Genomic DNA, 70330 nt, shown 5'->3' with positions numbered 1-70330 from the left:
TGGATGAACCTAGAGAGACAAGAAGCTGAATTTGGGTTCCTAGGGGGTACCGTGGGGGTGGGTGGGAGTAAAGGGGTGATGGTAACAAGATCAAGAAGAAAGAGAATGTTTTGAAGCTGTAGTAGCACTTGTATAATACTGCTTGATGTGATTGAACTATGGAATAATATCATATCTGAATTACCTTCCAATAAAAAGGTTTTTGGGGAAAAAGAAGAAGAAAATACTTAAACAGGACCCAGGAGGGAATCAAGAGAATAACATTAGCATTCCTAGATGATGCAATTATTTCATTTGCTTACCTGCTAACCACAAGTCTGGCAGTTTGAGTTCACCTAGAGAAGTCTCAGGAGGAAAGCCTGGTGAGCTACTTGGAAAAACTGGTCACACGGTAGGGGAGCTGACATCAAGGAGTTCACGAGGAAAGAAAATGTTTGAAACGGTGGTAGCAATTGTACAAGACTGCTTGATGTGATCGAACTATGGAATGTTATGATATCTGTAAGAGCTCCCAATAAAATGATTAATTAAAATAACGTTTAAAAAAAAAACCACCCCAAAACCAGCCATCAAAAACCCGGAGGAGCACACACATTCAACCTCTGTGAGACACACGGGCTCAGGAGTCGGGGCGGACTCCATGGCACATAGCATGGATGGGAGCCGAGTCCCACAGAATGCGCGGATGATGCTTTGAAAGCCACAAAAGATGATGTCTCTGACCAAGTAGGGTTTTTTTTAACAATTAAAAAAAATCACTTTCTTGGGGGATCTTACAGCTCTTATAACAACCCATACATCAATTGTATCAAAGACAGTTATACATATGTTGCCATCATCATTTTCTAAGCATTTTCTTTTTTTATTATTATTTTACTGGGGACTGGTACAACTCTTATCACTATGCACACATACATTCATTGTGTCAAGCACATTTGTACATTAGTTGCTATCACCATTCTCAAAACATTTTCTTTCTAGTTGAGCCCTTGGTATCAGCTCCTCTTTTTTTCCTCCCTCCCCCACTCTCCCAACCTCATGAATCCCTGATAAATAATAAATTATTATTATTTTCATGTCTTACACCATCTGCTGTCTCCATTCAGCCATGTTTCTGTTGTTTGTTCCCCTAGGGTGGAGGTTATATGTCAATCATTACGACCGGTTCCCCATTTCTCCCCATTCTCCCTCTACCTTCCCCCTACCCCCTCATGGTATCACTACTCCCATTACTGTTCTTGAGGGGTTTATCTGTCCTGGATTCTGTGTGTCAAGAGCTCTTATCTGTTCCAGTGTATATGCTCTGGTCCAGCAGATTTGTAAGGTAGAACTAGAGTCTTGAAAGTGAGGGGGAGGAAATATTAAAGAACTCGAGAAATGGTGTGCGTTTTGTTGGTGCTTTGCTGCACCCTGGCTGACTTGTTCCTTCCTTGTGACCCTTCTGTGATAGTGGAGGGGTGCGGGTAGGAAGCATTTAGGAACTAGAGGAAAGTTGTATTTTTCACCATTGCTACATCGCACCCTGTCGGGCTCGTCTCCTGGCCAAGTAGGATTTATTCCACAAATGAAGGTTGGTCCAACAACTAGAGTCAATCAATGTAATACGATATGTTAATAGAATTAAAAACACAAAGACGATGCAAGGAACTCAAGAGATACCGAGCCCTTGAAAAAATCTTACTGGCACGATGAAACATACAGCTTTCCTCCAGTTCCTAAATGCTTCACACACACCACACACACACACACCATTATCATGCTCCCAATTCTACCTTGCAAGTCTGGCTAGACCAGAGGATGGACACTGGTCCAGACAGAAACTGGAAACACAGGGAATCCAGGGTGGATGATCCCTTCAGGATCAGTGGTGAGAGTGGCGATAGTGGGAGGGTGGAAGAAAGGGGGAACTGATTACAAGGATCTACATGTGACCTTGTCCCTGGGGGATGGACAACAGGAAAGTGGGTGAAGAGAGACATCGGACAGGGCAAGATATGACAAAATAATAATCTATAAATTATCAAGGGTTCATGAGGGAGGGGGTAGGAGGTACAGAGTGGGTAAAATGAGGAGCTGATGCCAGGGGCTTAAGTGGAGAGCAAATGTTATGATGTATGGATTGTGATAAGAGTTGTATGAGCCCCTAATAAAATGATTTTTAAAAATCTTACTGGCTTTTATGACCAAAAAAAGCACTGGACAAATTAGGAATAGAAAATAACTTCCTCAATCTGTTAAAGGGCATCTACAAAACTCCACAGCAAACATCATGCTTAATGGTGAAAGACGGAAAGCTTTCTCCTTAAGATCAGAAATAAGACAAGGATGCTCACGTCTCACCACTTCTCTTCAACATTTTCTGTAGGGTTGTGTTAGACAGGGTTCTTCTCTAGGGAAACAAAAGCAGGACACTTATGCTTGTATATAGCAGACACAGCACAAAGGAATATAACAGCTAATTAGTCCACTAGCAGTACAGAGGGCTCAGTTCAACTCATGTCTGTGGAACAATTAATATACAAGAAATTCTTCAACTCAGATGCTGGGTCCAAGGTCAAGGAAGCAGACAGCTGAGTCTTCTTTAGGCAATGCAGGCAGTCCAGCCACGGGCAGCAAACAGCAGGATCTGACAGTGCCAAACTCAAGCGATGTACACACCAGCAGTGTGGCGAAGCAGGTCTTGAAGGAACCTCAAGATCTAGTGACACGATCTACAGATCCACAGGTAGTGCAGGTCACAAGTAGAGGCATAAAACTAGCAGCCGCACACTGGCCTGATCACCAGAGAGCAAGAGAGAGAGAGGCGGGGTTTGCCAAGCCCTTTATCTCTTCGCTCTCCAGTCAAACGGTGACATTATTAATCCCACATGTTCCTATTGGCCAGGTAGGCACAATAAACCTACCTATCACAAGGTTATAACCAAGGAAATGAGACAAGAAAAAAGTAAAGACATTTATTTCCTTTAGATTATACTGAAAATAAGTAAAAGTATATATGCCCATGATATGATCCTGTATATAAAAGCCCCTGGAGAATGCATACAAATAAAGTTAATAAATAAGCAATGATATGTAATGCATGATCAAGATACAAAAAATATTTGTATTTCTACATATTAGCAATGAATACTCTGAGAATAAAATTAAGAAAACAATTCTACTAACAATAACATCAAAACAGTAAAATATTTAGAGAAAATATTAACAAAAATAGTGCAATCTTAGGAGCCCTGGTGGTGCTGTTGGGTTAAGCATTATACTGTTAACCTCAAGGTCTGTGGTTCAAGCCCACCAGCCATTTCCCTGGAGAAAGATGAGGCTATCTGCTCCCATAACGCTTTACAGCCTTGGAAACGCTGTGGCTTGAAATTGACTTCATGACCGTGGGTGGAGTGCAATCTTAAACACTGAAAATTAAGAGCTTATTGAGAGAAGTTAAGGAAGACCTAACTGTTTGGAAGGAGCTCGCTTAGTAGTTGGAAGACTTAATATTGCCAAGGTGGCAAGACACCTGAAAATGACTTTACAGGTCGGGCAAAATGACTATTGCTGTTCCTGCAGAATTTGGTGACTTGATCCTCAAACTCATCTGGAAACACAAGGGACCCAGAATCTTGAAAACGAAGAGTGAAGTTGGAGGGATCACATGTCCCAACTTCAAAACATACTTCAAAGCTTTCGTAATAAAGGTACTGCGGGGCTGGTATTGGGGTAGATATACAAATGGACATAATTGAAAAATACGATGGAGAGTCCAGAAATAAACCTGTACATTTACGACCAGTTGATGCTTGAAAAGATTGTCAAGACCATGCAATGGAGAGTCTTTTCAACAAACAATCCTAAGACAATTGAGTGTTCACATAAAAGAGTAAATTTGCTCTTACCTCATACCACATACAACAATTAACTCAAAAATGGATCAAAGACCTAAATATATGGGTTAAAACTACAAACTTGTAGAAGAAAAGATAGAAGCAAATCTTTTTAAAAACAATTTTATGAGCGCTTCATCCATGTTATACAACTCAATAAACCGTATCAAGAAGAGTTGTACACAATAGAGAGGTCTGAGGGGCCAGCCCCAATCCCAACTAGGTGGACAGTCCCCTACCCCCCAGAAGAACTCACTTCAGAGGACAGCACTGAAGCTACAGCTTAGGGAGAGGGACAGGTCTGACGAGAGCATAAAGGAGCAAATGAAGGGAGAGGAAGAGAGAGTGGAGCACATCCTGGCCCACCAAGCCCTGAAGACGATATTCCTGCTCAGAGCAGCCAATGCACAGGGAGGTCCATAGGACCACTACCATGATGAGACACAACATCTGTCCCTTACTGACCCATAGGGCAATGGGGGACAACACTGGAGAAACAGTGAGGGAATTGTGCCTGATCTGACCCCATCACACAGAGGCGAAACACTAAGGAAATGCAACAGAACAGCAAGGGGAGCAGAGCAATGAAGTCCCCAGGGAATACCAAAATAGACTGGGGGCCAGGGCGTGGCACGCATCATACTCAACCAGAAACACTCCAAAAGGTCAACATACATACCTTGAAATATTTATAGAATTTTATTTTTTTTGTCGTTGTTTTGTTCTGTCTTGTTTTTGTGCTTATTATTATCTCTGCAGGTCTATCTAGATAAGATAGGCGGGATAAACAATATCAAGGAGAAAACAACAAGACCGATGGTTCCAGGGGGACATGAGAGAGGGGGAAGTGGGGTGGTAGTGGAAGGAAGTGGGTGTTAACAAACCCAGGGACAAGGGAACAACAAGTGTTCCGAAATCGATGGCAAGGAGGGTGTAGGAGGCCTGGAAGGGCTTGATCAAGGGCAATGTAACCGAGAGGAATTACTGAAACCCAAATGAAGGCAGAATATGATAGTGGGACAGGAGGAAAGTAAAAGGAAACAGAGTAAAGAACTAGGAGGCAAAGGGCATTGATAGAGGTCTAAATAAAGGCATGCATATATGTAAATATATGACGATGAGGAAATAGATAGATGTACATATACTTATAGGTTTAGTATTAAGGTAGCAGATGGACATCGGGCCTCCACTCAAGTAGTCCCTCAATGCAAGAACACTTTGTTCTTTTAACCTGGCATTCCATGATGCTTACCTTCCTGACACGATCTGATCGCTGAAGACATAAGCAAATGTGGTGATGAAAGTGGATGGTTTCCGGCTATCAACAGATATAGTGTCTGGGGTCATAAAGGCTTGAAGAGAAACAAGTGACCATCTAGCTGAGAAGCAACAAAGCCTGTGACAGGCGTCAATAGGATCAGGTATCAGGCATCAAAGACCAAGAGAAAATATCATACCATTGTGAATGAGGGGCAGTTATGGAATGGAGACCCAAAGCCCATCTGTAAGCAATTGGACATCCCCTTACCGAAGGGTCATGAGGAGGAGACGAGCCAGTCAGGGTGCAGTATAGCACTGATGAAACATACAATGTTCCTCTAGTTCTTTAATGCTTCCTTCCCTCAACTATCATGACCCCAATTCCACCTTACAAATCCAGTTAGACCAGAGCATGTACACAGGTACAGATAAGAGCTGGAAACACAGGGAATCCAGAACAGATAAACCCCTCAGGGAATCCAGGACAGATGATCTCTTCAGGGCCAGTGGTAAGAGTGGTGAACCGGGAGAGCATGGAGGAAAGGGGAAACCCATTACAAGGATCTACATATAACCTCCTCCCTGGGGGATGGACAATAGAAAAGTGGGTGAAGGGAGATGACGAACAGTGTAAGATAGGACAAAATAATAATAATTTATAAATTATCAAGGGTGCGTGAGGGAGAAGGGAGCACCGAGGGGAAAAATAAAGAGCTGATACCAAGTTCTCAAATAGAAAGCAAATGCTTTGAGAATGATGACGGCAACAAATGTACAAATGTACTTGACACACAATGGATGGATGTATAGATTGTGATAAGAGCTGTAAGAACCCTCAGTAAAATGATTTTTAAAAATACCCTCAGAACCAATAATGAGAGTAGTTATACCAGGATGGGAAGGGGAAGGTGGGGGGAGAGAGAGGGAACCGATAACAATGATTGACATACAGCCTGCTCCCAGGGGGACGGATAATAGAAAAGTGGGTGAAGGGAGACAGCAGTTTGTGTAAGACATGAAAAAAATATTATAAATTATCAAGGGTTTATGAGGGAGAGAGGGGAGGGGAGGGGAATGAGCTGATACTAAGAGCTAAAATAGAAAGAAAATATTTTGAAAATGATGAAGGAAATGTGCTTGACACAATGGAGTGTGATAAGAGCTGGACGTGATCAGAGCTATATGAGCTCCCAATAAAATGATTTAAAAAAAGAGTTATACAGTTATCACTGCATTTAATTGTAGGACACTTTCTTCTTCCTTATATTCATTGTTATTCGTGTAATTTTTTTCTAATTGTGGCAAAAATATACGCAACAAAATATTCTCCAATTCGACAACGGCGACATGTATGATGCAGCGCCACTGGCTCTATTCTTCCTGTTGAACGGCCATTATCCCCATCCTTTTCCAAATTATCCACCACCGTCACCATGAACTCAGAGCCCCCAAGCAGAAACTCCTTCTCCTTCACTCATGGTAACCCCTGGTCAAGTTTGGGTTCTTTTTTTAGTAGTTTTTAAGAAATATAGTATTCGCATGTTATACGCTTCCATGATTAAACCGCTTTTTACAAGAGTTGTATAGAACTCATCACAATCAGTTCTAGTGCTTCCTCCCCGCCCCCCACCCCGTCATTGTTTGCTTCCCAAATCCCACTGCCGCCTCCGCATCTCTGATAAAGCACTGCCTCAGTTATTGTCTCTGTGCATCCACTCCTCTGCGCTTCACAAACTGGAAAACCCAACAGAAACAAGAAAAACAGAATGCCAAGAAAAAATAATATAAAGATGAAAAAAAAAACAAAGAAAGAGTGAGAAAGAAAAGGCCACTATCAATATTTTAAAAGGCAGAAAAGAGATTTCTGTCTTGGAACAAGCGAGAACCATTTGAGCCTAGAGCAAATTCAGGTTGGGTCAGGAGGGAGGTCAACTGACCAAGTATCATATTCTACCATGGTTCGATCCACCATCATCAAGTTTACAACCACCTCTGCCTGATAGTAGAAGTGAATCTTTGTGGTGTGGAGTTAGGCAATGATTTCTTGGGCATGACCTCAAAAGCACCAATAATACACATAAAAAAAACAAATTACACTAATCCAAATTTAAACCTTCTATTGCGTGTGCATCAAACAACACCAGTAAGAATGTGAATGGAAACCATGTATCTGATAAGAATCTAAAACCAAAAATACATACAAAGTTTTGACAACAAAAAGACAAATAATGTAATCACAACGCGAGCAAAGGGCTTGACTGTTTCATCCAAAATGACACTCCACATGGCCATCAACCCCCTGAACAAGACACACAATATTATTGGCTGCTCTGTCTCACATAACCCTCTCTACTTTTCTGTTAGTTTCTACACTTCATTGCCATGGCCGCAGAGGGCTCATAGACAATGCTCACGATAATGGGATTTAGTATGGAAGTTAGAATTCAGGCTGCAGTTGTTCAGTCAGGATCTATGACAAGGTTCTTTTAGGGTTAACAGTAAATGCCCACAGGGCATGCCACTCCGCTATGAGCCTCAAACCAAGGCCCTCAGCTTTAGCTCCATGTGTCAGTGGACCCGGCGACCCACATTAAGTGCCCAGAAACACTGTGCTCAGTAAGCCTCGACTCACAGGCACTCAGCTTTACTTGCTCTGCGGCCTGGGAAGATCACCATTCTGCTTCATGCTCTGCCTGCTCTTTCTGCTGCTGCCGTTCCTCTGTCGCGGCTGTGATGGCGGAGCGCCAGTCGGAACAAGAAGGCTCACGATGTAAGCATCTTGGGAGTCCAGAGGATGCGCTCCATGCTTGGCTATTGTTGGCCATCAGAGTCCTCCTCTTTCTTTTCTTTCTATTTTTTTTGAGACAAAAAATACCCTGATTTTCATTAGAAACAATAATGTTTATAAAGTGGACAGTGGTTTAGCCCAGCCTTTATCCATTTGGGTGGGAGCTAGGTGGGAAAAAATAGTGGCCTGATCTGACAGGAACAGAAGTACAGAATGGTAGGGGCTAAGAGGTCAATTATTGGCTTTTACATGTGCTTTCCACGAGGAAAAACTATTTCTCGACCCTCAGTGTGAGAGCCAGGCTCTGACCTGGCCCCAAAACACTTCTCAGACCACTGGCCACCCATTTTCAATGCTGGAAACAGGGACACCTGGGCTTCCTAATGGGACTTCTGGATCCTATAACTTCTCCTTCAAAGCAAAGTCTAGAGTGAGCGTTCTGGAGCCATGGGGCGGAGCTAAGAAGGAAGTGCGGCATACTTACTGTAGTTGTGATTCCAGGACATAATTCTTAAGATCCAGCCGTCAAACGGCTTATAGATTTCCCTAAAAACCCGAGGGCGCTGTAGAAAGCACAAGTTAGTCTGAAGAACTGGCCTTTCGGATGGCCTACAGACTTACAGCACTTTTCTTTCCTGTGTTGAGCACGTCTCTTGTGTGTGAACTTCTAGGTGGTGGGAGAAGGCAGAGTTCTTTGTGACACTTTGTGACACTGAGAGCACTTAACATGAATACAGCCTTTACCTGGTGTGAGTTCTCTGGTGGGCACCAAGGTAGGGGCTGTTGCTGAAGCTTTTCCCACACTCCACACATTTGGGTGAGTTGCCCCCAGTGTGACCTCACCAATGAGCACTGAACTGAAATTGTTGTTGACCCTCTTTTCGCACACAGCTCACTCAGAAGGCTGCCCCCCCGAGCTGTGTGTCTTCTGGTGGACTAGGGGGCTAGCACGCTAGCTGAAGCTTTTCCCACATTCCCCACACTGATACACTCTCTCCCCTGCGTGACTTCTCAGGAGGGCGGTGAGGTTGGAGCGCCCACTAAAGCCTTTTCAGCCTTTCAATGCACTTGTGAGGCTTCTCTGGTGGTGAACAGGATAAGAACCTCAGCTGAAGCCTTTCCCATGTTCCGGACATTCGGAGGCCATGTTCCATCTGGGGTGCTGGTGCACGGGAGAAAGAAGTGCTCTGAGAGCAGTCTCGTCCACATGTGGGATGTTTACAGGTTTCTGCGCAGTACCAAGGCTCTGGGGACACATCTTCTCCTGCGATGGGGGTTTCACATCCCTTTCTTGTTGTAAAATCTGTGTGCTGAGCGCTGTCTCCGCTGTCTGCGCTCTCTGTAAAGCCTTCGTGTCCACTTCGGAACTATGCCACTCTGCTCTTTTAGACTCATTCTTGATCTCAAAGCCTGGGACCCAGCTGTCCACAGCGTAGCATCTGCCTTGTGGCCTCAAAGCTGCTGCTTCTGGGGAGAGATTTCATGAGTCAGGGAGGTAGCCAGGCTTGGGAAGAAAATTCCAGGCTTGGAGGGCAGTTTCCACCGAACAGTGACAAGGCAGGGGTCCTCAATAGGGCTGGGGCTGGCACTGCCAACCTGGGAACGGCCTCAGGTTAGGGCAGAGCTTTTTTGCTTCCACCATGCCTGCTCCTGAGTGGCCTTCCCTGATATCCTTGTAGCCTTGTGGCTCCAGGTGGACGTTCAGTGGCTCTCTCGAGTCCTCTCTCGCCCAGGCTGCTTGCGTGAGTCTCCGTGCCTAACCGTTTCGGCTCCCCTCGCCCCCACCCCACCCCCACCCTACCCCCACCCCAAGATTGCGCCTGGCTTCCGGGTCCCTGATTCCCCCTGACAGGGGAGTCCTCTTGTGGTGGGCAACAGGTGTTGTGCTGTCGCAGGCACCAGGCCAAGCTGGGTCTCCCGCACATGGAGATGCCTCCTCTCAGGTTTCTGAAGTGACTTACTTTATACCCAGCAATCACTCACAACTGAATTACAGACTATAATCAGACCCATCAGGAAAACGAGGCCCATTTGGTGGGGGTAACAAAGGCTATGGCGTGGAGAGCCATATTTAAATAATTCACATTGCACTAAACTTCAGAGAGACCGATGGTGGGAAATCGAAACCACAATGCGATCTTATTACACTTTCACAAGGATAGTTAAGTTCGTTTTCTTTAAAGGAAAGAAATAAAAAGAAAACAACAAAGTTGGCAAGGAAATGAGGAAACTGGAACCCTTATCCATTGCTACTGGAAATGCAAAAGAGTACCATCATTGTCGGAAAAATGTAGTCGTTCTTAAAAAAAAAACACCTAAAAATGGAACTACCCTATGGCCCATAATTCCATTCCTAAGTATATAATCAAAAGACTTGAAAGCAGGGCCTGAAGTCGAGACTAATTATCTTTAATTCCAGACCATTGGCTAACTTATCATACTATGAATAAAATTACCATATGAACCATGGGTACTAATTCTATATTTTGAGGTTGCACTTAATTGTAAGTCTTAATCTAAGACAATTAGTTCTCATGCTGGGCCGTACGTGTTCCCTGCCCTCACGAAGAGATCCCTGAAGATGTGGGTACGATAGCAAATGTGGGGAAGAAACCAGATGGTGCCCAGCTGCCGGGACGAAGAGCACCTGGGGTCCTAAAGGATCACCTTAAAACAAGCAGCCACCTAAGAGAGGTACAAGCTAAGTCCACACGGAAGGAGCACACTGGCCTGTGTGATCCAAGGATTGCAAAGAATAAAATCCACTATCAGAGGAAGGAATTGGATTAGAGCTTAGATTCTAATGCTAACACAGTTTGCAGAAGGCTGTGGATGACAGTGAGAGCCCCAAGCCCATGTGCCGAGTCCCCAAGTGGGAAGGAGGTCACATGTGGGTCCTTGTAATCAGTTCCCCCTTTCCAACCCACTCGCCCTCCACTCTCCCAGCATTGCCCCTCACACCCTTGGTCCTGAAGGTATCATCCACCCTAGATTCCCTGTGCCTCCAGCCCTCATATGTACCAGTGTACAACCTCTGCCCTATCCAGCCCTGCAAGGTAGAATTCGGATAATGGTAGTTGGGGGGAGGAAGCATCCAGGATCTGGGGGAAATCTGTGTTCTTCATCGGTACTACCTCGCACCTAATTGACCCATCTCCTCTCCTGAACCCCTCTGTGAGGGGATCTCCATTGGCCGACACTTGGGCCTTGGGTCGCTACTCTGCACTTCCCCCTTCATCCAATATGGTATATATATATATATATATATATATATATATACACACATATATACATATACATACACACATATATACATATACATACACACATATATATACATATACACACATATATCTTTTTTTTTTTACATGATGCCTTATACCTGGTCCCTTTGGCACCTCATGATCGCACTGGCCAGTGTGCTTCTTCCATGTGGGCTTTTTTGCTTCTGAGCTAGATGGCCGCTTGTTCACCTTCAAGCCTTTAAGACCCCAGACACTATCTCTTTTGATAGCCTGGCACCATCAGCTTTCTTCACCACATTTGCTTATGCACCCATTTGTCTTCAGCGATCCTATCATGGAGGTGTGCAGTCAATGATATGATTTTTTTGTTCTTTGACGCCTGATAACTGATCCCTTCGGGATCACTTGATCACACAGGCTGGTGTGTTCTTCCATGTGGGCTTTGTTGCTTCTGAGCTAGATGGCCGCTTGTTTATCTTCAAGCCTTTAAGATCCCAGACGCTATCTCTTTTGACAGCCGGGCACCATCAGCTTTCTTCACCACATTTACTTGTTCACCCACTTTGGCTCCAGCTGTTGTGTCTGAACAAAGATTCTATACTAGAATTCTAATTTTTAAAAAGTTGTGTGTGTGGGGGGGGCATGAGAACACAGAACAAAATTTTAAATTCTTCCAGAATCCAAACTTTAGGGATCCATTGAGGCTGGATGAGTCTTGAAACTATTGCCCTGAAATAATCTTTAAGTCATAAATCAAAGATAACTCCCTTTACACTAAACAACAACTCAAAAACACAAAACAAAGGTCACTGCTATCCCTAGAGGGCTTTGCACTGAGCTAACTGCAAGGTCAGCAGTTCACAAGCAGCAATTCACTGACCAGGAGAAAGACGAAACGTTCTGCTTCTGAAAAGATTTAAAAGTCTTGGAAACCCAAAGGGACCATTCTTCTATGGGCCCTTACAGTCATGGCATAGTCATTCTATGGTCCTATATAGTCATTAGGGGAAAACTGAACAGTAGTTTAACTTAACTAGGAAAAAATGTCTGTCATGCGCATTATGCTTTTTGAAGAATTATCTTTGTTGTTTGGGTTTTTTTTAGGCACTGTGTGATAGTTAGGTTCATTGTGCCAACTAGGCCATTAGGAGCATGTGGGCGGAGTTTAATCAGATCACAGCTTGATTGGCGGGCAATGAGATAAATGGTTTTCCAAGGCCTGCCCCTTTCTCTTTTGCTCCCTGTTGATCAGACCAGCATGCTGCTGCTTGAGCAAGTTCTTTGCCTCAACTGGGCCGCACTATCTGTGGGCCAACCCAACCCCTGCACCTTATGGCTAGAGCTTGCAGTTCCTTGGAGACCTGCTTCGCCATGCTGCTGGCTCATACATAGCTTGAGCTTAAAGGCTAGTGGATCCTGTCACCATGCATCCCTTGAGTTTGTGATCCCATTGGGGCCTGCTTCGCTAAGCTCCTGAGCTACTGACTGTAGCTGACCCACCCTGCTGTCTGCTGCCTGAGGGAGGACTCCACTGTCTGCTTCCTTGACCTTGGACCAGCAGCCCTTGTGAGTTGAAGGACTCTCAGTATATTAACTGTTCCATGAAAGTGAGTTGAACTGAGTCCTCTGTACTGTTGTATGGACTAATTAATTAGCTGTTATACTCCTTGATGAGTAAACTTATATATATATAATCACAAGGGTCCTGGTTTTGTTTCTCCAGGGAACCCTGCCTAACACACACTGCCTACTCAGTTCCAGCTTATGATAACCCTATGTCTAACAGGAGGAAACACCGTCCTGTCCTGTGACATCCTCACAGTCTATGTATGTTCTAGCCCATTGTTTCAGCCGCTGTGTGCATCCATCCCACGGAGGGCCTTGCTCTTTTTGCTGCCTCTCTGCTTTACCAAATATAATACTCTTCTCCAGCAACTGGCCCCTCCTGATGACATGTCCAAAGTACATAAGACAAAGTCTTGCTCTCCTTCCTTCTAAGGAGCATTCTAGTACAGGTCAGACTTTTCTGGAAGTTCATGGTAATGTCACTGTTCAACAACACCTTCTTTCACATGCATCAATTCTTCTCCACTCTTCCTTAATTGTCCTAGTGACACTTTCTACTCCCGGAAAGAATTAAAGTCTTGGGAACTTACAGGGGCCGTTCTCCCCTGTCTTCGAGAGTGCATGAGTCGGCATCGACTTGATGGCAGTGAGTTTGTTTTTTTGGTTTGCAACATTGTTTGATTTCTTGACTGCTGTTTCCATGACCCTTGATTGTGGAAACAAGTCAAATGAAATTCTTGACAAATTCAATCTTTTCTCTGTTTATCATGATGTTGTCTATTAGGCCCAGTTGTGAGGATTTTTGTTTTCCTTTATGTTGCGATGTGGTTCCTTCTGAAGATGGTAGTCTTTGATCTTCATGAGCAAGTGAAGCCTCTTGACATTCAGCAAGCGAGGCTGGCATCTACGTATCAGGTTGTTCCTCCCATCCTGATGCTGCATTCTTCTTCATATAATCCAGCTTCTTGAATGGTTTGTTCAGCATGCAGATTAAGTAAGTATGGTGAAAGGTTAAAGCCTGACCAACGTTTCCCCTGATTTTGAAGCACTCAGTATTGCCCTTGTTCTGTTCAGGTCCTCCACCAGTACAGAGTGAAGGGTTCTGGAATTCCCATTCTTCCCAGTGATATCCCAAGTTTGTTATGACTCACACAGCTGAATTCCTTGCCTAGTCAATAAAACACAGGTAAGCATCTTTCTGTTTTTTTTTTTTTGCTTTTTGTCACAGTTCATCTGCTATCAGCAGTGATATCCTTCATTGCATGTCCTCATCTGGCTTGAATTTCTGTACCGCCACAATCATTTCCCACATTTTACTTGCTTATGATATTGGTGATATTGTTTGATAACTTCCACATTCTGGTGGGCCACCTTCCTTTGGACAGGTACAAATGAGGAACTCCTCCAGTTGGCTAGTCAGGTCCCCAAATCTTGTCCTAGACGAGCGAGACCCTCCAGTGCTACATCCGTTTATTGAAACATTTCCATTTGCATTCTGTCCATGCCTGGAGCCTTGCTTTTTGCCAGTGCCTTCAGTGCCGCGTGGACTTCTCCTTCAATAAATGGTATGTTCTCGATCATATGCTACCTCCTGGCTGAATGCTGATCAGTTCTGCTTTTAAATTTATTTCTTGATGAATTTTTTTAAATCGTGGATTAGGTGGGGGTTTACATTCAAAAGTTCAAACCATTCATCACTGCGTCTCCCCACTTCATAATCTATCCCACCCCCACCTGATTTCTCTTTTCCCTCGTATGGGCCTCTGTCCTTTTCACCCAATACCTGTCCATCTTCTAGTCTGCTGCTTCCACTTCCCAGACTTGCCCTCTCTCCCTTGGGAACCTCTAAAGTTGTTCTCCTTGCTGACCCGTTCTTCTTCTTGGTACAGCGACTCTGTGTACTCCTTCATCTACTTTTGATGCTTCCTTCTATGGTCAATTTTGCCCTTAAAATCCTCTACTACTGTCACTCGGGGCTTGAGTATTTTCTTCAGTTCTTTCAGCTGGAGAGATACCAAGCATGGTCTCCTCTTTTGTTTCTCTAACTCCAGGTCTTTACGCATTTCACTGTAATCTTCACTTTGTCTAGACCAGGGGCCTTTGATGTTTCTATTCAGTTCTTTTACTTAAAAATTTCTTCCAGGCCTTTTCTCTACATCCAAGAACAAGTTTTAGCGTCTCTTCTGAGATCTATTTTTGTCTTTTCTTTCTTTTGTGCCATTTTGATGACCTCCAGCTTCCTCCTCCTCCTCTTTTTTCCCCTATGTTTGAAATGAACTTTAAGTTATTAAAGACTCCAAGACCACTTCAGTTTTACTTTTCCTTCTTTGTCAGCCACTCAGACCAATATTTAGATCTGAAGGACGAGGAGTCCGAAGGGGTCTTTTTCTTTTTAGCTTTCTTTGTGTATGACGTTATTGATGTCACTCTAGAAGTCATTTGGTCTTTGATCATTAGTGTTCAATGAGTCATATCTGTTCTTGAGATGGTCTCTAAATTCAGAGTTGTATTTTGAGTCTCGTGGACTTGCCTTACTTTGAAGTTGAATAGGAGCAATTGATTATCCGCTCATCATCTCTGGTATTGCCCTTTACATTGTTGAAAAAGGGTATTTGCAATGAATAAATCTTTGGTCTTGAAAATGTATCATGTGATGTACAGTATATTTCTATCACCAAAGCCATATTTTCCACTACTGATCCATTCTCTTTGTTTCCAATTTTGCCATTCCAAGAGCCTGTAATTATCAATGCATCTTCTTTTGCATGCTCAATCAATTTCAGACTTTGGTGGAATTGTTTAATTTCTTCATCGCTAGCTTTAGTGGTTGGTTGGTAAATTTGAATAACAGTCATATTAACTGGACTTCCTGTATTTCAGGATAGATCTTGAAATGTTCTTTCTAAAGATGAATGGGACACAATTCTTCTTCAATTTGTCATTCCCGGCATAGTAAACCATCGGACTGTCCAATTACAAAGGGCTAATACCAGCCCCTTTCAACTCACAAATGCCTTGATTATCAATCTTTATGCGTTCCATTTCGTTTCTGACAACTTCCAATTTCCCTAGAATCATACTTCGTACATGCCATGTTCACATTATTAATCGGTGTTTACAGCTCTTTCTTCTACATGGGATCAAATAGACAACAGCATCTTGAAAGGTTAGGTACAGATCTTAGCAGGTGACGAGTTTATGAGCCTAGTTGGAGTCACTCCGAAAAGGTAGGTGAGAACGCTTGCAGAACTAGATCATATAATCAATGTCACTGATTGTACATGTAGAAATGGTTAGATTTGCTCTATGTTTTGCAGTGTATATTTTCAGCAACAAAATAACCTTTTTAAATATGGACAAACACATCTTAGCTATCTAGTTTGGTTATAACAAAAATAATACAAGTGGGTGGAGTTAACAAACAAGTTTACACGTTCTTATGTTAAGAATGAATTTTTTTTAAAGTGAATTCAAGGTAGCAGCTGTAAAGGAAGGCTTTCTTTCTGCATAGGTGCTGAAGGAAAGGCCTGTCTCTGCTGAGCTTCTGCTCTGGGGCAACCTGCAGAGAACCCAGAATCTTTCTTGCCTGGTTCTGCTTCTGCTGTCTTGTTAGACCCTCTTTTATATCTCAGAAGGGATTGACTAAAGATACACGCTATATTAATCCTGCCTTGTTAACTTAACAAGGATAACCCATTCCTAAATGATGGGCATAGCAGTCAGGATTAACAACACATATTTCTGAGGGATATCATTCAATCCATAACACTATGGGATGGGAGAAAATACTTGTAAATCATATGTCTGAAAAGGAACTCATATCCAGATTACACAGAGAGCTTAAAATTCAACAACAAAAAGACAAATAAGCAAATTTTAAAATGGGCAAGAGATTTGAATAGACATTTCCCCCAATATACAGATGTACAAAGGTTAATAAGCTCACAAAAATATATTTTAAAACATCAGTCACCAGAGCAACGTAAATAAAAATCACACTGAACTACCTCTTCATGGTCACCTAAGCCAAAACCAAACCCACTGTGATGGGGTTGCCAGGATGGTGACAACAACAACAATAATAATAGATGAATAAGAGTGTGGAGAAATTGGAACACTTACTCATTCCTAGTGGGAATGTAAAATGGTGCCGCATCTTTGAAAAGCCTTTGGCAATACCTCAAAAAGTTAAATAGATTGTTACAACGTGACCCACAAATTCCACTCCAAAGTATATACCCAATGGAACGGAAAACATTCCACACACGAACTCGTACAAGAAGGTTCATAGCTGCATTATGCATAAGAGCCCCGAAGGAGAAACAACCCAAATACTCATCAACTCAGAAATTGGTAAATAAAATTTGGTGAATACATACAATGGAATATTACTTGTCCATAAAAATGAATGAAGTTCAATTACATGTTAGGACAGTGATAAATCTCAAAAATACTATGCTAAGTGAAAGAATTCAGACACAAAAGGCCACATATATGACTCGATATCTATATAAACTGTCGAGAATAGGCAACTCCATAGAGAAAGAAAGATTGGCAGCTGCCAAGAGCAAGGGGGAAGGAAGAATTAGGGTAAAGATTAATTGCTAATGGGTCTGAGATTCTTTTTGAGATCATGAAAATATTCCAGAATTCCATCGTGGTGACAGATGCTCAGCTTTGTGACTATACGAAAAATCACTCAATTACATGTATATTTCAAAATGGGGGGGGGATTTTATGGCATGAAAATGATATCTTAATAAATACAAATAACTGGTAAACAAACAGCCATCTAGCTCAGAAGCAACAAACCCCACATGGAAGAAACACACCAGCTTGCGTGATCACAAGGTGCCGAAGGGATCAGTTATCAGGCATCAAAGAACAAAAAATCATATCGTCGTGTCCTCACCTCCATGATACGATTGCTGAAGACAAATGGGTGCATAAGCAAATGTGGCGAAGAAAAATGATGGTGCCCGGCTATTAAAAGATATAACGTCTGGGGTCTTAAAGGCTTGAAGGTAAACAAACGGCCATCTAGCCCAGAAGCAACAAAGGCCACATGGAAGAAGCACACCAGCCTGTGTGATCACAACGTGTTGAAGGGATCAGTTATCAGGCATCATCAGACCAAAAAAAATCATATCATTGTGAATGAGGGAGGGGAGTGCAGTGTGGAGAGCCAAAGTCCATTTGTAGGCCACTGGACATTCCCTTACAGAAGAGTCTTGGGAAGGAACCGAGCCAGTCAGGGTGCAGTGTAGCAACGATGAAACATACAAGTTTCCTCTAATTTCTAAATGCTTCCTCCTCCCCCACTATCATGATCCCAATTCTATCTATCTTACAAATCTGGCTAGACCAGAGGATGTACACTGGTACAGATAGGAACTGGAAATGCAGAGAATCCAGGATGGATGATCCCTTCAGAACCAGTGGTGTGAGTGGCGATACTGGGAAGGTGGAGGGAAGATGGGTTGGAAAGTGGGAACTGATTACAAGGATCTACATGTGACCTCCTCCCTGGGGGGTGGTATGAACAGAAAAGTAGGTGAAGGGATACCTTGGACAGTGCAAGATATGACAAAATAATAATTTATAAATTATCAAGGGTTTATGAGGGAGTGGGGAGTGGAGAGGGAGGGGAAAAAATAAGGAGCTGATGCCAGGGGCTTAGGTGGAGAGCAAATGCTTTGAGAATGATGAGGGCAATGAGTGTACAAATGTGCTTTGCATAATTGATGTATGTATGGATTGTGGTAAGAGTTGTACAAGCCCCTAATAAAATGATTTTAAATAAATAAATGAATACAAATAACAGATCAATTATGTTTCTTGATCAAAACCAGGAGTTCAAAGTGTTTGAACGCGCACGCTGTCCAATTATTCTGGACATCACCTGGTGATGTTTATGTAGAAGAGAGCAAGCTGTGTGAAGTAGTCGCCCGATGCCTCACTCTGTTGTATATGTGTGCATGTCTACAATACTAATGTGGGTATTTATACTGTGTGGACTCTGGAGGAGCTAGTCCCTGGGGAAGGACCTCATGCTGGGAAAGTGGAGGGGCAGTGACAAGGAGGCAGACCCTCGACAAATGGACTGACACAGCGGCTGCAGCGATGGCCTCAAACACAATTGTGAGGATGGCCCAGGCCAGGGCAGTGTTCTGTGCCCTTGCACACACTGTGGCTATGAATTGGTACTGACCCCATGGCACCTGACAACATCTTGTTGGTCACTTGTATAAACGAAGCGAAAACAGAATCATGTAATAGTTTCCCCCTGTGTGTTAGTCTGGGTACTTTAGAGGAACAAATCCACAGAATCTTATGTATAAGAGAGAGTTTTATATATAGGTTAAGTGTGCATCAAGAAAACATCCCAACGCAGTGCTGCCCAAGCCCACAAACCCAACATTAATCCATTAACCCATATGTCTGACACCAATCCACAAAGTCCTCCTCTATCTCACAAAACAGACGCAATGATGCTGACTGCAGGAGGAAAGCCGAGTCAGTGAATGTGTAAGCATCTCAGCGCTGGCAGGGGTCACCACACGGGTGCTCCAGCACCCAGGGCTGCATCAGGGTAGTTCCACGTGGCTTCACCTCAGGGATGTCACATGAAGTGAACATTGCCAGCTAAAGCAGGGAACTGGCTAAGGCAGCTGTACCCTTGTCCAACCATCAGAAAGCAAGAAACCTGAGAACTCCAAAGGCAAGGCTCACCGAGCCATTTCTCTCTCCACCCTTCAATTAACCCCACATGTGTTTATCAGCCAGGTTGGCACAATGAACTAACTCACCCTGTTCTTAAGTTAAATGAAACAAACTAATCACCAACCAATTGTCAGGAGTCATTCCATCCGACCTGCAAGAGGGTGGAATAGAACAGCCCCTGTGGGTTTCTGGGGTTGCACAGTTTTACAGGAACCAAAAGCCTCATCGCCTACCATGGAGCGACTGGTAGACTCAAACCGCTGACCTCATGGTTAGTAGCCCACACTCTAACACCAGGGCTTTTCAGTGAGAGTCCGTTGACGGTCATTCAGCTCGAAATCGATCCAGGTTGTAGTCAAATCGAGGCTTTAGTCAGTCTACGAGAGCTGCCTCTAGTGACGGGTTGGGGTGAGGTGACCAGGACGTTCCGATAGAAACACGGACTCAGCTGGGAGTTCATTTTTGTGTCGCGCCGTGCATCAAAGCGAAGAATATAACGGATCTGAAGCTCACACAAGACCAAAAGCAGACCGTGAGCAATGACCCCGCTTGGGAAAGGAAGGAGGCAGAGCCGCGGAGGAAAGGGCGCCGCCAGAGAAGAGAGTAAGATTCGTTTCGCTTGTCGGGCTCCTGGCCTGTTCAGGTTCGGAGCCTCCCAGATGTCGATGGCGCGGTGGTGATGCGCTGGGTTGCTCACCGCAGGGCCGGCAGTTCAAGACCACCAGCCGCTCGGCGGGACGCAGATGGGACTTTCTCCTCCAGGGAAGATTTGCAGAGTCGCAAACCCTGCCGTGCCACCCTGCCCCGACGGCCGGCCGACTGGACGGTAGAGACAGATCCTCCTTGGGTGGGTGTAAATCAGCTGAGGGGGGGGGTCTGTGTAAAAAAAGGTGGGGACACAACAACCTGAAGTGTCATCCCTCCCACGCCCTCTCAGCCCCACCGCCTTCCAGCGCCGCGAAGCCCCGCCCTGGCGGGACGTCCCAGCACTTTTCGGCCCCGCGCTGCCCGCCGAGGTTTGGCCCCGCTCGGCCGCCGTGCTTGCGTGCTTGCGTGCCCGCGTGCGCGCATGCGCGGGGCGACCCGGGGAGAAGGTGAAGATGGCGGCGGCCAGGGCGGGGGTCCTGGGAGTGCGATGGCTGCAAAGGGCAGCCCGGAACGTGGTGCCGTTGGGCGCACGGACAGGTCGGCGAGAACTGGCGAGCTCTCAGTGTGGGAAAGGGGTGCCTGAGGTTTGCTATGCCGGGAGCGGGGGCGGTACGGCGACGCTGGTGTCCGGGCAGGGGGTGGAGGGCCCCCGCGGCTCCCGCAAGCCCGGCGGGGCAGGGAGGGCGGTCTAGCCTCTGCCTTCCCTGCCGCGGAAGCCTCCTGGGCGTCGGGAGCGAGGCGCTTCTGACCTGCCCTGTTCTGCGCTCCAGCCTCACACATTACCAAGGACATGCTCCCGGGGGCCTACCCCAAGACGCCAGAAGAACGGGCCGCCGCCGCTAAGAAGTATAACATGCGGGTAGAGGATTACGAACCGTACCCGGACGGCTCGGGGTGAGACAGGGTCCGCACGCCCCGGGGTAGTGGTGGGAGGAAGGCGGCTGGGCGCATTGACTGACCCCCCTGCACCCCCCGCGGTCCTTGTTGGGACCCCACAGACCCAATGATGTGGCTGCTTTTCTCAGAGGGGCCCAGTGGGAGGGGGGCGGGTGAGCAGCTGCAGCTGCGAGGACTTCAATTTTCTCCTTGGCTCAGGCTGTTTCCTCAAATGAGGAAACCGAGGTTTTAATGGCTCCCTGGGGGACCCCGGGATAGCAGGAACCTGCCTTGGCTCCATCGAGAGCGCCGAGTTTCATTTAGATCGAGCATCTGCTGGGCTCAGGTGCTGTCATCCAGGCACGTGACCAGCCCGGAGCTGGACTCCTGTCATGAGAACCTTAATTTGTAGATCGAGTACTCTGTCTCCGTGTGTGTATGCCCTTTTAGAAGATATATGTATATGTACCGTATATGTAGATGTATGTATACATGTATTTGCTCGTCCCCACCTACGTTTTTCTAGGGCTGTGGAAATCATGACATTTGTTAGATTAAACTGGCGGCCCCTTACTCTAGCTGATGTTATGCCTCCCCCTTCCTCCCCGACCCATCTCCACAGAACACCCCTTCGGTTAATTTTCGGAAACGATTGCCTTGATTTCCTGTCCTAGCATCCCTCTTAATCTTGCTTTTAGCAGCTCCTATTTTTCTTGTTTTGTTTTCTAATCATTTTCGGTGACACATGTCTAGTTACCATTTCCTAGTTTGCTGTTTGCATTTTTTTAAAAAATTGTGTCGGGGACAGGAGCATCCTGGGGGGAAACCCTGCTTAGCAGCAATCCCACTAGATCTTTAAATTAGAGGGATTTATGCGAGCGCCTTGGTGGTTGAGGAACATGAGTACAATGAAAAAAGAAGACTTTTCTAATCGTCTAGATTACTAATCCAAATCATTTGACTTTTTTCTAATGCAAACCCTAAACTTTACTTTCTTTTTCTCACTAAAGACCATAATCAGTGATGGATGACTTTCAGCTCTTAACATTCTCGCTCTGTGTGTGTGTGTGTGTGTGTGTGTGTGTCTGCTTTGTTGCAAATAGGTAAGGAAATGTATGTTAGGGTTTCAGTTTGACTTGAACTTTTCATTATAATTTGGTTTCTGTGGGTAGACAGACACATGCATAGAGTCACTAGGACTTTTGAGATTGGGATTTGGAAGGAAGCCACTTCCATCGCCCTGAGGTGAGACAGTTACCTCTGTCACCTGGTTTCTCATCTCTGACAGGAGCCTGAATTGTCTGAAGCTGCCAAGGGCCCCTTTCTAGTCGTGCTTGCTGTCTCTTAGGTATGGCGACTACCCGAAACTTCCAGACCGCTCACAGCATGAGAGAGATCCTTGGTACTCCTGGGACCACCCGGACCTGAGGTTGAACTGGGGTGAACCGGTGAGAGAATGATAGCCCCTTTAACAGCCCTTACTTCTCTAGAATGCCTTCCTGAGTCAACTTTCTTTGGTTCAGACCACAACTGTTGCCCAAGTAACACTTAGCTTTTCTGCCCAAGCATTCAAGATGCAGTGATCAGACACCTGAGGTTTCGTGTGTGGCATGTAGAATAGGACTTCTGGGAGTAATGGAATTTGTATTGTGAGTTTCCATGGTTAAGTGCTCTCTGATCAGCAGAGACTAGACAGGCTTGCCCCCAGTTCTGTGGGCTGCAATATCTGAGTCAAGACTCACAGGATAACATCCAAGGGCAGTAGAAGGCCTCTCTCAAGTGTTGTACAAGCCTCTGGTAGGTAACTCTGGACTGCCTACCTTTTACAGGAAGGGTAGTATTGATAGCTTTCTGCCATTTTGCCTTAGCTCCACTGGGACCTAGACATGTATATACGGAACCGTGTGGACACATCCCCCACGCCTGTTTCTTGGGATACCATGTGTAAGCATCTCTTCGGTTTTGTGGCCTTCATGCTGTTCATGTTCTGGGTCGGAGACAAGTACCCCAGCTACCAGCCAGTGGTGAGTATCTGGGAAGGGTCCCCTTAGGCATGTTTGCTTCACCCCATTTCCCAAAAGACTGGAGTCTCTGGAATCCAGCCAATACCAAGATAGGAGGGCTGTGCCCCTTTGGTGGAGTACAGCTCCACCCCTGCACTTTGGATTTGGCTGCGTGAGAAGACACAGAAGGAGAATGAGGGGGCCAGCTTGTCTCAGGTGTTCCCATCTGGGCACTGTGCTCTTCACACACGTGTCAGCAAGTGATCTTTCTACGCATGGTTGAGGGATCGAGAACTGAACCTTACCCTGTGCTGCAGGTGTGAAGGGCACTTAATTGCTTCCGGTCCCTAGTGGACTAGGACTCCTCTGAGGTCCCTTTAGGGACTGGAAGCAATTGTCTACTCTAAACAGACAAGAGAATTTTAGAGACTGTAAGGGACATCCTCTGGTCTTAAAGAAGTTTAATTTGGTTAAGAAAATTTAGATCAAATGACATGATGAGCGATATTTGAACAGGTATCAGAGTAGCATAATGTGTGTGAGAATATGTATGTACTAAGCGAATTGAAATGCTATTAAAGGGTTGTGTTATCAATAGACACACACTTACGTAAGAGGTTCAGAGTGTTCATGGAAAAAAGAGATGAAAAGATCATGGAATTTCCCCCAAACTTTTTGAGGGCCCCCCTCCCTTTTTTGTTGTTTTTAATTTGGATGTAGGAAGACAGAGCATGTGGGGGAAGAGAGAACAGAAGGAAGGAGGGGAGTGATGAATCAGAGTTGGAGAACTCTGCTCCCTGCCATGGAGTCTGTTTGGACGTGTAGCATCCCTACAGGGCAGAGGAGAACTGCCCTGTGGGTTTTCGAGACACTCCCCTCCCCCACTGCCCACTGCTCGGCACCAGCCCACCCGCCCCTCAGACTGTTACTCTGGGCGAGTGGAAAGCCTCATCTTTCCCCTGTGGAGTGACTGATGGCTTCAAATTCCTGACCTTGGGGTCAGCAGCTCAGTGCATAAGGAGCCGTGCTGCCACAGCGCAATGGAGTGGAAATAGGTATATAAAATATTTCCTTGATAGCCAGCTGTTAAAAATCCAGATTCCTAGGCTCCATTCCATAGAGGTTCTAATTCTGTCACTCTGGTGGGGTTTTAGAATGGATATTTTTAAGCCACCTTGCGGGTTTGGAAATCACTGTTTTAAAAAAATCGGCAGTGAGCTGATCAGCTCCGTCGGTGGCTTTTATCACCTGCTGAGGGTTTTGGACTGGACGGTGTGGTACCCACTAACTCAGCAAGTATTTGTGGGGTCCTACCATGTACCAGGCGCAGGCTGCTAACGGGGCCAGCGACACGGGGTGCGTTGGTTTTCCTCTGCGCAGCAGGGAGCTATTGTGGGTATTTGAGCCACAGAGTGACATCATGAAGGGTGGGTTTTTAGGAAGATTAATCTGGGAGTAGTCTACAGGATGGATTGGACGGAGAGGAACTGAAGCAGGGCGCTGCTGTGTTTGCAGCTGGTTGCCCAGTGCTACCTCTGCAGAGATAATCAATGTCCTGATGGTAGCTGGTCCGCCTGTGTGCACTGACACGAGCCTTCCACCAAGCCCCAGGGGCTCCAGGCTGGAGAGGGCACGCAGGGTGGTGTGAGCACTAACTTCACTTCAGGAGAGCAAGCAGCACAGTGTGGCTCTTCCATTTTTCAGTTCTGTAAGCACATCACCCTTTCTCCTCCCCTTGAGCTGTGTTCTCTGACAGCTGTTTGTTGGTAAAGTCAGCAGCCCCTAAAGCACGTCCCAGCCATGTCTCCTCTGTGCTTCCCCCACCGCCGCTCCTGCACGCCTCATTTGCTAGGCCACTTTAGTGCTGGTGCCATTAGAGGCTGAGTGACTTAAAGGAGATTGAGTCTGTCTCGACCCCGAGAGAGTGGGATGGATGGATGCATCCTCTCATTTAGAAAGCTTTGACTCTCTCACGAGCAGGGCCGGCGTACAGGCACCGCTTCTCTCACAAGCGAGAGAGAGTCAGTCTCTCTCTCTCTCTCTCTCTCTCTCTCTCTCTCTCTCTCTCTCTCTCTCTCCTCTCTCTCCCCCCCCCCCTTGGGCAGAGTGGGGAAGAGGGAAGCTGCCGCTACCACTCCAGCCCAGCTGGGGCTAGCCCGAAGCTGCTGCACCACTACCCATTTCCCACGTGTGATTGTTGGAGTGGGGCGAAGCCAGGTATTAACCTGGTGCCTTTCGTTCTTGCTGACCTGTGTTTTTTTCCTCAGGGGCCAAAGCAGTATCCTTACAATGATCTGTACCTGGAACGAGGCGGCGATCCCACCAAAGAGCCCGAGCCAGTGGTTCACTATGAGATATGAGGTGGCTTCCTGGGCTTTTGTGCCCCCTAACTAGGACGCTCAGTCTTTGAGATTAACCTTAATGAAATCCCTAATAAAACTGAGTGCTCCTGTTCTGTCTGGTGCCTCATTTCCCCAAAATAGCTACTGCTGAGGAACCTCATCCTTTCTCCTCCTTTTTCTGTGGCTTACTGTCTGGATCACCTCCCCTCGCCCCTGCTCTGGGGTCGGAAGAGGATAGGAAGAGCAGGGGGTGGGGGTGGGGAGGGAGCACAAGCTGATGTGAAATTGTTAATTTGCTGGGGCTCCGAAGGCAGCTGAAGGTTCCAGTTGTGCAGCAGGGTCCGGGAAATGCTCCCGACTTCCCTAGTTACAAGATTTACTTCCCATTAAAAACCTCTTTGTATACAGTACTCAACTATTCCCAAGAACATAATAGGGTGAGTAGAGGGTTTGGACTGGACTGGGGCTGTAACTGCATCTGATCCTAGCTCTGTTATGAGAATAAGTATTTTTAAGGCCATTTCTGAATCATTTTAGTAATTTGGCATAGCTGTATTCAGGAATTAGAGGGCAGTCTATTGAGTTACCGAATCCTTGCATCGTTTTTGTTACCCTTGATTCAAACTCACAATAGTCTTTGAACCCAGCTGGAAACTCATTGCTGTTCAGTTGATTCCAACTCAACAGTGATCCTACAGGACAAGGTAGAACTGCCTTACAGAACTTCGAAGGCTGTAACTTTACAGGGGTTGACACATCTGTCTCTGTGAAGTGGCTGGTCGGTCCAAACCACCTACTTTGAGATTAGCAGGCAGGCGCCTAGCCACCACTCCAGGGCTAACCTCATAGCATGTTTTCTAAGTGACCTAGCCCATACTGTTCTCACCCTTTCGGGCAGCAGTTCTCAACCTGTGGGTTGCCACCCCTTTGGGGGTCGAATCACCCTTTCACAGGGGTCGTGTGATTCATGACAGCAAAATGACTGGTGAAGTAGCAACGAAAATAATGTTATAGTTGGGGGGTCACCACCACATGAACTGTATTAAAGGGTCCCGGCATTAGGAAGGTGGAGAACCACTGCTTTGGGGGGAACATCTTAAAAGTTTATACTGCTAGAAAACCTGTCCCACTAACGAAAAACGCCACGTGCACTCAATGTGGCCTTTGAAGCAAGTCCGTTCAAGTTGATGGTGGGCCCGTTGATGGTTGTCCCAGCAGTGACAGAGACCACAGAGGAATCGGAGTATTGTCCCTCTGAAGGTCACCACTGTCCTGCAGCATTTGATAAGCATTTACAAGCATCTGTGCCTAGTATATATCAGACCCTGATAGGCCCTAGGGATGGAAGGTTGAATAAGGCACCGTGATTGCCTTCCAGCAGTTCCCTAGACCCGCAGCTATAAACCCAGGTGACAGGATGTGACTTGAGAATGTCCTCCTTGAAGTTGACTTTCACACCTTCGGTTCAAATTTTTCTTGGAGGACTCCATCACAGTCAGTCTCAGTCTAGATAATTCTAGGTGTTGGCTAATTAGTTTTCACTGTTCTTTAGGTTTTGGTATCGGCAAGTTCAAGAAACAAGCTGTTGAGCGCTTACTAAGAACAAGAAGGGTGAGCCAGGCACAGGTAGTAGTAACAAATTGTCCTGTGTCCCGATTCACCCCTACACACACGCACCTTACCAAGTAGGGATAGAGAATTCACGCCTTAAATGGAGGTTTAAAATAGGTCTAAGATCTTCAGCTGCCTACCGGGGATTTTTATTTAGGACTGCTACAATTCCCTCAACACAATAAGTAAATTTACATGACCTCCCCATCTCTTCAAGTTGTCTAGTTCTATTAATAAGAGCCGTTTTCATAGTCTTCTCAGGTCCAAGGTTGAAATAGTCTCAAACTTGCTACTTTTACCTCCGCTATAGTAATGCAGGCTTTCATGGCTTGGTACCCGAGTTGTTCTATTTGGCTCCTAGTTCTGTAGTCGCTGTCTCCAGCTCTGCCCTCTCTGAGCGATTCACGCTGCAGGCCCCCAGTCACTATCTCACTGCGTCCGCATCCCTGCAGGCGTTTCAGTAACACAGTCATGTTCAGCCATTCTCCCAGGTGCAGTCTCTGTTTCATGGTGTGGCACTTGCCAGGGTACCTGATAGCTGGCTGGGGCTCCCTCTCTGGAACACAGCCTTGTCTTTGCAGCGCCCAGGAGTGCCACCTGCCTCCCCTTCCTGCAGCCTTCCAGAAAGTCACTCACTGCAACTTACGGCTTCGTTTGCTTCTTGCCTTTTCAACTAAGTGGGTTCCAGTGAGCGCTTCAGGGGCTTGCACCGGGTCATCTCCCGCTTCAATAAGTAAATAATTGAATTAGTGCGTTCCCCTTTCAGAGCCTGTCACCCATCCCCACCCTGGCCAGGCTGAAATTGGCTGGAGCGGGATTTACGGGTCGCAGGATCTGTCACGTTGCGCCACAAGTTAGCAACTCAGTGAACATTCCCATTCCAAGGAGGACGTGTCCTCTAGGACGCAGTCCCAGCTCTCCTTGTGCGCGCGCGCGCCACGGGGTGCGCAGATGGGTGGCGGAGGTCAGCAGGCTGGGGCCAGGTTTGACTATCCCCAGCTCACCGCACCTGACCCCCGAGGTTGGTTGTCCCCGCCTGTTTGGGGGTCTTGAGCCCCCCCCCCCCAACAAGAACGGAAGCCCAGGCCTGGGCCGAGACGGTGCTGCGCCACCGGGCAGCTGTAGCGTGGTTCCTGCCCGAGGGCACAGTGGGTCCTAGGTGGGGTGGGGCGAGGGCCTACTTGGCCCGCCTGGCCTTGAACCCGGCTCCATTTCCCTTTCCCTGCCCGAGGAGGGCTCCTCTTCGGCGCTGCCCGAGTGCGCCCCGTCCCCGGGGCCACCCGCGTCCTGGCTTCTCAGGACTGCCCCTGGAGCCGAGCTCTGCGGTGCGGTGGCCCGAGAAAAGCCGCCCAGGGCGCCCGTGTGTTCAGCTCTGCTCGCGCCCGCGCCCCCACCTTTGGCCACTCCTTGATTTCCGGGCCCCCGCGGGGGTCCTTCTAGTGACCGCAAATGCCTCGGAATCAAGGGCTGGCCCTCCCAGTCCCGGGACCGCTAGCGAGTTGGGCCCTTGATGGGATTCCGCGTGGGCTGGCGGCAGGGTTGCAGGTACCGGCCCTGGAAGCTGCTGGGGCTTCGCAACCCCGCCGGGTCCATTTCTTGTCCCCACAATGGAAACAAACAGTAACACTGACCCCTTAGAGACGTGAAACAAGGCAGATGCGCGGTGCAGACCGCAGCTCCTGCTTTCGCGATGAGGGGTTCTGAAAGCACTCTGGTGACGCAGTGGTTAAAGTGCGTGCCTGCGAACCGGAACCTTTATTTTGGTTTGGTCTCCTACCCCGCTGCCCCACTCCCCCCCCCCCCCCGTCAAAATGGCTGTGACCAGCAGGTGGCACTGGTGACTGCAGAGTTGGCGGTGAGGCCCGTCAGCGAACACCTGATGTACCCACTCCGCCCCCAGCACTATTTTCAGAGGCTGGGCTCAATTATGAGCCTTAGCGTCCTGTTCTTCAGGTTGGAAACCACCTTACGGATGAGCTCTTTCGTGACCCAATTATTTTCTGCTTTGCTTTATTTTTGTTTTCGTTCCTGGGAGCATGCAGAAGCAAAGAACATTTCGGACGTTTTATTATGAAATGTAGGATTTGAACCATACAATATGGGGCTTAAGGGGGCAGGATTAATGGAACACACCTGTTCCTCTGCTCGCTGCACTACCATCTAGATCTCTTGCCAGGTGCCTACAATTTAGGCAACCAGGTAACTTCCCCCAAATGGGCCAAACCCAAAGCAAACCCGCTACCATGGAGCCCCTGTAAGACAGAGTGGAACTGTTGGTTAGAGGCACAAACAGCCACCTCTTGCTCCCCCCCAAGTGACTTGTGGGTGTGAGCCACAGGCCTTGCAATTAGCAGCCCAATGCTTAACTCACAGCACCCCTTGAGTACCATCATCACCTCCATACAGTCTGACGCAGAATGACGCTCTCTGGGATTTCCAAGGCGGTAAATTTTGATGAGCGCCGACACTCATTTTTCTCCTGTGGAGAAGCTGGTATGTTGGACAGCTGATCTTGCAGTCAGCGCTCCCACACGGACCAGACAGTACAACCCACCAGAGCCCAAACCAAGCCCACCACGAGTGAGTCCATCCCAGCTCGTAGTGACCTTGGAGGACAAAGGAGACTTGCCCCTTTAGGCTTCTGAGACCGTGAATATTTACCGGAGTGGAAAGCCTCATTTTTCTCCCGTGGAGTGGTGGCTGGGCGTTTCAAACTGCTGACTTCGTGGTTAGCAGCTAAATTATCACCCACTACCCCAGCAGGGCTACTTACATAACAGAGAGGGACCTGGAAATGTACTGACAAGCCTTTATTTCCCAACAAAAAACCAAAATAGATAAAGTTTTGCAAAATCATACCTCCAGGGAACATCACCTCATTCAACAGTCTGTAAAAACCTTCATCTGTGGTGCACCCCCATCCCAGTTAGTTAACAGCTCCCTCCGGAGGGCTGCGGGCACTGTCCCCCAGGAAGCGGCAGTCTAATAGCCCTCGGCAGAGGACACTGTAGCTACTTCTGTTTTTGTGGGTGAGGGTGACCTGGCTCAGGTTTGCTCAAGCAAGTCATGGAGGGTCCCTGGTTCCTTCCTCAAATTCAGTTACTTCAAAACAAAATCTATCAGCTACTTTGCTAGCTTGTTGGACTAGATCCTCAACTATATGTTAGATGAGATTGGAAATGGATGTTCGCATTCATTCAACAAATATGTGTTAGGCACCTACTATGTGGTGGGCATTGTTCTAAGTACTATTTATAACACACACTGAGCAGACACTGTGCTAGCTGTCAAGGGGGTTATGGACTAGTGGAGAAAACCTGCAAGGTACTTGTACATAATTATGAGTGGTTAGCAAGCTAAGAGGATACCTGATGGTGAACTGGTTACACGTTGGGCTGCTAGGTCAGCGGTTCGAAACCACCAGCCACTCTGGGAGAAACATGGGACTTTCTACTCCTGTAGAGCGTTATAGGCTTGAGGTTGATATGAGTGAGCATCGACTTGATGGAAGAGAGTTTGGTTTTTTGGGAGGCGGCATAAGAGAGACCCAGTAGCACGGCGGTTAAGGGCTCCTTCGGTGGCGCAAACCCAGCAGAAAGATGTGGCAGTCAACTTCGGTAAAAATCACAGGTTTGGAAGGCTTACAAGGCAGTTTCATTCTGTCCCCTGGGGTCACTCTGAGTGTGAATTGACTGGAGGACAATAGGTTTCAGGTAGAAAAAAATCGAGACTCCTTGGATTGGGTGCTCAGGGAGGCCTCCCTGAAGAAGTCAGTAGCTGAGCCCAGAGGAGATTGAAGTGTCTGGTTGGAGACGTTGAGTGGGATGAAATAAAGTGCAGGAAGAAGAGATTTGTGGGAAGAGGTGGCAGATACAGACTGATTTTTAGGCATCATTGCTATGTGCCATGGGGAATGCTTGGTTCATGATTGTATCCAAGAGCTTGGAGCTCAGAAGGATTTGTGTTGGCGATATGGGCATTTGAGTCACCAGTATGTGGGTGATAGATACTTAAAGCCATGGGAATGGGTGTGATTGCTGATACTTGATTGGATTCATAGTGATCACCACGGACCTTTGGCAACCAGTGGGGTTGAGTAGCCTTTGAGTGTAAAGCAGTCTATTTTAGTAGCTGGCTAGATGGGCTGTCCTCACAGTGCTGCCACCCAGTGTCCATCTGGAGCGCCCCATCCCGTGGTGGAGAGGGAGAAGGACAATCGTGACCCGGTGTCCCCTGATGCTCCTCACTTCCAGCCGCTGAGCTCGCGGCTCCTCTTTTCAGTGGGTTGAGGGCCATGTCAGGTGTCTGCCGCATAGCACTCGGGAAAGATCATGAAGCTGCAGGGAGTTGTGCGGCCTGCCATCCAAGTGTGGAGTCCGGCTAACCAGTACCCTGTGTATCTGGCCACAGGGACGGTGAGAACGGGGAGCAGGATCCTCTGGAAGTACCTAGGTGAGGTGAAACGTCATAGCTAGAAGTGTCTGGGGAGCATTGGAGAAAGCTGTAGGCTCAGAGGAGTGTGGGAGATGGCTGGTGGCATAAGCAGGGTTGCGTTAGGTATTTTGGGCACCCGGGGGTGGCCTTGGAATATGGATCAAGGCCAGTCGCCTCGTGCTTTCTTGGTTTCTCTGGAGTTACCATTTGAGAAAGGGTATATGCTAGGCCTTTTCTCATTTGCCCTCCTCTCTAGCTCCTAACCCAGAGGTTCTCAACCTGTGGGTCACGACCCCTTTAGAGATCGAAGGACCCTTTCACCATGGGGGTTGCCCGATTCATCACAGTAGCAAAATGACAGTGATGGAGGAGCAACGAAAATAATGTTATGGTTGAGGGGTCACTGACACATGAGGAACTGGATTCAAGGGTCGCGGCATGAGGAAGGTCCAGAACCACGGTTCCGCTCCAAATTCACCAGCCGACTGTTGGTCATATGCTGCCTCTTCTGGACTTCTCTCATGCCCGGGAAATTCTGCGCAGCAGCCAGATGCCTCCTGTATCACAGCCAGCACATTGGAAATCTTTGAGGTCGATTTCAGGGGCCCCTCTCTGGACCTGAAATGCAGGGGAGTCCTTTCTGCCTCCAGTAGGCACTGTGTCTGAACCACACGGAGGTGTGGCTCTTGGAGTGACTGTGTCCACTCAGGGCTCGGAGGGAGGAGAGGAGAAGGGAACTGGCTAAGTTGTAGAGTCGTGAACTCTGGGTTTAACTTGAAAAATAATTTAAAACACAGCCACCTTCGCCGTTCTGACCACCAGCGACTGCGGTGTCTAGCAGAAAGCACAGGATAGATATCACGCAAGTCCAGAACCATGTGGACCTGACCACCTTGAACCCAGAGGTGTTGGCACTGTTCTCCCCTGGCTCTGGTGAGGATCACAACCTGGCACAATACTCCCCTTTTCGCCAATGATCCCCCCTCACTGATGCCACACACCGATCGAATACTCATAAATTTCCAGTTGTCTCCACATTTTTGTGTCATTGGTAAGGTGACCAGATTTTAACATTGGTAAAGCGGGACACCACTGATAAAACTAATATCCTGGTGAAATAGCCACACGGCAGCCCCAAACCATATACCCTGGCTTGTCGTGCATTCTTTCCAAAAATCGGGACTTTTAAAACGTGCCGCGGGACACGTGAAAAATTGTTAAAAATCGGGACTGTCCCGCCAAAAGCGGGACATCTGGTCACCTTAGTCATTGGGGAAAAGGTGAAATTCACTTTACTTAGGTTACCTATTCTATGTAAAGAATGTACACGTGTTACCACATCATCTTAGTCATAAAGTACAATTTCTATCTTTTTTAGAAAAATAGAATGAGGTAGCTCTCCCTCTCTCACGGAGTGGTGAATGGGCTTCTCCACACACTCCAGAAATCGCCAGTCTAGATCGCAGCTCCCTATCTTGATGATTGATGAGCCCCCGGTGCACTTCTTGGTCTATCTGAGATTCTTTAGACTGAAGTGCCCCTTTTTCACAATTTAACCCAAGGATGATTCTTCTCCCTTTCTTGAGCCCTTCACTTGAAATAACCTTAAGACCCATCACCCTCCCCTTTCTGGCCAGCATTTATCAATTTATGAAAGTATCTCATATTTTTCAGCTTGTTATATCTCTTTGTGTTTCCAAGACTCGTGCTCTCTAAAGAGCAGACCCTCAAGGATTTACCAACCACAACAATGACAAATCTTCCCAGCCCCCAAGTGTGCATTGCGAATGGGTCTCTGAAAGGGACGGGCCGATTCAGCAATGATTCTCCTCCTTGGAAAGGGGACAGTGGGCCCAGGCTCTCATCCACAACCAGCTAAGCCCCAGCTCCAGCACAGTAGTGAACAACACGGCACTAAGGCTTCTTAAGAAACGGACAGCCTATTTCTTGGAACGGAATTCTGCGATCCGCATGGACAGCATTTTGCTTCTTTGTGCCCCTTCAATGCTGTATCGCCAATACCTATTTGAGTGCCTGGTTTATGGTGAGTGCTAAGCAGATATTTGCTGAATGGGTAAGTGAGAGTAAACACTTCTGGCTTCCTAAACCAAAGAGCAGGTGTTCATAGTCAACACTTCAGTTAGCTACGGTCAAGTCAGTCTTAATGTCTTCAGAGCCTTTGAAGGGAGACTGTCTGCTTTGGAGTCAACAAAGTCAAAGGGACCTTTTGAAATGTTGGTACTGAATGTGGAAGTCATCAACTCTTCCCCTCGCACTCTGGTTCTAAACTGCAGGTACCTGGGGCTGGAGACAAAATAAAACACACAGAGCTCACTGTTTCTTCTCTACTTTTCTTTCTCCAACCAATTTGTGTTAATTTCCAAAGAGCTAAGGAATCCCCTTTGCCAGTGCTTCCGCGGGGGCTTTTGGAAGAAGTCATCTAGACACAGCCAGGGTCGAATGAACTCACTTTTCTCTCTTCCTATTTTTCTCACTGTCTATTCCCACTTGGGTTAAATAGTTGACTTGAAAGTTAGTAACACAACCAATTGATGGAAACTAACCGGGTCTTCAAAGCTACTCCCCTCTCTCTCCTTTATCTGTTTGGTCTTCGCCATGGCACACTAGAAAGCACAGGTGCGGGTCCAGAACACGCCTAAGATGTGTGGCTGAGCTAACTTGCATTTGTCAGTGGTCTGGGGCTTTCTCTTTTCTGCACAAAGACGGGGTTGTGCAAGGTGACTCGAAAGGCCCTTCGGCGCCCTTCTGTTCAGCCTCCTCTTTCTCTTTTCAGCTGTTCCTCCGTCCTTCTTGTATCCTTTCCCTCTTCCCTTTGCCTTTGCATTACTAACTTCACCTATGCTTTTCAAAGCCGTCTCCCTTCCTCTTCCTGCCTTTTCAGCAGACTCATGCCTTAACCAAATTTGGACCCTAAAGTTCCCTTTGCCCTCGCTCCACGATGCTTCAGGGAAATAGCATCAGTCACGAAATAGCCGACTCGATGCGCAAAATTGTGAGCCCAACTGGGCATAGAACATAACCGAAGGAGGTGCACATTTAAGGGACACTGGGCGCAGTCAGACTCCATAGGGATTCGTGAAGCAAGTGATGTTTGGTTTGTCAGATGAGCATCACTGGAGGAAAGGTCGTCAGGAAATGCTGCCTTGCTAATGTCATTGGTCTTTTGGGCCAGAGCTTCTGGGCTTCTTAGAACCCAAGGGTCAGAGGTCAACCTGCAATTTGGTGCCCTCTACCTCCTGTCTCCATTGGGATTCTGGATCTCTTGCGTGGCTTTCCATAACACCTGTCTGACCCATCCTAGGGACAGGCCTGTCAGTGATCTGCCTTCCTGTGTCTTTATCTCACCTCTAGCTCCCGAGGGAGCGTTTCCACCGTCCTCCGGGTGTCTGTGGAAGGGATGCCACCAAGCAGAAACATTTTCTCACTCCCAAGACTTGCTGCTGCAGAGCAGGGGTGGGGAACCTCTTCTCCGCCAGGGGCCATTTGGAGATTGACGGCATCATTCGTGGGCCGTGCCGATCCCACACCTCACCCCTAAAGTGAGTTAGTGGGAACTGCTTCTCCTTGGCAAGCCCTGTGATGTTAGCTGGCCTTGATGGTCAGGCCCCCAGGCTGGATGCCATATACTCTGCCCACAGTGTGCCACCGTGCCCCTACTGCCATTCTGTGTGACTTTCTCATCGACGACCTCCCTCTCTCTGTATCCTGCGTGAGCAATGTGGGCTTCTCCCGTGACTGTTGACCTGCCCTCTGCCCATGCACGCTCTAGTCCCTGGGTGGCGTGGCAGCCTCTGGAGCCAGGGCGGAGCACATGCTTCTGACAACATGGCCGATCTGGCAGCAGCTCCAGCCGTCCTTGTGTCCACTCTACTGACCTGGTTGGAAGGAGTGCTCAGCTCTTCACTTCTAACGGGCTGGCTCTGGTCTAACCACTGGGCAGCCGGGGCCCGGTCCTGTCACCCAGTCTGCTCGGTAACTTTGCCCACTGATCCCAGGCATGGGCACACTGTGATGCAGCCTTCAGTAGGGCTCCGTGCCCTCAGGTGATGTGAGTCAGGCCTCTCTGGGTTGCTGGGGCAATGCCCTGGGCTAGCAGCTGTGCTTAGCATTGGGACGGCTTAGCTACCACCTGTGAGGCTTCAGGGCTCGGCCCTACGCAGACCACCCCAACTTGTCTGCAGGGGCCCAAGTTAGGGATTTTCTTTCGTGTCAGAGACTGGCGGTGCCTGTTTGGACAGCCCCTCTGAATGCTTTCAGCTGCATCAGGACTGCGACCTGAGCCAGAGGGTTGGCCCCATCTGCACTAATCTTCTTACAGCTGTTGACTGCTCCCAGCAGAGCCCTCAGGAGCGGTGACATCGGGAGGTCCCCCCAAGGGGAGATGACTAGGCGATGGCCAAACCACAGGGAATCCTAGTCCGGCCAAGTTGACACAAACCTATCCTAACCTGCCTTGCATTTGAGTTGGGAGGATTAGTAAGTGGAGTAATATTCTTGAAGTCTTGACCACAGAGCCTGGCCCCTGTAAACCCAACAATGCTAACTCCCAAAGCAGCCCCTCTCCCTGCCCTGCCCTGCCCTGCCCTGCCACACCCATACAACTGAGGCACGGGCCTTGAGGCTGCCTGTGCTGTAGAACTGGAAGAGTATTCCAGAGAAAGGGCGGGACACCAGGGAGACAGGTAGCCCCTTGCTAGGGGTGGGGATGCCTGAATAAACTGGCCGAGATGCCCCACTCCCACTGCTTACTGATGGGGGAGGGGGAACCTGAGGAGGCACGGTGCCAGTTCCTTCTCTTTGTCTGCTCCGCAAGCTCCTCTGGGGGACCTCTGGCAGTAGACCTGGGGAAGGTCCTGGCGGCGGGACCTAGGGAAGGAAGGCGGCGGGGAGGACGGCTGCTCACTATGTACCGTGTGGCCCACGCGCTCTCGGGGAAGGAGCCTGCGATTGTGCAGAGGCAGGACACAGTGGCGCTGTCCCAGCCCTCGACTTTAACCGTTTCCAGGTATTGCATTCCTGTGGGTCGGGCTTGGCCACACCGCGAGTGACAGGTGTGGATGGAAGCATTCGCTGCTCTGCCACTGTGCACCTGCCCTGGGAGGTCACAAGGCCCGCTTGGAACGCCTCCAAAGTGGGCCTCTTTCTTTCTTCCCTGCTTTTGTCTCTTCTTGGCGGGGTTGTCTCCATACGCCTGTTCTTCATACAGGTCACCTTCCTGGCCTCAGGGGCCAGTGATTCTGAAATCTTCATTTGAGATTTGAATAACCCGAGTGTGCCAATGACCGCAGGATCCAAGTCACAGGTGAGCCTCCCTGAGCTGCTGCGGACAGCGTGCAAGCTCATTTCCTGGATTAGTCTCTGGTTCGGGGGCCCAGGCCGAGCGCAGGCAGTACCAGGCGGCACCACTGGAGGGCAATAGAGCTCCACTGGCCAGAGCAGTGGCAGGCTTGGGGAAGAGGGTGGGAAGGGGGCTTGGTGTGCCCTCAGTAACTCTCCTGGGGCTTCTGGGAGGAAAATGGAAAAAGTCCAAGATGTTAGGGAAGAGTGGGCATGCGCTGTGTCAGAGTAGGGTTGGGGAGGGCCCTAGACTCAGCAGAGGCGGAACAAGAGTGGGACACCCAGATAGTTCCTTTTCTGTAGGAGCTAGCCAGCGGATTGGGGGTCAGGTGTGCGTTCTGTCTCTGCGTGTGCCTGTCAGCCCGCCTGGGTCCATCTCTATGCTCTCTGACATTCCCAGTCTTCTAGCGACAGAGTCGGGAGGGAAGCTGACTCTGCGTTTGATAGCCCGTGTGCCCTGAATGTAGCAGGTTCCTCTTTCCACCTCACTCTCTCAGGAGCTTCTTGGGTGTCTCTGCCCCTACCACACATATGCCCATCTTTCTTATTTTCAACCCCCTCTTGGTCAGAGAAAACAGGAGGGCTGTTTTCTCATCTTAACTGTATCCTCTCAGCAGCAGCTGGGGTAGGGTCAGGGTAAAACCCCAAATGCTTTGACTCCCTCAGCCTCGACCTCAGTAGTCTACCGGATCCTCCCTGAAGCCTGGTGCCCGCACTCCCTGAGACTCTGCTCATTTGGGTAGCCCACCTCTGCCCTTGGGTTTTCTGTGCTTGGTTGGGAGCAGTGGGACAGGGATGCCCCACGGCCCAGAGGGTGACAAGTTGTTCTCCCAGGCTCCCATGCTGCCTCCGCAGCCCCCAGAAGACATCTGGGCACTCTCTTGGAACCGGCGAGTCCAGCACATTCTGTCTTCTGCTCATCCCAGTGGCAAGGCAGTTGTGTGGGACCTCAGGAAGAAGGAACTGATCATCACAGTCAGTGATCACAACAACAGGGTGTGTAGCAGAGGCCAGAACACAGGCTGCCCAGGCCTCGCCGAGGGAGCGACTTTTCCCTGCCCCAGGTGTCCTGTGGAGAGTGGAAGTGAACAAAGGTGATGTAAGGCTCCAGCCATCCCATTGTTAACAGAGCCATTGTCGCTGTGCCCTGAGGGCTGTGCTGTGCTCAGTCACACAGAAGGTCCCATCTCCCAGGGCAGGAGAGGTGCAGCACCAAGGAAGTCGGTGACATCACCTGTTGGGGTCTGTTTTGTTCCCAGATGCACTGCTCAGGCCTGGCCTGGCACCCAGACAGCCACCCAGCTGGTGCTGTGCTAGAGGATGATCGTCTTCCAGTGATCCACTGTGGGATTTTGCCGCCTCACCCCTGACAGAGCTGGAGAGCCACAGCCCCACCCCTTTTCAAGGCCCTCCCCAGACTCAGTGCTGAGAGACCACAGGAGACTCTGTTGAGTGCCAGGTGTGGACTCCAAGCTGAGGCTGGGGACAAGCTTTTTTTATCTTGGATCACACAGAAAGAATGCGGTACTTTGCACTATCTTTTCGCTTGTACCAGCATGTGGTTTTTTCTGAAAAGCTGTAGGGCACAGAAGCGGAGCATTTTATTTTCGCAGTTAAGCTGACCTTGACACAAGCTTGGGGTCACCCTGTTTTCTTCTGTTCTTATTGAAAACTGAGAACAATTTCACCCAGAACAATTCCAACTTCTTTATCACCTTGCACATCATCACATTCCTCATCACAGCCTCCTCATATTCCTTATCAAATTTCTTAGCACAAGGATAATGCTCATTTCCTTGAGTGATGAGGTGTCTTCCTCCGAATCTCCCCCTTATGAAGAGAAACTTCCCTTCATCCTCCCGGTATTGCCACTCTTGCCACTGGTCCTGAAGGGATCATCCGCCCTGGATTCCCTGTGTTTCCACTTCCTATCTGCACCAGTGTACATCCTCTGGTCTATCCAGATTTGTAAGGTAGAATTGGGATCATGATAGTGGGGCGGGGGAGGAAACATTTAGGAACTAGAGGAAAGTTATATGTTTCATTGTTGCTGCCCTGCACCCTGATGGGGTAGAAAGGGGGAACCAATTACAAGGATCTACATATAAGCTCCTCCGTGGGAGATTGACAGCAGACAAGTGGGTGAAGGGAGACATCTGGTTTCTTTGCTGCAGCTGGGTCTTTGGGATTTCTGGGACTGCGTGGTTCCATTCCTCCATATTGGGTTGTATTTAAGCTACCAAGCCAGAGCAGTTGGTGCTTTGATGTGCAGGGGTGCCCTCGGGTCCCTCCGGTGTCCTCAGCCGCCTCCTTTGATGGCTGGATCAGTTTGTACTCTGTGATGGGTAGAAGCTGGGAAGTCCAGCAGATGAGACTCACTGACAAGGTTTGAAGGGCTTGATGGGAATGCTGGAAGGGACTCTGTTGTCAGGAGAAAGAGGGACATGCGACCTGGGAAGAGAGGAAGGTTGTTGGGGACTGGGAGACCAGACTGAGCTTAGGAGGCCTGCACTTTGCTCCAGGGCCTGCTGTCCTGGAGTGTGTCGGTCCATGCCACTACAGAGGAGGCCTCCACCTTGACTTGGGTTCTTGGATGTTCCCCGTAGTGTAGGCTTTCAAGGGCCCCAGACCTCCATGCTGGACCCTGATTTCGGGAGGATGGATTGTTTTGCCTCCCTCTCTCCCCTGGGCCTTTTCAGTATCACACTCTGCTGTTGACCTTGGTCGCAGGAGGCTCTGCGGAGCTTCCCCGCAGCATAGGAGTGCCGTTCTCATTCCCAGGCCCAGCCCTATCTGCCCGAATATGGGAGTCTGGCTCTCCCAGGCCACGGTATCTCAAGGGTTCCCCTGAAAAGGAATTCACAGGCAGAGTTTGCAGCCGATTCTTGGCTCCAGCTGGTGACAGAGGTGTCCTTTTGCCCTCAGATCTCCGCTTCCTTCAGCAAAAGTCAGCCTCTCCCACCGCTGCAGGGGCCAGAGCAGGTGGCCCAATGGACAGTGATGCCTTCCCTGAAGAAAGCCCCCCAAATGGATTGGAAGGCCAGCAGGAGTTTCATTCACTCTAAGTGGGGTGTGTGTGTGTGTGTGTGTGTGTGTGTGTGTGTGTGTGTTCGGGGTGGTGGATGAGCACTTGTGAAGCCCACATGTGCTCAGCATGCAGCAAAGTTCTCCAGGGAGTCCTCCTGTCTCAATTGAGAAGTACTTACTCTTGCCTCCTCTCTCCTCCTCCATCCGTCCTGCACTCTGCTTGCTGTATCAGTAGCCCTCGTGGTCCTGGAGAACAGCCCGGGATTCTCCTCACCTTCCTGAAACCTTTACCTGCCTGGGAGTGAGGGAGCAGAGCAGGAAAGAAGAAATGCAGACTCCCTCACGGTCCCTCCCCCAGTCACACTCTCGGGTCCCCACGGCCTTAGACCTGAGCTCGCTCGCTCAGTGTCCCACTTCGTTGTCTCTTTTGGGTCATGCTATAGTTTATTGTGCCAGCCTGGCCGATAAATACGAGTAGGATTAATTGAAGGGCGGAGGAATAAATGGCTCGGTGAGCCTCGCCTTGCTTGTTCTGTGCCTCAGTTTAAAGGGGTACACTACCTGTGGGATGCCTAGCCTGTGGACTGTGTCGCTGTAAGGTGAGGTCCCTTCAAGCCCACGTGATTGGAATGTTCATCTCTGGAGCTGGGGACTGACAGTTGGTGACAGTTGGTGACTTGCCTTGCTGTTTGCTGCCTGGGGATATATAGCCCAGCTCTCTCTACAGTAGGGGACTGACACTGGCGGCTCTCAAGCCTTAAAGGACTGCTAGTGTCACACTGCTTTATAATTTAACTGTTAATTTCTTGTATTATCTATCTGTATATAATTTAACGGTTCATTTCTTGTATTATATATCTATCTTTATAAATATATTTGTGTATAATTACTAGCAATCTGGTTTGTCTCTCTAGAGAACCCTGTCCAACACAGGTCACCACTTCTTTCCCATGCGCTCGTAGTGCTCCACATGACTCCCCTGTCTTCATGAGTCATCCCTCGCCCTCCTGCCTCTGCCTGGGCCCTTCCCTCCGCGTCCTCTCCGGTGCCCATTGAAGCCTGCTGCAGCCGTTCAAGGCCCCCTTCCACCCACCCCCTCCACAGGACCCTTCTTTGGTCCTAGGCAGATGAACCTCATTTCTGGGACCCCCAGTTTCACAGTCCTACAGTGGTACGTACCACCTGGATGAAAGACACACGCGCACATCCACTCCTCGCTCACTCTGAGACCCGGTACTAAAGCACATGCGTGCTCGCTCATTTTCCTCTCCCCCGAGCCTCGCTTCTCAAACTCCAGTCTACGCTTTATTGCAATTCAGATTCTGGCTCATCCCATCTGGGAGGTTGTTAGGTTGAGTGGCTACAAAGTTGACTCCCCCTCCTGGTGACTCCCCCTTGTGTGTGCCACAGGATCGTCGGTGGCACGTGCTGGGCTGCTAACTGGAAGGTCAGCCGTTCGAAGCCACCAGCCCCTCGGTGGGAGAAAGATGAGGTTTTCCACCCCCATAAAGATGGACAATCTTCACCGAACCCGCAGGAGCAGTTCCCCTCGGCCCCGCAGGATCGCGACGAGCTTGATGGCAGTGAGTTTGTTTTAGAAATCACATGTTTCTTCCCAGACACCTCTGGGTAGACTGGCAGCCTCTGGATTCGGCGCGCAGCACACAGGGTCTCTGAGGGCTCCAGTTTCTGCGGGCCAGGCAGTCCCCCAGGGAGCCCTGCTGCTGTTCCGAGGAACCCCTGGATGGAGCAGGGCTCTGAGTTGCCGAACAAGATGCGTTCAGTATTGGGTTTGACTGGAAAACAAATGTGTGAAAGTAGAGTTTTGTTTTCACGGCTTCATGAGACATTAAGAAAGCAAGGCGAGCACAAGGAGCCCTGGTGGCGTCGTGGGCTGTGCACTGAGTGGCTAACCAAAAAGTCAAGGTTCAAACCCACCCGCCGCTCCATGGAAGAAAAATAAGAGCGGTCTGCTCGTGTAACGATGCAAAGGTTCAGAACCCCCAAGGGGCAGTTCTGTACCCTAAAGGGTCCCTGTGAGTTAGAATTGACTGGGCAGTCGTTAGAGTTGGGTGAGGCTGACACAGGACCCCGGGGCCACCGTGGGCAAAACACTCACCTCTTCACCCGAAGGTCAGAGCTTGACCCTGCAGGCTGCTCCCCGGAAGAAAGACGTGGGGTCCACTTCTGGAAAGCTGGACAGCCTTGGGGAGCCTCTGGGGCTGCTCTACTCTGTCCTCAAGACAGAAGGCCACTCGGCGGCAGCGGCTTTGGTTTTGGAAGACTAATACTCGAGGCCGTGACACGTAAACAGTGAGGTCAGGAATTTGGAAGCGAAGGTTATGGGGCTCGAACTCTTATCACACCCTTGTTACTTAGTATCTGGGAAATCTTGGACAAGCTACCTAACCACTCAGAACTTCCGGGTAAAAAGAGAGACAGACACACCTGCTCAGCTTATGCTAGTGAACCGGCATGCACCGCACATGAGAATCCATGTGGACACGCGTAAAGTTCTAAAGGCTCGTACCAAGTTACGGTGGTTGTGCGTCTGTGGCGTACATTCTGTGCTTGTGAAAGAATGTCGTGGGGGTGGAGCTTGGCTTCCTCAGACTTGAGAAGAAGGAACGTGAATCCAATCAGCAGCAGCTCAAGGCTAAAGCCTGGGAGTCAGAGGTCAAACGTGCATCACCCTCTCACCCCATTTACCAATTCTGATACCGAACACCCCTCCCATGCCTCTCTAGTCTGCTGGCTTCAGGGATGTGTGACAATGGTCACCCAGAGCTCAGACAGTACCCACTCTGAGGGAAGTAATCAGGGAAGTTAGGATCAGAAATTTTCAGGGTACAATTGTTCAGTCATGCAGCCCCTTGGCCTTTGCCCTCCTTGCGCCCTTGACTTGGCAGTTGCTGCTGCTCCTGCCACCCCTCTGGAGTCACAGCTGCGGTGTCACTGCCTCCTGGATCGAGGAGGGTCCATGTACAGAGCTCACAAGATCCCAGAGACAGGCTTTACGCTCTACTCCCTTACAGCCCTGTCCTCTGGGGGAATCACAAAGACGAGGGCTAGAAGGGCCATGGCCGGTACTTCACTGCGCCTGAGTGCTGCCAAGTCCAGAGAAGTCCGAATTCGCGGGGGAACGTTTGCTAGGAAGGCGGCGCTCGGCAAGGGAAGGAACGAGTGGCTCAGGAGGGGAGCAGCCCGGCCCGTCCACCCCGCTGCGCATCACAGCCAGCTAGCCGTCTGAGGAACCGTCTGAGGAACCGGAAAAATAGGACTGCCTGCTTGCTCCCCGCAGGGAGCCTGATACCCTTGTCTGGGCTCCAGCCTAGGCACCCTGGCTATGCCTGTCAGAAGAACTTTCTAGGTGCTTTTATTGAGCAGCGAGGTGGTGACCTGCTGGAGCAAAGGCACTTAAGCTCTGCTTTTGTTCTGGGGGCTTTGCTAGCGTGTCTCCTTGGGCAGGCAGGCTGCCCCAGGTGGGGGATCGGGCGGTGAGCGAAGGCCCAGAAGTCAGAGCAAGCGGAGTATTTGGGGATGTGGGGAGACAAGAGCAGGGCGAGGGCTGTGGCAAGGGCAGGCTGGGTGCTGCTCTGGGAGGACTTGTGCCCCTAGTGGCAGAGGAGCTCAGGTCCCTCCTGGGGCCTGGCGGAACCAGGACAAGCCTGAGTCGGGGAAGGGCGAGGGTTTGGATTAGAGGAGGGGATGCGAATGGAACGGAGGGGACCTGTAGGAGAGACACGGAACAGAGAAAGCTCCGACTGCCGTTGCTTGGCTGTACGCTCACTGCCACTGAGTCCATTCGGATTCCTAGCAGCCTTCTAGGACCAGCTAGACCTGCCTCCGTGGGTTTCCAAGACTCTTTGTGGGAGTAGAAAGCCTCTTCTTTCTCCTGTAGATTGACTGGCAGTTTTGAACTGCCGACCTTGTGAGCAGCCCACTGCAGAACCATTACCCAGGGCTCCTTGCCCTTCCTAGTGGTGTATAAAAACGTGCTGAAGCCTGGGTGACTAGGAGAATGGTGGTCCCAGGACAGGCGAGGAGAAGAGTCGTGTGGTGACGTTTGGAGCAGATGGTGCTAAGCACGCAGAGATGGTTTAGGCCCAGCTGTGCAGCTGTACTCGACTCCTGCTCCTGTCCCACCCCAAGAGGCTCTTGCTATTGACTTTCTATCTTGGGGTTGACCAATAGGCTACCTTCCCTGGGATTCTCATTTGCCTCAAAGGGATGACCTTCGCCCTTTTTGGTTTTTCCTTACCAGTTTGGGGAGAAGTTGGTTTCCTTTGTCTTTCCCAGCGCCCCTGCCCACCAGGTGCCGCAGCCTGGTGCCGGCCTTGTCTCCATCAGTCAAGTGAGCGTGGAATCTGAATTCCTGATGCGGTCTGCTAGCTGCAGGCAGCCCTGAGGTCAGGAAATCTCCTGACTTATTGTCAGAGTAAGATCCAGCAGATGGCGCTGCCCACTGAAGAGCCGCTCTGGCAGTTCCTGCAGGTAGGACGCTTGGGTGGGTGGGGGACTGACCACTCTGAGCGGTTGCTCCATCTGGCTGCGAATCCAAAAATCTGCAGATGCTCTTGTGCCTTAGATAAGATGGCCTGGAGGAAGACCGGTGGCAGAATTCAGGGTTCAGGGCATGGTCAACAGGGGGCCAGGCTAGCTCACCCAGATTAGGGAGGGCGACAGGCAGGCTTGGCCTGCAGTGTCAGACACCAAGTAGGCTGCCATCCCCCGGCAACTGTACCTAAGGAGGCTTCTCAGAGACGCCCCTTGCCCTGTTTCTTCGGAAGGATATGGGACAGGCACCATAGCTCATCGGGGTCACATCAGGTCCCTTCTGTGGGCCTCCTGGCAGCAGTGCACCCAGCAGTCCACAGAGCCATTCTCAGGAATTCTTCAGCTTCCCAGAAGATGGCTCAGGTGCAAGGAAGCTTGATGTTTGTCGAACAGCATCTGTGTAAGCTGCCTGGACTCAGAAACTTCCTGTGCCGCTGGGGCCAATGGCTCATAACAACCCCATAAACACAGCGTCCAAAGCCCCTGCCAGGGTCCTGTCTGTCCATGTCCAGGAGTCATTGCAACCAAGTGTCCCCTTGGTTATTTGGGGTTCATCTAGACTTCCTTCCAGTCCAGGTGCAATGTAGCTGTCACAGCAACGTTGCCAAGAAGCAGAGTTGGCATTTGACCTTGATCAGGTAGCGGATTGAGGAAGCCAGCCGAGGGGCAAATGATCCTGCAGCCGCCGCGAGGGTTGGCTAACACTTGGCCCACAGGCCGCAGTAAACCAGCTCTGGGAGGGGCCTCAACAGGGGCACTGCAGGCAGCACGAGGAACTCTGCTTGAGGGTCCAGGCCGAGGCCCCGCTTGGTGCAGGAGGCAGGTTCTCATCCAGCGAACAGAGGCTCCTCTGTGTCCTGGGATCCCTTAGGCAAGCCCGGAACAAGGCTCCAGGATGGATGATCCAGGAAAGACGAGCTGCAAAAGAAGGCAGGCAGTAAGCTCCACGTCACGTCGGAAACTTGACTCAGAGTGAGAGACTCTCTGCAGAGAAACCCTCCCCACCCCCCCAGGTTCATCAGTGCGCATGCCAGTGTGGGGCCTCCTGGGCTTAGGGTTTCGCCAGGAAAATAGCTCAAGGGTCTAGGAGAGGGACTGGTCCAAACTCACGGCCGAAGAGCTGTGGGACAGGGTCGAACTGCCCCTTGTGAGCTTCCAACACTCACTGCTGAGGAGAGTAGAAAGCCCCATCTTCCTCCAGCGAGCATCCACTAGGTGACTTCAAACTGCTGTCCTTGCAGTTAGCAGCCCAATGCACAGCCACGGCGGCGGCACCAGGGCGCCCTTGGAGAGTCCAGGGTGTGGCATATGGAGATGGGCAGATTTCATGCTGGGGAGCGTGGCACTCACCCTGTCGGTGACCACATGGTTGAAGAGTGACTTGGGGCTGTGTGACATCCCTCAGCCCAAAGGAAATGACCTTGACAGTACCAGACCGCAGACCTTCTGCAGCAAGGACAGTGGGAACCCAACCAGCCAGAGCCAGGAGACACCCCTTTAGGACAGTGTCCTTCCTTCTAGACCTGGACTTTGCTTTCCCAAGTGTTCAGCATTTTCAGAAATCTTCAAGCTCCTCAGCTCTCTCTAAGAATGAGGGCAAGGCCCCAAGTCCACACACTTCTGGGCTGGTAGTAGAGTCTTGTCTTAACCATGAACTAGGACCCTTTCCAAATAACCCTGGCCTGATTCCTCCTTTAGCTCCGCCATTAAGGGCCAAGGAGTCGATCCCTCGGAGATGGTCGTGAAGCCCGCTGGGTTCCGTTCCTAGCCAGTCCCTCTGTCCGTCCCTGTCCAGGCTTCTGCACACACCACAGAGGAAGCCTCAGCCTTCTTGAGCTTCTTTGATGAACTGCTCCAGCAGACCATGGCTCCATGGGAGAGTCCCATCACAGAAGGTACCCTGCCCTAGGGAGAAGGAGCCCTCTGCTTGGGAGTAGGTGGACCCAAAGGTCCTGATGTGAAGATACTCCCTTCTGATCCCTTGCCTCCTTCCCATTGTCTCGAATGCTGGGAGCACCTTTTCCTGGTGAGACCCCTCTCTCTCTTTGCTTGTAGATTTTCATGGATGAGCTCTTCCTAGGGGAGACTTTCCCCAAGATAGTTGTCCCTATCCTTTTTTGGCTTCTTGCTTAAAGGACTGTGACTTTGCCCTTGTTGAGCACGTATACCCAAGAGCAATGCCACTGCCACAGGAAGGCCCTCCCGGTCGTGGGCCTCTCCTTACAGTTACTGCTGGACCTGAGCACCTGGCACCTGGTCCCCTGACTGGGGAAGGCTGAAAGTTGGAGAGTTGGGGTGGGGGAGGGTTGGTCTGGGGAAAGAAGAGCTGAGCGATGACGTAAGAGATAGGGGAGGTGCCATGTGGGCCCTGTAGGGGACTGGGAACAAGTCTGCTGGGGCAGCCAATCTCTGCCTGCAGATACCGATGGACTTCTGAGTCAGGCCCTCCTGCTTGGGTCAGGCTCTCCTGCTTGGGGAGCTGGGCCCCGGCCTTGGAGCTGTGTCTGCGGGAAGAGTGCTTTGTGATGCGCTCCTCCTGGCCCAGGCGGGGGCGAGGACCTGCTGAGGAGAGCACAGATGAGCTACTTGACCAAGAGGAAGACCGGAATCTCCACAGTATCTGCCCACCATGCAGGAGAGGAGTGGGCGACGGCTTGGACCTTGTCTGCTGGATGGTGTGCTTAGAGTCTCTTTCTTCTCACTCCAACTATCCGGGCCCCTCCCTCACCCCCAGGCCCTAGGCCGAGTCCAAGAGGAAGCCTGCTCGAGAGCAACTCTTTGGAATCTGTCCCCGTGCGTGCGTGGCTCCTGCTGCCAGGGTGGCCGAATAGATGTGTCTACCAAGTGCTGCGAGACTGCAGGGAAGGGACCAATTTTGCCTTTAAGAACCAGAGAATGCTTCCCAGTGGTTCAGATGGTTGAGCTGGACCTTCAAAGAGAAGTAGCCTACTAGCAGATGTAGCACACTCCAGACAGAGCATTAAAGAGGGAGGTGTGTAAGTTCAGGGCTGGGCCTAGGGGGCTGTGAAGGGCTACCGTGTACTTTGACTGCTCTGTGGAGCCAGGTTTCATATATATATATATATTTGGAGCCAGGCTTCTAAATGGATGTTCTGGAAGAGTTTTTCCTCATTGCAGCGCTTGCAGGCACCGGTGCAGCAACTCAGGGTATATATATATATATATATATATATATATATATATATATATATATATATATATATATATATATATATATATATATATTTGGAGCCAGGCTTCTAAATGGATGTTCTGGAAGAGTTTTTCCTCATTGCAGCGCTTGCAGGCACCGGTGCAGCAACTCAGGGTTCTGATATCTTGGTCCAACTGTCTCCCCTTTTTCCTTTCCTGCTGGTTGCTGTGGGGGCCACCCCTCACTCTAAGGAGACATCATCTTCCAGATTGGGATTGCAGGCCCCTCCGAAGGTAACTGCTTAGTTACTTGTTCGGGATTTAAAAGTAATTATAAATGCCTACCATCTCTCAGGCATGGTCCTAAGCATTGGGATATTTTAGTGACCTTCCAGAGCATATATTCAGCTGTTTTTTTCTAAGCATCCTAGTGAACAACAATTAGACTCTTAGAACAGATCCTTGCCCGTAGGTAGCTCATCGTCTAGTGCAGGCGTCCTCAAACTACGGGCCACATGCGGCCCACCGAGGACATTTATCTGGCCTGCCAAGTGTTTTTGCCCTGCGTGTTTTTTACTTCAAAATAAGATATGTGCAGTGTGCATAGGAATTCGTTTATAGTTTTTTTGTTTTTTTTAAACTATAGTCCGGCCCTCCAACAGGTCTGAGGGACAGTGAACTGGCCCCGCTTAAAAAGTTTAAATGTTCTCGGCAGGCCGAATGTGGCCCTCAGGCCGTAGTTTGAGGACGCCTGGCTTAGAAGCATCCTCCAGGGAAGTCACCGGGTAGGAAGATTTATTTATTTTTGTGGAGATGGGGATGGGGGCGGATGGGGGTGGGGTTTAATTACAAATTCAATTTCCATAAGAGTTACAGGACTATTCTGTTCTCTTTTTCATCTTGGCTGAGATTTAGTCGTTTGTAGTTTTTGAAGATTCACCCAGTTCGCTAAAGTTACTTAATTTATGAGTGTAAAGTTATTTGCAGTATTTCCTTCTTTGCATTTTAATGGCCTCTGGATTTGTTTTGAATATCTTTTATTTCACTTCCGATACTTGACGATTTGTGTTTTCTGGGAGGTCCTAGTGGTTAAGCACTCAGTTGCTAACCCAAAGGTTGGTGGTTCAACGCCACAGCCACTGGGCGGGAAGAAGATTGGCCAAGAGTTTTCACTCCTCAGTCACCGCCAGCGATGCCTTTGCTGCCGCCCCAGCTTAGCCTTTATCAAGCTTCCAAGGCCCAGAAGATAAGTGACTACAGGGCACCTGGGCCGCAGGCAGCCCAGTGAGTGCACAACAGAGTGAAGAGCTCTCTGGACAGGGCACAGGGCTCTCAGGAAAGCCATTGGCGTGGCCCGAGGGGTGCCCCGTGGGGGTCTGGGAAGCAGGGGTTCATTCCAGTAAGCAATAACAACTGCCTAGTGACTATCCAACAGATCAGAATGGTGCCTGTCCATTTCTGAGGTCATCAATCAACATGGGAGGGAGCAGAAAGCTTTATCCTTCTCCCTAGGGGTGGCTGGTGAGTTTGAACTGCTGACCTTACGGTTAGCAGCCCAGTGCATAACCCACGACACCACCAGGGCTTCGGTGAGAGGAACCTGGAAATTGGAGTGTGAATGCCCAGCACTCTCACTCGCTGTCCCGTGGACAATGCGCTTGGCTCTCTGTTTCTTCTGCAACGTGAGAGGGACGATTACGCGGCCTTGCCACCCTCAAGGAGGGTTCTGAGGGTGAACTCAGAGTAGAATTCTAAGTATTCTGTAAATAAATGGTGGATCTCTAGCCACATGTCAGAATCAGAGATTATGAGTATAAAATTACTTGATGACCGCTGCCTTATTCCTTCCTGATGTGCTCTGGGTCTCTCCCAGTTTGCCGTGGAGTGGCACAAGACCTGTGTGTGCTCCGCGTCAGCCGTGTCTCAGCCACAGCTCTTGGGGGGACGAAGGACTCAAGCTCCTAATCCTGTTGGACTCCCAGGAGTGTGGCTTCTTTTGGGCCCCCCTCCGCCCATGGCACCCCCAGACTTCATGCAGCCTGAGACTCCCAACTGTTCCCTGGGAGACTGCCCGGGCCCAGCCCTATGAGCTTGGAGCCTCCAGCCCCTCCTGCCAACTGCCTTGTGGCATGCCCTCCAGGAGGTCCAGGTGCTCCGTGCCCTGGTGCCCTCCCCACAGCTGGCATCTCCAGGCCTCACACAGGTTAGTCTTCCTTCAGCAGCTTGCCTCTCCTTCCCTACCTCCACCCCGAGTCTCCTAGGGATGGAGGAAGTAAAGTGTGGCTGGTCGGGAGAGCGAAGGATAAGGGACTCCCAACCGGAACATGGCGATGATCTCTGTGTCCCAGGCCTCCAGTCTTCCCGACATGCCCATAACGCCCTCTATCTTTGTTACTACACAGGGTCCCAACGTTCCTGGAGAGATGAGATAGCCCCCAGAGAACATCTACTGAGGAAAGAGGTCCGTGCATCCCCCCACCGCCTTTTCCCCGCCCCACCCCCCAGCTGACTCATGCAATCACCAATGACCTGCATGCTAGTTCTGTGCAGAATCCAGCCCAGTCCTTCCCCTTCCATAGCATCCACTCTTTCCTTTCATACTTTCCCCTCCTCCTCTTTCCCTCTTGGCTGCCAACCATAAAGTTGGTGGTTCAAATCCACGAGCCCCTCTGTGGGAGAAAGACGAGGCTGGCTGCTTTGTAAATACTTCCTGTCTTGAAACCCTGATACAGGATTGTTATGAGTCAGATTCAACTCGGTGGCTCCCTCACCACTCACTGCCATTGAGTCCATTCTGCCGCATAGTGACCCTAGATGGCAGAGTTACTGGGACCAACTGTGGGAGACTAGAAAGCCTCCTCTTTCTCCTGGGAGGCAGCCAGTGGGGTCCAACGACTAACCTTGAGGTTGATGGCCCAGCATGCCCCCAGGGCTCACTGACGGTGGAGCATCTTCCTCCTTTTTCTCTTTCCTCCGTGCACCAGTCCCCACCACTTCCCACTTCTCTCTCATGATTCTGTCCCTCTTTTCCCTCAAAAACTGCTGTCCCTGACCACAACGAAGATCTCGGGAGTCTGGAGCCTAGGCTCATGGTCCTTGCTTTCTTTCCCTCAAGCTGCCCCCTGTCTTTACACCCCCTGCACCAATGACTGCTCCAGTCATGAGCCTCACCCTTGAACCTGGAGGGGGCCTTTCCTCACAGCCCACAGCCCTGGTGTGGGCCATGCTCCCCCGGGGGCTCCAGGAGACATCAGAGAGCAGGTGACAGGCACAGTGGGCCCCCCTCCCTGGGGAGCCTCCCAAACCTCTTTGGGTACAGGAAAGCAGGAACATGGAAGATAGTCCTTGTTTCTGGAGTTAGACGTGGTCTGAGTGGAAGGAGACGGGGGTCGGGGACCGGGGTGTCTTTATTGCAGAGAAGGGGTGGGGCCTCTCTTCGCAACTCTGCTCTAGGAAGAGCAGCGTGGCTCTCGAAGTCACTGAAGACAAGTCCTTTGGGATGCTATGAGGACCCCTCGCCTGTCTGCCCTGTCTCTCTGCTTCTTCTGCAGCAGCTGCCATCTGAGAAGATGGACAGGAAAGCGCTGCCCCCAGAGCATCAGTCTTTGAAGACCAGTTTGACACCCTTCTGCAACGCTGCTCCCTGGCCGTCAGGGACTCCGTAAGCCTCAGAATACCCTTCTCAACACCCCCTCCCTGGTTCCAGGACCCCTGAGCTGTGGGCCAGATCCTTGTGTGATTCTCACTTCCTCCTGCCCTGCCCTGTGTCTTACCCTCCATCCCTATGTGCCTGAGACTTCCATCCTGGAGTAGTGGTTGGGGAGGGGGTTGGAATCTAGCTTGAAGTCTAGCTCCCTGGAGATAGGACCCAGCAGGATCAAGTTTTAACTCTTAGGAAGGTGGCAGGAGTCCTGGGAGGTGGCAGGCAGGAGTCACGAGGCCTGCTGTCCATTCATGAGCTCTCCTCACTGGAGCAAGGCACTGATCCTCTTTGCACCCATCCTTTCCTCCCGAGCAAGGGAGGGGGCAACTTCTCACCCTCCTAGCTCTGATATCCTGTGACTCTCCATTGTCCTGTGAAGGGTTAGGGGCTGGGATTGGGGTCAGAATCCATTTCCCTCTCTGAAGAAGACTAAACAGAAGTTGGACGAGGCAGCCCAACTTCTAGAATGTCTGTACGAGAAGCTCTGGGGGGGGGGGGGACGGTAAGTGTACCTCTGCCTCCTGCCTTTCCTCCATCACCTGTGCCCAGAGGTGCCCAGTGTCTTCTCTTCCCATATGCTTCCCTGCCCTGGGTTCTCCCCCAGAGACATCTTGCCTGGCCTGAGTGCCAGAACTTGAGTCCCTCCTGACCCTCCCATGCTGCCCGGGGAAGGGCTGGCATGTATGCCATAACACCCGTGTCCCTCTCCCTACAGCTCTCGCCTCAGGTTGTGGCTGGGCTCTGGGAGGTGGCTCGGTGTGTGGACTTGGGAAGCTTTGAGCAGGGCCTTGCCCGCATGCCCAAGTGGTGGCTGCAGCCACTTCAGCGAGGTGTCCAGCTTTATGCCCCTCCTGAAGGCTGTCCTCACCATTGCTCAGAGGCGGTGGGTCTAAGCCAGGAAGCCCCTTCCACTGTTAGTTAACTTCTCCCCAAAGTAAAGAGGATGTTGAGAACAGGCTGTTTGCTTTCTCCATCCCTCTTCCCTTGCTGCCAGGTTTGGGATGCAGTAGGACTGGCTTCCAACCAGCTGAGTGCCTGCCTGGGGCCCCTTTACGCCCAGGCCTTCTAGGGTCCATCCAAGCCTGGCTTTGCCCAGAGGCAGGGCCCAGGGTCCCTTCTTCCCCTTTCTCTAGTACCACACTCTGACAAGACTTCCTCAGGAGGAGTCTAAGAGGGCAAACAGGATCGTTCCTTCCAAGTCTGCCTCTGTGTACCCATGTTGGGGGTCCTTTGTGTGAACCTTTCTGTGGGTTCGGAACCCAATCTTACCCTCTCTCTGACTTCCTGTGTCCAGGGCCAGGCCCCTCGGTAGCTTCAGGAGGATTTACTTCTTTGGATAAGTCATCGGTTGAGGAACATGAAGTCATGCTGAGAGCGAGCTGTTGCCGTGATTTCTTCCAGTGTGAAAGATGGGCTAGGTCTAGTGGAGGGCATAAGGTATAAAGGAGGGGGGTGTCTTTTGCTGGGCATTGCCTTAGACTATGAGATGGGAGCAGAAGGTCCCTGGACCCACCAGGTTTGGGCCCTGACCCAAGGCCCCAGACCATCTGTTTGGCAAACCTGATTCTGACAAAGGAACCATAGAACAAAAAACTCTTCCGGAACCTTCCTCGAGGGTAAGAGGCTGGCTTGCCCTCCGCTTCCTCCAGTCTCCGGGCTTCCTTTTGTGGCAGAACCCCACAGTGGACCACCAAGGGACTTTTGCAATAAAGCGGCTTTGATTTGGGATCCTCAGTTCTGTCCTCGGCTGGCATCTTCCGGTCTCCTCTGAGCCCCATTTTACACTTGTCTTTCTTTTGAGTCCTCTGCGTTCCTGCCCGTGCCCTGCATTACTCAGAGGAGGGGGTCAGGGTTGGGGAGAGATGGGAGTCAAGAGAGGTGAAGATTGGAGAGGGGCATCCGGTCCAAGTGAATTCGGCTGCAGCTCTGTCCTTGCATTTGTGATCACTCTGGAGTGGGGGTGGGGTGTGTGTGTGTGTATGTGTGTCTGCCCGTCCCTCCTTGCAGACTTTCCCTCACACCACTTCAGAGCTGAAGGCCACTGCACCAAGGGGCCGGGTGCGAAGCCAGGGCATAGGAGCCCTAATCCTGTTGTGGATCCCATCATGTCTGCGGCTCCGAGGGTCTGCTTGGGAGGGAGGGAGGGATGGCTGGGCAGTATTTGTTTGTAAAGCCACTTGCTCTTCAGATAATGCTTGCACTAACTTCAATTGATGAGGCAGTGTGAGCCTCCACAAAGTCCTTTCCCGAAGTGGCTTTGAAGCCAAGAACCCATTGAAGGGAAGAAAGGCCTGGCGAGGGGATTAGTTTGTTCAGCAGCTGTGAATTTCAGTGGGAGGTTGATGAACTCTGAGGTCTTTGTTTAAATTAAAGGGGTGGGGGGAGTTCAGAAAAAAAGCCGCTGCTGGAGCGAGAGCCCCGCTTGGGGCCCCGAACTAACACAAGGAGAAGTCTGAGCCGCGGGGAGTTGTGTGCTGACTGCAGAGACTTTTCCCAACCGCTTTTGGAAAAGGTGTTGTGAGAAGACCAGGGGGCGGAGCGGGGGATTAGCATGTGAAATGAAGTTTTCATGGACTCCGGTGGGGGTAGGCGGCTATTTTAATGGCATTTTGTTCCCTTCGTTTCTCTCCCCAAGCTCTTTAGAGAGGCCGTTGTGCCTCTCTCCCCCTTCCCTGCAGTCTGAGGACCGCCTCTCTGGGAGCCAACATAAATATTTCTCCTCCAGGAATGAGGGTTAATTAAAAGGAAATGAATGAGTGGAAGCATCCAATCCAGACCCACAATAGGCGGGTGCCCCGGCCCGCCCTGCCCGCCCACCAGTGTGGCGGCCGGAGGAGGCCGCCCCGGCGCGTCGGTGCCCTCGCCTGCTGCGAAGGCCAGTCGTGGCTGGGGCAGGGATTCTGTTCAAGACCAGAAAGCCCGGCCGGCCCTCGTGCCAGTGCACAGGCCAGGCACAGGCAGGGGATGGTGCATTGCCCACCCCAACCTTATCACTTCTCAGCACCTCCCTGCACCTGTGTCCTCTAGACCAGACAGCTGGGCTCCGAGGGAGCACAGAGGAGGGCTGGGGTGAGGTCCTGCCCCCCAGGTCATTCTTGAGGGAGGGGGGAGCCTCTTGTGCCCCCTGTAGGGAAGTCCCATGGGGGCTTATTGGGTGATGGGCCAAGGCCCCCCTCTTCTGCACACCAGTTTAAAACCTGTCAAATCCAGGGCTGGATCAGCGGCCCTCAGGTTGTCCAAGTGGGGAGGGGGGTGTCGGGGCAGAGCCCTGGCAGTGGAGTATGGCCCACACCCTAGTTTTTGTCAGGGCAGGTGCTGTGTCTGTGTGCCACTCACCACTGTGAGCACCTTGGTGTTTGCTGAATGAAACGTGAAGAAATAGATATCCCCCAAACCCTGCCATTGAGTCAATGCTAACTCGGGGGCGACCTTGTAGGGCAGGGTCGAACTGCCCCTGGGGGTTTTGGAGACTCTAACACTTCATGGTAGTCAAGGGCCTTGCTGTTTCCAGCAGAGCGGCTAGAGGTTTCAAACTGCTGACCTTGTGGCTAGCAGCCCAGCATTAACCGTCAGTCACCAGGGTTCCTCTAGATAGCACAAGAGGGATCAAAACAGGTCCAACACAGTCCTAATGTCGTGAATCATCTTTGCTTTCTGGAACTTGAGTGGATCGGCACCAGTCATAACCATGTTGGGGTGCAAAGCATAACCAGTTTAAAGGATTTCCTGGTGGAATGGCACGTTCAGGAAGCCCAATGGCTCCCTTCCTCTGATGTCCAAGGGCCTTCGGGAGAATGTAGCTTTGCTTGACCACACTGAACCTCCATCCCAGACCTTCCTCCCGCATCTTCCCAAGTAATTCTGCCCAGTGGGACAGCAAGGTCGGGATGCCGCTGCTTGATTGGGTGGAGGGTGAGTTGGAGGATGCAGGAGGTGCAGATAAAAGCTGAAGGAAGGAGCAAAGAGACTTTTGCTGGGTGAGCTGAAAACGGAGCACTAGGAGACTCTGAGGGGAAGTTTGCCTTCCCTCCATCACCACCACCACCACCCCCACCCCCACCCCCACCCCCCTGGTAAGGAAGCAAAGAGAACCTCCCAGTCTGTGTTCATAGCATCCCAAGATGGGCAGGGCAGGGGCCAGGGCATTGGAGTCTGGCTGCTGGCTCAGTTTGGGATCTGGGAGCCCTTCCGTTCTTCCTGGTCTGGCCTTTGGAGTCTCTGTCCTCCTTTGCACTGCCTCTACTCTAGATAAAGTGGGATGGGATTGTCCTACTCCAATTCCAGACCCCCGAGTGACAGAGGGGGAGGAGGCCAGCGGGAAATGCCCTGGTGGGTCGGCAGAGACTTCCTTCTCTAGGGAGGATGACACCCTAGCAAGGTGGGAGGGAAGAGAGGGCCAAAGATCCCACCCTCAATCTCTCAGTGCCCAGGAAAGCAGGCACCCCACAATGACCGCAGTACATTCAAGCTGAACGCACCCAACTGCCTTTCAGCAGCAGTTTCAGTGCAGGAAGTTCACTTAATGGAAAAGAAGGTATGAGATGTCTGGAATCCTATCTGTTTGAGGGCCAGGTTGGAAAGGAAGGGTCTTAGTTTCTCCCTTGACCCTCTGTTAGTGGTTCAGGCAAGGGTCTTGAGTGAGAAATTGGCTTTATTTAGGGCAGCGGTGGCTCTGAGGAGCAAGGATCCTGTAGGACAGGAGAAATTAAATTGGCTATTATGAAGAAATAGGGTAGGGGCAGGGAGATGGTACCTTTAAAGAGTCAAAGATGCCTGGCAATTGACCTCTAAGGCATTGTTAGAAGAGCTCTTGGGTCGAGGTCTGAGGTACATGGGTGATAGAGGGCACCACAAGATACTGCCTTAGGTTCATCAAGTCGGTACTCTGGGAGCCCCAATCCTTCCATCTCCCACCTTGCGTCTAGGAGCCAACTCTCAAAAGGCATGCTTTTTTCCTGGGTCACTAGGCTTTACAAGGGGGAGACAAGGAAGGTGGGAGAACATTCAAGAATTCTTGGGGAGTCTGGTGGACTCCAGGGACTCAAAAGCCCAGCAAAGGGCTCCACAGAAGGAAGATACAGTTAAGGTAGGGGCCTGGCAGCAGGAAAGGGGATTTGAAAGGGAAAAAGCCCTGGCCGAATGGGGGGCCCTGCTTTATCTATGTCTATCCAATTCTTCAGGCTCGCTTGGCCAGGGCAGGTGGTGGTCCAGCTGCTAGGAAGCTGAGAAGGAAAGCCTGTCTCAATTAGTCCGAGGAAGATCAATAGCTCCAAATCTCAGCCAACCCAGACCTAATACCGGTTCAACTGACAGGTAAGTGGTGAGCCCCGGAGAAAGACTGCGGAGCAGAGCCTCTCCCTCCAAGGATCCCAGGGCATGGGAGTGCGGGTTCCCATTCCCTAAGACCCCTAATACTGGGATCCCTAGAAGCAGCTCAGGACAAACTGGGGGGGAAAGGTGGCTTGGAGAGAGGGTCCCCCTAGGGCTTTCTCCCAGCCGGGCGCGCAGCGCCCCCGCGCGGCCGCTCCGCGCGGCTACAGAAGTACTTGGTGACGCGCCGGCGGCATTGCTCGCAGCGCACGGCGCAGCACCAGTGGAACTTGCAGTTGCAGCTGGACACGGTCTCTGCGCGGCGCTCCTCCACCGCCAGCCCGCAGTCCCCGCAGAGGCGGCGGCAGCTGCGGCGCTCCCAGCGGCCCAGGGCCCGGCCGCGCCGCAGGCACTCGCGGCCCTCGGTGCCCAGCAGCCCGAGCGTCTTGTTCTCCAGGCAGTAGTCCGGGGAGTCCTCCAGGTGCACCAGCTCCCGCGTGGAGATGGAGCGGAAGGTGTCGGCGATGGCGCCGCGGCCGGCCGCGCTGTTGCCCACGCCCTGCAGCAGGTCTACCTTGAGGGCGGCGTGGTACTTCTCCTTCAGGTGCGCGCCCACCTCGCGGAACTCGGGCAGCTGCAGCCAGCAGGTCTGCGTGGTGCAGCTGCCGGACACGCCGTGGCACTTGCACGTGCGCTTCAGGGTGCCCTTCACGGCCTGTGGGCGAGGGGGCGGTGAGCAGGGGGGCCGGGTGGGGGCGGCCCTCTGGGTCCCTCGTTCCCCGCCACCCCACCCCACCGCCGGTCCAGGAACTGGGGAGCTGGGGCTGGAGCGGGCCGCCTGGTCCCCCAGCCTGCGGGGCTCACCTTGCGGCCCGCTTCGTTGTTGTGCAGGTTCATGGCGGCCCGGGCATCCTGTCCCGTTTCCAGGGCGTCGACGAACTGCTTGGAAATGGCCTCTCCGAAGCCTACATTGTCACTGCAGCCTCCCCACAGCCAGCCTTGGCCCCCTGGAAAAGAGCAGGGGCGTAAAAGTCACCCCCTGGACGGCTGGTTTCTAATTACGTGTGGAGCATCTGGGTTGGGGGGGGGGGCACGTTAGGACTGGGTGATCCGGATTCGTTTGAACCCTGGATGGGGAGGGGGGCCCTGGATCTGCATTAGTTTGAGCCCTGAACGTGGTTTGGTTCAGTTTGCTACCTTTGCGCTACCCCTCCCCACTCCTAAGCTCAGCCAATCCCCTGCTTGTAGCTCCATGACGTAAGTAGTTGCCAAGTGGATTCCATGACTGCGCGCCCCAGGGCTGATGGCGCCTCCCACCACTGGGCAGAGTGTGCACGTGCCCGGTCGGTGATTGAGGGTCGGAGGGAACAAAATGGCACCGAAAAGGTGAGTGAAGACGCACCAGCACGGAGGGGAGAGAAGGTTGCAAGCGAAATACCCGACTTGGAAGTTGAACGGAAGGGCACAGGGACAAGGAGAGCAGTGGCCGCAGCGCGGGGACAGGAGACCCGCGTCAGCGACATGGAAGGAAAGCCTCGCCGGAGGAAACGCTCGCTCAGGGAGAACATGGGGGATTGCCCAGCTACGCGGCGCAGGGTTTGCAGTGAAGGGCCCACCCATTTTCCGCAGGCTGCTCCGATGGAATGGATTGTCAGAAGACTACGACGCCACCAGGCCACCCACCGACACCGCTCCTCACCCAGTTGTCCGTTGCGGGAGTCGTCGCAGCCGCAGTTGTCGAAGTCCCCCAGGCTGCAGTTTCTAGTCAGGGTGTACATGACCCCGGCCGAACTGATGGCATGGACGAACGCTGTCTCCCGATTCGCTGGCAGGAACCCAAGATTGCGGCCATTAGAGGGACAGGTTGCCAGGACAGCCCCAGGGACTGCTGGCTACGTTCCTTTCGTCGCACCCTGGTGTTACACTCTCTTGGCTCCGCTCCAACCCTGTTTTTCCCACCTGTGCGACGGACCTGACTTACCTTCTTCCTGGATTTCTGCCAACTCCGTGCCCTGCCCAACCCCTCTCCCCTCCCACCCTGCCCAGTCACGTGGCTTATGACCAAGGGGTTGGATTCTTGTGGACGCTCATGGCTGTAAAAGGTGGAGGTGGGAAAGAGGCTGAGGAAGAAGTGGGGGCCGAGATGAATCTGAGGGTCAGGCTGTAAAGAAGTCAGCCCCCTTGGCCTGCCAGAACCCTGAAGCCTCAGTCTTGAACAGAACCTCTGAGATGTGGCCTTGGCCACACCTTATCTTCTCACAGGAACCCAGTGGCCACGTTTCCTGGTAGCCCAGTACCTCCCTTTGGAGCCTGCTGAAGATTGGGAGAAGGGGCCAGGAGCACAGGGCATACTGACCTCACCCATTCCCTGCTCTTGTGTATATGATAAGGAAGCATCTTAGCCAAGGGAGGCCAGGGGTGGCTTAGGGTTAGGAGTGGCGAGGCCCATTGGTCAGCCATGGAAGGTGTTGGGGAGCAAAGAAGAAGAAAGGGGCAAAACCAGGCAGGAACGAGGAGCTGGAGAAAGAACAGAGTGTCAAGCCAAGAGAGTGGACCTGAGAGAAGAGATTGAGCGAGAAATCCGGGCACCAAGGCAGCAGCGGCCGTCCCTGGAGAGCAGGGCTCTATCCTGTGGCCAGGGGGGGGGGGTCCAGGGCGCTGTGGCCGAGGCTTTCCTTACCACTTCGAAGGCCACCATGGCTGGACAGCTGCAGGGCTCTCTCGGGGCAGTTCCAGCGGTCCCATGCAAACTGGTATTTGCACTCTTCAATACCACTCTGGGCACCAGCTGCCACACTGCTAGAGTAGATCAAGTAAGCCTGGAGCAGTGGGGGTATCAGAGATCAGAGGACAGCAGCTGAACTTGGGAGGAACCATGTGTTCGAAAGCCCCGCTCTGCCCCCGGACAATGACAGAGTAGACCGCTTCCATAGCCTTTCTCGTTTAACACGACTAACAGCCCTGTCTCCTAACAAATGTGGTGAACGCTAGCCAAAGTGAAGCAATCAGTCTAAGTTCCCACAGCAAATGGCAGGAGTCTGGACTGAGAAGAACCACGTGATCCGATGCGAGCCCTGACACTGTATTACCTCTCCAAAATGAACCTAAATCACCCAGCCCCTGGGATTCCCGCCACCCCATCCCACTGCTGTCTTAGGGTAGCATCTTTCTGGAGTTAGAAAGGACCTTAGAGGTCCGTTTTAAAGACAGGAAGCTAACTGCACCGAGAAGGATGTGTGGCTTTGCAGCCTGACACCCATGAAAGGCTGCTGACTTCCGGCTCTGAAAAGTCCAGCCATAAATTTCAGATTCTGTCCTTCTTAGTTCTTGTCTTGGCTTTGACCCTCAATGGCTTGGGGGGTATCCCTAACCCTTTCGGTGCCATGGTCTTTTATGTGTAAATTGGTAATATTATATGCAATATGTGCTAGCACAGTAAAGACTGGGTACAATGAAAAATATGTAATCTTCAGTCAACCAACTAAAATTAGTGAAATCCCAAGAAATCGGAGAATTCTTATCATTATCATTACCTTTGGACCAGTCATCAGGAAATTGTTCACGGACCTAGAAAAGAGGCAAAATGGCATGTAAATGAAGAGACATCAAGGCATTTCTGTTTCCAATCATCGTAAGGCTTACTTGAAGCTAATTTAACTGACAGGTAGAAATGAATAATGCTTTTGCCAAGGAACGATTATGCACAACTAGTCTACTAGAGGTGATTTATTTAGTAAAAGACGTTGTGCAAAGGAGCCAGTAGTATGATTTCTTTGGAACCTTAAAGTCAGTTACAATTTTGAATATCATACAAATTGGGAGGAAGATTTGATCATTATTTTGCCCTGGGTGTGTCGAGAGCTAACATTAATTCACTACTGTGTCCCAGACATCCGCAGCTCTTCACGTGCTGTTCTAGTTAAGTCTTAATTGTCTCGGGCTCTATTATCTCTAATTTATAAATAGGGGATCTGGGACCAAAACAAGTCATATTGACCAAGGCCAGCTAGGTGCTCAGTGATTGAAGTGGGGTTTGAGTCCGGGCTGGTCTGACTTTACGTACATACCTCCAGGATCGCTAGTTCCCTGTCAGGGAGAAGTGGTGCTGTTGGTTTCTGTCTGGTGGATTCTAGTTCATGGCAACCCCATGAGTGCTCATGGAAGCAGCAGTCAGGAGACCATTCGGCAAATCTGCTGCAAAGACCTCTTTAGAGTATTTGGAGGACTAATGTTTGCCTGACTCAAGCCACGGCACTTTCCATGGCCTGATGTGCATGGGAACGTTGGACACTGCCTAAGGAAGACTGAAGGAGAATTGATGCATCTGAATTGTGGCGCGGAGAGAATATGGCGAGGGCCATGGACTGCTCAAAGGAAGAACCCATCTGTCTTGGAAGAAGCAGGGCCAGAGTGCTCCTTAGAGGCAAGGATGGCAAGACTTGGTCTTACATAGTCTGGACGTGTTGTCAGGAGAGCGCAGTCCCTGGAGAAGGCCATTCTGCCCGGTAAAGGGGAGGAGCAGGGAAAAAGAGAAAGGCCTTCAACAAGAGGGCTTGGCACAGTGGCTGCAACAAGGGGTTCAGGCGTGGGGATGATTGGGAAGACGGCACAGTGTTTCAGTCTGTTGTGCAAAGGGTCACTGTAGGCCGGAACCACCTCAATGGCACCTCACAGCACCCCGCCAACCACGAGTGCAGGGCAGAACTGCTCCCTGAGGTTTTCCAGGCTGGCATCTTTCAGAAGCTGATGGCCAGCTCTGTCTGCTCAGATGCCTCTGGTGGCCTTGGACCACCAATCGTATGACTACGTAGTCAAGTGCTTCACTGTTGGTGCCGCTCAATGAATTGTAAGGATTGGTAAACGATAGACTATTTCTCCAGGGACAGAATTAAATTCCCAAAATAAATCATCTGACTTTGGAAAATAATGTGGCAGTTTCTTTGAGAACCACACGTGGGCTTGCCATACTAACCAAGAAATGTTACCCTTGGGCATTGATCCCAGAGAATGTCAGACTTGCTCTAACTGAAGAAGGGGTGTTTACATATGCAGCTCCTATCAGCATTCTTTATAGGAACCCCAAATCTGACCCCAGCCACAGGCCTCTCCAAGGACGAGTGGTTAGACAAGCCGTGGTACATCCAGACCACGGAATACTCCTCAGCAACTGAGAACTTCCCGCAGGTGAAGACTAGAGTTACATCCGGACAACAGACCCATAGAGTAAGTTTTGCCGTCACCCTCCAAATTCTAGGCCGATGTGTTTGAAACGTACCCACATGACTGTTTTCCTTAGATCCCAAATAGCTCTTATGAAGAAGAGTATGTGTCCTTGTAGTAAACACTAAAGGAGGCGGGGCTGTCCCTGATGAACATGCTTTCGGGATCAGTGTCATAGAGATTACAGAAGGAATAGTGAGTGGGTCTATAGGAGTCCTGGTGGTGTAGTGGTTACCCATTGGGCTACTAACCACCAGATTGGCAGTTGGAAACCACCAGCCCCTCTGCCAGAGAAGGACCAGGCTTTCTACTTCCATAAAGAGTTACAGTCTTAGAAGCCCACAGGGGCAGTTCTACCCCGTCCTATAGGGTTGCTATGGGTCAGAATCGACTCAATGGCAGTGAGTGTGGTTTGGTTTTATATGGGACCCTGGTGTTGTAGTGGGTTACATGTTGGGCTGCAGTCCCAATCCACCAGTTACTCCCTGGAAGAAAGAAAGAGAAGACATGGCTCCCAGAAAGATTTACGGTCTCAGAAACTAAAAGAGGCAGTTCTACTCTGTCCTGGAGGGTCACTATGAGTCAGAATGACTGGATAGGTAAAGTGGTGGTGTTGAAAAGGTGCCAAAAAAAGTGGGGGGGATTTGAGAGTTTGGATGTATGCCGTCTAGGGACAGTCATGTGATTAAAAGAAAGTGAAACTGTGGGAGATAAAAGTCTAACAGAGGGAACGCCTCCACAGAGCACGGCACAATCAGCAGACTCCTAGATGGGGGAACAGTCTTCCCATTCCCAGAATGGTGCTGGTGATACGACCTAGATTGAGTGCTCGTCAAAGATGGGCCCTTCCTGGACCCTCCCAACTATGTTTAGACCTTTTATTGAACTCCAGATCTGCATAGCCAACTACCTTCTTGACATCTCTACGTCAGGTTTACTGTTGCTATGTGCCGACACAGAACTCCTACGGAGGGCAGAAGGGAACACTGCCCGGTCCTGCACCCTCCGTGTTGAATAGTGCTACTGAAATGAGCCAAATATGGTCTCTGTGTGTTGGCCCAGGATGTTATTTCTTTACAACAGATGGAAGCCTGCTAGCCCAGAAGTCCACTGATGCCAAGTGTAATATAGCCCAAGCAGATTTTTATCATTTCGAACCCCCACCCTGGTTGTGTGCCCCAACTCTGTCCTGCCTACTGCCATAGAAAAGATCAATCTTCAAATTTATAAAGACTCCAAGCTGCTGCTGTCCCCAGAAGTCTCTGACTCAGAGAGAGACTCCTGATCTTGCCACTGAGGGACATTTACTAGACAAGCAGACATCCCCTCATGCTTCCCCTGGCCCTCTCTCCCTGACGGAGAGCTGCAATGTGACTTGCCTGTGGAGAGTGTCCTGCTGTGGGGCACTGCATGCGAGCCTCTTAAGGCATCAGCCCCCACAAATAAATAGCTTGTTGTGCAACCCAGCTATCTCATGGGCATGTCTTCTTTCTTAACCAGCACTAACACAGGCTTGAACTCACTACAAATAGGCCTGGCCACCTTAGGATATCCAAGACAGAACACTCTTACAGAACCGGTTTATTGGCATAGAATTCGCCTATCATACAATTCAACTGTTCAGCCATATTAAGATGAGATGTACAATATCTATTTTAGAACATTTCTTCTTTCGCAAACTCATTGTTCTCAGCTCCTCCTTCCAAAGGGAGCACTCCCTTCTTCTCCACCATTCTTCACTAATTAGAGCACCGTTCTCCTTCCCAGGTGCTCCAACGAAGAAGCTCAGAGTCATCTTTGATGCCTCGCTTTCACTCTCACCCTACATCTCATCTGTCGGAATAAATTCAGAATCGGACTACTTCTCGACACTGGCCAGTGACCCCAGTCTAAGCTATTATCTTTGCTCACCTGGGTTATTTGAAATGAAAGCTCTGTAGTGAGAAAACATTGAGAAGAAAACGTGGGTAAATCTGCGTGATCACCTTGTCAGTGGGCTCTTAGCGATGACACTGAAAGCAGAAACAACGGAAAGCAAACCTGAACTGGACATCATCAACATCCAAAACGCCTGTGCTTCATCGAACACCACCAAGAAAGCGAGAAGACGAGCCACAGAACGGGAGAGCTATAAGAAGGACTTGCAACTCAATAATAAAAGGGCAGATAACCCAATTAAAGAATAGACAACAGGTCCAAATAGATGGTTCTCTGTATAAGATATACAAGATGGCCACGAAGCACATGGAAAGATGGTAAGCATTATTCAACATCAGGAATCTTCAGATGAAAGCACGATGCAACACCACTTAACACTGACTAGGATGCTGAGGACAGGGGAGACCATGATGAGTCTGGTGAGGATTTAGAGAAATTGGAATCCTCATAATTTTTGGCAAAATTATTGATGGGTTTATTGCGCCAACCTGGCCAATAAGAACTTGTGGGATTAATATGGTCATAGTTTGATTGAAGGGTAAAGAGATAAATGGCTTGGCAAGCCCCGCCTCTCTCTCTTTTACTCTCTGGTGATTGGACCAGTGTGTGGCTGCCTTAGCTAGTTCTCTGCCTCAACTTGCGAGCTACACTCCCTGTGGGACACCCAACCCGTGGATGTGTCGCTAGAGCTTGAGGTTCCTTTGAGACCTGCTTCACCACGCTGCTGGTGTATACATGGCTTGAGCTTGGGACTGTTGGATCCTGTCATCTGGTTGACTGTTGGTGACCCGCCTTGCTGTTTACTGTCTCTGGCCAGAGACTGCCTGCGTTGCTCTGCGGAAGACTCAGCTGCCTGTTTTCTTGACCTTGGATCGAGCAGCCCTCGTGAGTTGAACTGAGCCCTCACTGTGTGGACTAATTAGCTGTTGCATTTCCTCTTGTTGTGTATATCCATCCATATATAAAATCATAGGTGTCCTGGTTTTGTTTCTCTAGAGACCCTGTCTAACACAATTGTGAGATGATATAACTACTTTAGAAAATTATCTATTACTTCCCTCAAAAGGTTAGATACAGAGTAGTCATATGACCAAGCAATTCCAGTCTCAGGAATTGAAAATTTTTGGACATAGTCCATGCAAAATTCATATAAAAGTGTAGAAGAATTAATCATGTTAACCAACATGTGGAGACAACCTACTGCGTACCCACTGATGAGAGGATAAGCAAAAGGTGATATACTCATAAACGATAAATTCTTCAGTCATGAAAAAGGAATGAAGTACTAATACATGTTACACATGGATAAATCTTGGGAACATTGTTCTAGAAGCCAGACCCCAAAGATCACATCCTGGATTGATTCCATCTATATGAAATGTTCAAAATAGGCAAATCCACGGAAATCAAAAGTAGAAATGGGCTGAGAAGTGGAGAGGGACTACTAACAGGGCAAAAGCTTCATTTTGGTGCTTCTGTGAAAGGGCTCTGAAGTTGATTGTGGGGATAATTGCACGTGCCTGTGGCTATACGAAAAGTCATTGAATTGTCCCCTTTAAGAATGCGTTTAATGATAGGTGAATCAGATCAAAATAAAACTGTTATTAAAAATCTTAACTATTCAAAAAAATCTTAACTATTCTTGACTATCTAGTTCAGAAGCCACAACCAAATGTATTCATTCCTTCTTTGCACCTGAGATTCTGCCGCTTACCGCCCCTCCCCATTCCACCCTGCTGCACATCTAACTTTCCCTTGACTCCCTAAACTGGAGGAAAAATGGGAACAGTCTCACTTATTCTCATGTCCCCCTCCAGCTCCTAGCCTCATCCCTTGAACCCCCGAGCACTCTATAAAAATGTATGGAATGAGGGCAGTCTGGGGCAAAGGGAGGATCATGAGGTGTGACATAAAACTGGAGAGCAGGACTTAATGAAAAACAGCTCTGAGGGGCTGCACTGAGAGCAGACGACCACGTTCCGTTAGCAAGTGCTCATGGACGAGTGTGGCGCATATGCGCACAGAGGGAGTGTGCTAACCAAACCTTTTAGCAACGTCAATCTGACACGTTTAACGCTGTGCATAATTGTTATTGTGCCTCATAGTAATTAGGCATAAGTGGTGAGCAATTTACATAAATAACTATAGTTAGTTTTGCTTTAACACTGCCAAATAAAGATTTTATCACTGTTTCTTCTCCCTTTGTTCGTCGCCTAGTTTACATGGATATTCTGATACCGTACAAAATGTAATCCTCCCACAATAGGAGATAACACGTATTGGGTATGCCAGGGACTCTTCTAAATGATTGGCCTGTACCTTTCCTAATTAAAACCACAAACATTACAACTCCATGAAGTAAGTACTGTGCTACTCAGTGACTATTCCGTTTACGCACACGAACTACGAGGGGCTTGCCATGTTTTTAGCTCAGATAATTAGCTCACCAGCTTACAGATACAGTGATCTCAAGAGCATGATTATGTAGTGTTGCAGCTAGTGAAATGGCCCAACCAGCCTTTGAACTTAGGCAGTCTGATTCTGGAGCATATATGGGGGCGGGGGCGGGGGCAGGGTTCAAAAGCAATTCTTAGGGAAATCTCACTATCGTTTCATTCCATTTTCCACGAACTTTTTGCAAACTCCTTGTGCTCCTTAATTGTCATGCTTCGCAACTCCTGCTTTCCTTGCTGTGACTCACGGGCTAACCCAGGACTCCGGACCCTTGAAGAGTCCTCCATAAGCATTCCTGGGAAGTCTCCGTGGTGCTTACCCACACCCACAAGTCAGCAGGTGGCCATGACACGGGCGCTGCCAAATTTTAAAAAACGTGAACTTTTGTTGATATATAATTCACATATCATACCATTCAATGGTTTAAACATATTAAAGAGTTTCATCATCACCACGGCAACCTTAAGACATTTCTTCATTCTTACACTCATTATTATTAGTTCTCCATCTCCCCCAGCTGCCCTGCCATAATCCTAAGACACTATTAATCAAGTTACTGTTACTCTAGATTTACCTAACTTATATTTCATATCAAGAAAAACATATACCCCCTAAAGGTTTCCAAACAAGACAAAATAAAACACTTAAAAATCTCAGTCCAAAAGACAGCATAAAATAATTTTAAAAACTAGAACAAATTTTAAATGGATCAAAAAGGAGAAACATGATAAAGTGTAAATGTAACCTAGCGACACCTTCAATTAATCCACTTTCCAGAGCACTGTGATCTCAAGGCTCATCACGTCCCTGGTCAATGGTCAGAGGAGATTCTCAGGGGGCTTGATCCATGTGGGGCCTCTGCAGATGGGTTTTAGGTTTTCACCCTCATTGATGGCTGTCTGCAGATTGGGCGTTCACAATTTGAACTCTGATACCATTCCCTCTTCTGTATTTGAACTCTATGACACACACACAGGCTGGTGTGTCATAAACACACTTAGATGGTTTCTTATTTCCAGAAAAATCTATAAAACCACAGACACTATTCTTTCTGGTAGCTAGACACCAGCTACTTTCTTCACCACACTGTGCTATAGCACACAGGCCGTCAGAGATCTCCTCGTGAGGGCAAGTCTCAAGGAGGGCCGTGCAGTAAGAATGAATGATTCTTAGATTAGGGTTTATAATGAACTTTGAACTCAAAATCCCCTTGTATATCTACAACTTATATATGCCCCTGATGCACTTTAGAGACATCGTTATTATGTTGATGGAGAGTCTTATAAATAATCCTCATGGGGCATATGGTCATTCTATCGATAGTATCATTCATTTCTGCTGCCTTTTCCTTCTCCTCTGGTGCCACTCTTCCTCCAGGCCCATCAGGAACCATGATTTCCAGGCACGTGGTTGATCAGTACCGTGAAGTCGATTCCGACTCGCAAAAGCCCCAATGTACAACAGAAGGACACTCCCCCCATTGTCCCCACGGTCCCCCAGCACCGAGCCTTGCTCACCGTTGTCCTGAGGTTTGCCTTACTTTCAGCTACTCGGGAAGCTCTGCCAGGCATAGTCTGTTTTGTCGCAATTCCACGCTCTTCCAAGGTCACATCCTCTGGAGTCTGGGTTACTCACAGCGGCTTCCAAAAAGTGAGGACAAAGGTCTTTTCATCCTCCTGAGAGTCTGACGCTGCCCCTTGTACACAAGGCTTAGACAGAGTAAATGGTTCTGTCCGTTTGTACCTGTAGCACCGCCTTCTGCGAACCCTTCAGTGTCTTCACTGGACGTCAGGCTCCTAAAACACTCAGGTGGCAGCCTTCATTGCGGGGTCTTCTCCGTTCTCTTCCTTGAGCGCCAATGATCTCCAAGATACTCTATCCTCCTTTATTTCAGTAGACCCCTGGATCTACTGGTCATCATGCCCAGGCACGCTGACTGGACTTAGCCCGGGGCCTTTTCAAAGGGTGGCATCCTTGCATAGAAAAGGACCACTCGGGTGGTTTTCAGATTTCCTCCGGTGTTGACACCTACCTGGGCTCAGCCTTTTGGGACTCTGGCTTCCTCCCATCCAGGAGCAATGTGCCTCAGCCTTGACCCCCCCTGACCCCCCCTGGCCATCTTGGCGCCTATCCTGAGCCTCTTCCGCCCCTCTAACAGCCCTCTGAAGACCGGTTGCTGATGCCCCTGCTGGTCTGGCGCCATCCGACTCAGGACGGTTCTGAATCACGTTGGGAACTGGGCGTTCCTGCTGGCTCAAAAGCAGCTGCGCAGGGACGAGGATCTCGCCAGAAGAGCGGGGATTCCTTAAGCAGACCCTACGTGAAGCTCGGCCTCTGTCTCAGTTCCCAGATACCTGAAAGGATGGCTTTGGTGAGACTCTCGCCCACAGATCTGTGGCGGTCATGGGCACCGGCCACACCAAACCAATGTCCTCTGAGGTCAGGCTTAGTGCCTGGCTCGGACAGGACTGGCTTCGCTCCCTACCCAGCTCCTATCTCCTCCTGCCTGTGTTGTTTCTGTTCTTGTCTGGTGTGTGTCTAAGTCTCTGCTACGTGCTCTGCATGGCCCACTATACCTGCGACCGTTGTTACCCACAGAGACATTGGGGCCATTGGGACCCTGGAGGCTGGGAGTAATCTCCAAGGAGAATCCCGCGGAGGACTTCCTGTGCCCGTCTTATTGCTTCTGTGCTCTGGGGACCATCTCGCTCCCTTGGCAGCATCTGGCATTTGGCACCACACAGCGAGAATCTAAACCTCTTTGAGGTGCCATTTGTCGCAGAGGCTGGGTTGCCTGCTGAATGGCTGTTGTCATCTTCAACCTGATGACTGATGAAAAAATAATAAAATAAGAGTTGTTCCCCCGCCCCCACACCCTCAGGAAGCTGGAATGGGAGAGGAGGAGCTTTGGATTAAGCCACATACAAACGTCACACCCTCTTTTTGAGCTCATCAAGTGTCTTAGTTTCTTAGTGCTGCCGAAACAGCCACGCCCCTGGTTTTAAAGGAGAGAAACGCACGTCCCCACCGTCTAAGGGGGCTGCGGGGGTGCAGACCCCCGTGTCACGGGGAAGAGGCGGTTTCCCTTCTACACACCAGACCTTCCTTCAGGCCTTGACAAGCTCCACCATGGAAGGGGAGGGGTGTACACCCCCATGACTTCTCTGTGTTTAATCTGCTATGTTTATGTCTCCAAAGTGAGTGGATTTAAGACACCCCCTACACGGATACCCACTCAGGAATACAAGCCAGCCAAGGCTGTCCCACTGTGCGATTCCATCCCAGGTGGTCGGGCTCAGGACACCAGCACCAGGTTTGCAACTCTCCCCTTTGTTGGTTATGTCCATCCTTTTTTTTAAACCGAGCATGTATTATGCATAGATTTGTACAGCCTCGTTTTCAAAGCATTTCCTCACCTGATACCATCTGATGATGTTTATTACCCCAGGCCTTTCACAGAAAATAGCAGGGCCCGGTCTTCTGATTGGTTAGGCTTCAGAAGGGTTTAAGCTTCTCTCCAGTTATTTCCCATCCTCCAGCTATCCCTCTTTGGGGTGGTCCTGCAAACCCAAGGCTCCCTGGTGGTTCAGGGTGTGACGGCTCCCAGCAAGGGGACCACCTGGCACTCTACCCTGTCCTGTCAGGATGCTGAGAGTGGAGCTTAACACAAGAGCAATGGGTCCCCGCCTAGCAAGGAGGGGATCGGTGCCAGTGTACACAGCCTTGTACAGTGAACATGTGGGCAGCCAGGGTGATAACATGTGCCTGAGTCAAATCTGCAGACAGCCCAAGGCGCAGACGGGCACGGCACCAGCTGTGCTAAGCACCTCATCGATTCAGATTCTGTCTGGCTCTCCTCTGGTATGACTAGGATCTAGTTACAGGTCGTTTGCATGCCGGGCTTCCTCTGCTCTTAGGGGGAGAGACCTAGCCCAGGAAACAGCCCGGGCTTGGCCATCAAGCTTCTTCTGGTGAACCCCGCTAGTTTTCCAGGGGTGCCTGAGAAGTCAGGATTCTCCTTCTTCCTCCCCACACATAATTTTAAAAAATCGAAGTCTTCCCTTAAGCCTTAAACCCAAATTATCCCTTCTTAATTCAAGCAATAATTCAGTTTAACTGGTAAAACGCCTGCTTTGAACACAGTTCTCTTTTCCAGAATGATCTCTCCTGGAATCAAACTGGCAACAGAAGCTCTGTAGTTGGGGTTGGCGGCTCAGGAGGCAGGGAAGGTTCCTTACT

The 70330-nt window shown here is 50.0% G+C and overlaps 3 protein-coding genes across 3 annotated transcripts; 2 read left to right on the top strand and 1 right to left on the bottom strand.

Moving 5' to 3' along the window:
* Positions 1-20496: 20496 nt before the first annotated feature.
* NDUFB8 (NADH:ubiquinone oxidoreductase subunit B8) lies at positions 20497-25439 on the top strand. The gene is made up of 5 exons (XM_075534968.1): positions 20497-20642; positions 20876-20999; positions 22330-22429; positions 22850-23005; positions 25252-25439. Exons 1-5 carry the CDS (start codon positions 20558-20560, stop codon positions 25342-25344), a joined length of 558 nt encoding a protein of 185 aa, XP_075391083.1. The 5' UTR covers positions 20497-20557; the 3' UTR covers positions 25345-25439.
* A 5829-nt stretch (positions 25440-31268) lies between these two features.
* SEC31B (SEC31 homolog B, COPII component) lies at positions 31269-53339 on the top strand. The gene is given in 33 exon segments (XM_075533457.1): positions 31269-31351; positions 31905-32020; positions 36229-36351; positions 36354-36397; positions 36599-36694; positions 37197-37199; positions 37585-37725; positions 37989-38067; positions 38070-38135; positions 38904-39115; positions 39655-39744; positions 39746-39799; positions 44030-44144; positions 44147-44263; positions 45636-45805; positions 46109-46208; positions 46733-46782; positions 46785-46833; positions 46836-46856; positions 46859-46965; positions 47596-47760; positions 48182-48188; positions 48582-48745; positions 49340-49514; positions 49517-49673; positions 49720-49738; positions 50552-50675; positions 50678-50719; positions 51004-51078; positions 51081-51127; positions 51595-51675; positions 51885-51961; positions 51963-53339. Coding segments are annotated over 33 exon segments (3069 nt in total). The 3' UTR covers positions 52063-53339.
* A 3309-nt stretch (positions 53340-56648) lies between these two features.
* WNT8B (Wnt family member 8B) lies at positions 56649-60027 on the bottom strand. The gene is made up of 5 exons (XM_075533456.1): positions 60013-60027; positions 59160-59298; positions 58179-58304; positions 57344-57486; positions 56649-57194 (listed from the first exon to the last, which is right to left on the bottom strand). Exons 1-5 carry the CDS (start codon positions 60025-60027, stop codon positions 56649-56651), a joined length of 969 nt encoding a protein of 322 aa, XP_075389571.1.
* Positions 60028-70330: the final 10303 nt, after the last annotated feature.

The sequence above is a fragment of the Tenrec ecaudatus genome, chromosome 16, assembly GCF_050624435.1.
Source record: "Tenrec ecaudatus isolate mTenEca1 chromosome 16, mTenEca1.hap1, whole genome shotgun sequence".
NCBI lineage: Eukaryota > Metazoa > Chordata > Mammalia > Afrosoricida > Tenrecidae > Tenrec > Tenrec ecaudatus.
The sequence above is the reverse complement of the archived record's forward strand: the minus strand, read 5'-3'. Positions and strand labels throughout refer to the sequence as shown.

Excerpts from the sequence above, each read along its gene's own strand:
- NDUFB8 (XM_075534968.1), top strand. The coding sequence starts at position 20,558 with ATGGCGGCGGCCAGGGCGGGGGTCCTGGGAGTGCGATGGCTGCAAAGG. Across the intron at positions 21,000-22,329 it reads CCGTACCCGGACGGCTCGGG|GTATGGCGACTACCCGAAAC; the intron begins GTGAGACAGGGT and ends GCTGTCTCTTAG. Across the intron at positions 22,430-22,849 it reads GGTTGAACTGGGGTGAACCG|CTCCACTGGGACCTAGACAT; the intron begins GTGAGAGAATGA and ends ATTTTGCCTTAG.
- WNT8B (XM_075533456.1), bottom strand. Across the intron at positions 58,305-59,159 it reads CCATGGTGGCCTTCGAAGTG|CGAATCGGGAGACAGCGTTC; the intron begins GTAAGGAAAGCC and ends GGTTCCTGCCAG. Across the intron at positions 57,195-57,343 it reads ACAACGAAGCGGGCCGCAAG|GCCGTGAAGGGCACCCTGAA; the intron begins GTGAGCCCCGCA and ends CCTCGCCCACAG.